Here is a 70,482-nt window from a genome sequence, read left to right on the forward strand (position 1 = left end):
CCATCAAGCGGCTCCGGCGCAGCGTCAGACTTGGCTACTGCGCAACGGAGGCGCACAGCTGGGCCAGCGCCAATGCGTCTGCCGCGGTTATGACCGGCGAGGCGCGCGCGGCGGCGGCGGCTCCGGCGCGCCAGCTGTGTGACGTCACTGCTCCTCGCGCATGCGCAACACGGCTCTCCAGGAGCCACGCGAAACTACTGGGCCAGTGTAGCTTACGCTACAAAAAAGACGCGAGAGCTGTGCAGGACTGGATCTCTTAGCACAGTACAATGAGTTGCGGGCTACGGGCAAAGGCGAATTTTCAGGCGCAAAGCTGTGTGGCATTATTTTGTAGCCACACGGGTGGATACTGACTGTTTACTGCTTCACTAAAATCTACACCACTTTACAACTTCTCCAAAAATACACTGGAATGCAATGCTCTGGCTGCCGCTCCAAAACCAGTTCCACAGAAGTTGCCCAGTGTACGTATGGGGATGTGGCAGCCAACCCGGACGGTGATGTTTTCGCGGTAGCGGCCCTGGAGCACAGTTTAAACGCGGTTCTAAAGGGCTCTACACGAGCCGAGAGCCCTGCAGTGGCGCTGGCTATCAAACATTTTGATAACGTCGATGCCCCTTCCCACATCTTCACTGACTCTCAACAAGCCTGCCGCGATTACACGACAGGACGATCCGCAGCTCAAGTGGCGATCGTCCTGGGTTACCGCCTCACCGAACAACATCGCATCACGTGAACCCTAAATGGGAATGAGAAGGTTAAAGCTTCAGCTCGCGATCTGCCCAACCGAGCGGAGCTGCCTACACCCCGCTCTCCCTCCCCCCGCCCCTTCTTCCCTTACCACACACGTATTCAGAATGACTTTGAACTCAGTGGCTTGACCGCTGGATTTATCGACCACCACACCGGCGCCTCACCTCAAAGGATGTCTGCGCAGGGCGTCAAGTTCAAACAAATAGTCTTCCAAACCTTTCAATATAACAAAAAATTCATCCTACCAAATACCTAAACACCTGCAACTTGATGCAGCGCTAGTCCAACGCTCTTTCATATATCATGGGGTTGCAAGGCTAAACCGCAACATTTACAGACACCGGACACGTCACTGGAGCAGTGGGAAGTACAACTGACCAGCATCACCTTGGAGAACCAACGAGAGTTCTCGTCGGCCAAGGCCACTGGGGTCCTGGACTGAGACTAACTGCCAGCTCAGTCAACACCTTTTTCTTTTGGTCATTAAACGTTTTTCCTCCTCGAGTTGAGTGAGTTGAGGTGTTGAATGCTACAGGTGGGATTACCCTTGCTTATTCTTCCGGCAATTGCTCCACCGTAGCGTCACTTCTATGCTAATAATGTCCTATAACCTGTCGGACCTACCCCACTATGCGCACAGCCACTTATAATAACGGATATCTTCCTCCTCCTCCAGCTCAGCTAATCATAAGAATGGGAGAAATTACTTTACAGAAAAAAGGAACATTAAAGGCGACCTTGGCAGCATTTGATAAAAAAAAAACTTCCGCTGTTCTTATAATACATGAATCCCATTATCGGGACCTGGGTGGTCGAAAATGCGGATATTATGCAGTGCGCCTGTTGTATGCCTAAAGCGGCAGCGGAAAACTGCAGGGCAAATCTGGAGTTCAGGGGTCAAAGTCGGTTGTTGCTTTATACAGAGTCCCACTGTTTACTATGGGCGCTAAGGACAGTTCCTGCGTTGTTTGGATGTCTCGCAAAAATGTCGAAGTCATTGAAACACCACTTGAAAAACAGTCGCAAATAAAGGAACTACATGGACAGCTGACATCCATTGAGGTCACTCCTTGAAGTGTCCCCACTTGACCATGGGTCCGAGAATGGGCCACTTGCTGTAGCTCTCTGAAGCAAAGTACTCCTTGATGTTTGGCAGCTCCTCGAACCTCTTGAGGTACTCCAGCAGTGCGGGATAACTGGAGAACGCCTCAGGGTTGAACTCGTGGTTCCAGTCTAGCGCCTCATAGAGCAGGAAGTCCACGTAGGTGAGCCGGTCGCCCAGCGCCCATTTGCGGTCCCGCATGTGATCCGCCCACGGCTTGAGCACAGTCACTAGGTTGTCCTGGTACTTCTTCCGGGCTTCGTCGAACGTCGGGTTTAACGCGGTCATTGTCAGGCCCAAGGCCAGGTCCTTCGCCTGCTGTTCCAGGAGGTCCATCTGCAGCGTTTCCTGCTCGTTCCTGCGTAGAGCAGCAATCAAATACAATGTCTCGAAGCAAAATGAGCAGCACGCCGATCGTGTCTAGGCGTGAATCGTACTTATAATGTAACTTTTACAGCGATAGCTGTTATGAGCAAGGCTTGCTGAAAAGCGTGTTTGTCATTGTCGTCGTCGTAGTGAAAAGACAATCAACAGGACGCAGCCTCTATGACTACTTTGATGCGTTCGACCTAATGAGCGCATCTCCTCGAAGCCGAGGCTTCACACTCGTGACAGGATATTTTTGGAAGATAAAGGTGGACAGAGGTTAGTGGGTGACGCTTCTGGAGGGTGGGGGTGGGGAAGGAAGGAAGGTAGTTGGCGGGTGGTGCTTCTGGAGGGGACCGCTTTGACCACTGCGTCTTTGAATTCTATTTCGCCGTCTCTTTTTAGTGCTCCTGCTTCGTGGGCTTTTATATTGGGCTTCTAACGAACTGGCTCATGCCTTCGCTAGCGACACATCTCCGAGCGACTCTGCCGGGCTATTAGAACTTGAAGGATGAGCGAGCTATGCAAAGCGAGCACCGAAGAGAGGGACTCAGAGAGCTACGACACTCACCGAAGGCTCGTTCAGCCTCTTCCCTAGTCCTCACTCGTCGCGAATCTACTGACATCAGAATTTAGCGAAGGCTAATTTTCGACATTGTGTCCTCTACAACCACCACATACCCAATAGCCCTGGCCACTGCCGCTGCCAGGTATGTGGCGCGTACTGTCGCCACCACCGACCAAAGTGCGGTGTCCTAAAAAGAAGGTACACGGATTGCATGGTGATTGTATGGTCCTTAGCGTCTCTTTAAAAGAGTCGTGCGCTAGCATATCTCCTTCATTTACTGTAAAGGAAAAAAAAAGCGTGAACACAAAGCCTAGGCCGAGACGCCTTGTTGCGAAGGCTACGCACCTCGCCGCCAGGTCGTGCTTTCTGGCCAGGTACCGCAGAATGGCCAAGCTCTGTGTGACCTTGACGTCGCCGTCGATGTAGTAAGGGAGGTTGGGGAACTGCAGTCCCAACGAGAACTTCTCGCCCTGCCAGTGGGAGCGGTCAAAGTCCGGCGCGGGGCCGAATCGGTAGAGCTTGTCCTCGAACGCGACACCCTTGTAGACGAGCAGGTTGCGGATGTACTGGCCGAGGCCACGCACGCTCCAGTAGCCCAGCACCGGACGACGGGGCATGTCGTGGCCCTGACTGTGCCGGCACCAGCGCGATCTTTGCCTTTCCCTTCGACCTTCTAGATAAAAAAAGAAACAGAACAAGTAAGCGAAAGCTCAAAGGCTTTGCCCCGAGCCTTCAATAATTCAAAATCACCCGATGTTTACGCTAGCACTGAGTAAATTATTGAACTGAGAATAAAACGTGTTGGAGTTCCTGTATCCGCGAGAGCCTGTACATGAACACTACATATATTGTTAGCACGAAGCTCCTCCTGGTGTCTACGATGCCTCACACCGCTCCTTATGTCCGAGTCGTGACGTCGCTACTCTGTCATAGCCACACCGCTGAGTTCACGTAACATACACCAGCTCCTGTACACGCGCCTAAGGAAACAAGTTGGCGCCTTCCGCTAAAGGTATGACGTCGGCATGAAGTAGAGTCCTATATGTACAGGGTTGGTCAAAAGTTCCCAGGCCACAGGGTCTGCTTTTCGTCGGTACATCCTGACACTTCCAAGGTTGTAAGAGGTTGTAAGAGGTCAGAACGAGGCTTCTTCTACTCTCTACAGATATTTTGAGCTTCGCGGGTGTCGTAACTGCCTGAGTCTACTGCTCAAAAGCAGACCCTGTGGCCTGGCGGGAACTTTTGAACGACCCTGTTACGTTCATTTGTACACACGCCAGCGCATATGCTTGTTCAGATGACCTCTCCCTTCAACCGCGGCAGTCGTCTGCGTGCTCCATCAACACCCTCTCAATGCTAAGGCCTCTCCACCGGCCGCGTGACGTCACGCCAAGGGACCGTGCAGGCCCCGCGCTCCGCGATTTCAGCGCGCCGCGCCCGTCTGCACTATTCGGGTACTGCCGTACGTAGCTGCCTTATAAGTGATTCCTTCATTTTCATTTTTGTCGTTGCTGCAGAAAAGAAATTCGCTAGTTTGTGCGCGCCTTAGGCTATCATTTTATCTGCTTTATATATTTTTTTTATTGCAGAACACCTTATTGTCAAGAAAGTTCGAGCTGCTAATACAGTTTTTTATAATAAACAATTTAGCATACGGCCGCCAATTTCGCATTATTGGTCATTATAATAAAAAATTGATTAGTTAATTTCAATTAATCATCTAAGTATTAGGTTCTATCACGTACATGATGTCTGCCGTGCGGTAAAATCCATCCGCACAGACCGCACATGCGTATATCTAGTTGTTAAAGTAGAAGTTCGTGAACATTGAAAAAAAAAACACCGTCTACTGCGCATTGTGTTAGTTTTATTCTGTATTGTGTTTTGCTTAAAGCTTTCACACACAGCAATAATGACACTCACAATAATGTTGCGCTGTTGAGTATTTGTACAGCTAATCTGACCCTTACAATAAAAAACGACGAGACACCAGCAATGAAGTGTGCGCAAAGCATTTTTATTGCTTGGGAATAAAACTTACTTCTTCTTAAGCGTTGCTGCTTTCCGGGCTGCGGCCTTCTGCTGCGCATTGTCTTGTATGGCATCATTTCTTAGTTTGCAAAAGTTGTTTAGAACAACGTTGGTTGCAACGCGTACTACCAAGCGCAGGAGAGTTTGTGCAGTGTGGCCATTTTCACATGTCTCAATGTCGTGTTCGTCCAGGAGGGAAATCGTCTGTGAAATCACGACACCACGTTGATTTCTACAGGAGAGAAAATCTTCCGCGGTTGCTCCAAAAGACAACTTCTCTGCAACTAGTTTAGTCATCAGTACCATGTGAACTGTGCATGGCTGGGGAAACTTCAGCCCTCCTCTCGACAGGTTAGCTATCATGGCAGTATTTTCCGCTTCGATCTCTCGATTTTCAATCACCAATGTGCTGAAGCAAGCAGAACATGAAAGCTTCTTTAAAGCAGCATGAGCAGCGTATCCTGCAATGTAGACAATAGCATCCATGTCAGAGTGGGCGTGTGTAATATCGTCGTCGCTGACAGCCACAGAAAAGTTGCATGGGACAAGATCCTCACTTACGTCTTCAAACTCTGTTTCCTCGCGTGGAAATGTCAAAAGTTTTTGAAGACGAAGCTTCTTCTCACATTCGTAGAGCTGACGCACGGAAATGTGGTACTGTGATCCTGCCAGCTGGCGGTAACGGCCGAACCGGTCTTCTAGCGCATCCGTCTGAAATTTGCCCAGCAGTACGTACTTGAAGTGAAGTTCTTCTAAGCAGTAGCGCGAGAGTTCTACCAGAGAATAGCATGTCAGTCGCAAAGCACTGTGAGTCTCTTTCGTCAGCGAGCCACTGGTGATGTTTATTCTTGCCCAAGCGTCCAACCAGTCCACAACGCCGCTCAGGAAAGCTAACTGTGTGTCATCAACAGACCTTACAGGGTCTTGCATGCTGTCCCTTAGCCTCTGGCCTTTGCAAGGGGTCTTAACATTGACTATTTGCCACCATGTGAGGATAACGTCAATGAAAAGAGCAGTCGACTCAGCTTGAGGAATCTTGAACGCGGAACCATGTGTCCTGAGGGCATTTGAAACAAACTGATTAATGACGTCGAGAGCGAGCTTTACATTTTGCCGCTCCATTGAGGTTGGATTCACGGCTTTTGCGTTCAGTCTGTAAGCAGCCTTCACAAGCGACGTCTTCTCTGAAGAATAAAGCTGCCGCACAGCTGCGAAAGAAGCAGCTTTCATACGAGGAGGCCCTTCGGGCATTGCTCCACTCAAGTCCATTTCAGGGAAATAGAGGCATGTTCCAGGGTTTTTCTGGTTAATCCAATTGTTCCTAATGCACTTCAAGAGATGCACAGGATCGACCACGTAGAAAAGAGGGCGAGCGTTATCGGCTGGATGGGGATAGACAATGCTCACCTGAGGACTTGTAGCAAATAACGACATCATCTTGCGGTTCAGAGCATTGTTGTCCGTTATCACAGCGATAATTTTGAGCCCCATTTTCTCAACATTAATGATTATGTTCTTAGCATGCTCGTGCAAAATTTCTGCGCTCAGTTTGCTCACAGGTAATATGTGAATGACGTCCTTGTTTGCAGAAAGGAGTGATTGTACCATGAACACATGGGCTGTTGTTGCTGGTTCCGTTGAATGAACCGACGATCCTACTATTGTGCCCCCTTTGTAGTCGAAGTATGGTTTTATGTGGATCTCATCGATCATCAGGGTCACTGTCTTCTCGTGGTCTTTCATTGATTTGACTCGTTCTCGGATGTAGGAGAGACAGTGCGGTTGATTTTGCTCCACAAGAGGGTCAGCTTTGTAATTTGAGCAAACACGGCGCAGTGTGGAAGGATGGGGCAGAATGATTCTTGATGCAGCTCTTGTGAAGTGATATGCGTGAGGAGAAATTGAATTCAAAATACTGGCGAATACCAGCAGCTCTGCGCTATACACATGCTGTTTCGCGAGGAGAAGCTCTATCTGCTCAACCAGAAATTTCAGCAAAGAAGACTGTTCTTTCGTCGTATCACTGTCCTCAATGAGGTCTGCAAGCAGTGAACCGACAAACTGCAATACTTTAGTATGTTTCGACTCTTTCGTCACCTCAGGTATATTATGCAAGCCTATCTCGAGTTCTTCTAGCAGCAAGGACAGGCTGGAGGTGTCGCATACTTGAGCTGGCAGAATCCTGCCTGAAGGAAGCGACAGAAGCTTCACTCCATTCAAGAAAACAGAAAGTGACAGATCAGGGAGAACTACCAAGGCGCATTTCACATTAGGTGAAGGATCATTCTCGATGAGAAGGAACCTAACGCACTGCTCATCGACAGAAACGGTCCAGAATTTCGTGTTGCAGATTCCAGGCAACTTAGATTTGAACTCCTCGTAAGATGAAACTTTGTTTCTTTTCTGTTCAAGCTCATTAGACTGAAGTGACTTCCTCATAGCCTCCTGCAAAGCAGCGTTTTCCCTTCTTGCTTTTTTCGTCTCTGGCGATTCACTCCGTCCAGGCGTTGAGGACAAGTATTTTGGGCAGTTTGGAAAAACAGAAGGCGCAGCATCAATCTTCAACTGTAGCCTGTCACGCTTCACCTCTATTATTTTCCCTGTCAGTTCATCTTGGTGTGACAACGTCGTAATGAAGTCGCCTGCGTGGAAGTGCAGTTCACACACCTGCACGAGAAAATGAAGCAAGGCCATTCGCCATGACTCTCCATTGCCTAAAACACTAAGTAAAAAGAGTCTGAATAGTGAACAGCTTTTACATATTTACACAGCTTTTACACAAGCCTTATGCACATCCACAGAACTAAATGCTTCCTGGACAATTCATACATAAGTGTAAGAAGTGATATCATTGCCTACAAAGACAGCATGCCTTTCCGGGAGCGACAGCTCACAACTAAGATAATTACCAGCGCCTATTAAGCAATATTTCAGAGTCTTACCCTCGAATGCTCTGTAGGTGTGAAATCCTTCCGTGGAATGGCTCGCAACCAGGCTTTTCTTCGTACTTCGTCTCTTGGGAAGCAATAAACACGTACTTTGGGACCATTCTGGTAGTTCCCGCGGCACCCGGGAACACAGCACCGGCCCATGTTTCACGAAGTTGCACTCGCTACACGGCAGGCAATCAGTTTCCCATTCGTGCGCTAGCACAGGTACGCACGCCACACAAGAAACGGCCACACGAAACAGACACAGCCGTGCGAGGAGCGAACGGAAATGCACCCAACGCCAGGCTGAAAGACTCAAGCAGCAGCTAGACGCTCACTGCAAGACTGCGTTCGTGTCTGTGCTTGCCCGGGCAAGCGCGAGCACATCGAGGGAGACAACCGAGCGGAGCGGAGCCGCGCTTGGTGAGCAGCCTGACCGGACACTTGGCGTGACGTAGCGCGTGTGGAAAGGAGGGCCTGGAGAGGCCTGAAGAAAGTATTTAGAGGGTGTTGGCTCCATAACCTCTTCGCCCTCTCCCTTGACTCCATCCACCTTTGGGCCATGAACAATGACATAAACGAACAAAATCTGCCAGGAAGTATAAAAAGGAACTCTTGGCCGTCGATACGATTGGAGCCGACCACCTTCTTAAACTGCGGCGGACATAATCAGATAGGACAAAGCAACATGAACAAGGGTTGAGGTGAAACCTCAAATGTTTTGACAAAAGGGTTCGTCTGACGAACTTCGGCTCCCCACTGGACCCTTGTTCATTTTGTTTTGTGTTGTCAAGAATCCCACCTTTCTGCATTTCTCTCTACTGCAGATGACCGGATAAGAAACGACACAGTGGCATAGGTGCACAATTGAACTTTGTCGAAAGACTTGCGTTGGTTTTTTAAAATGAGCTTCACACATTTTGCGCAATTCGCCATTTTCGCGAACTGTTAATGCAACTCCGGCGAAAGCCTTCGCTAAATTGAGCACATTCTATTTGCAAGTAACAAGTCTAAACGGGTCACTACGACGTCTGCGGAGTGCCTCCCGTAAAGATCACTTTAAAATTTGATCGAAGCCAACGCCTGTGTATTTGCGAAGGTTGTAAAGTATATTAAAATTCTGTTGCATTCAACGACAGGAATTTGTTTTTGTTTTCGTACAGATACAAACGTACGCCAGTCACTCCAGCTCGTACATATGTACACAATTCCGGCGTAATTTTCGGCAACACTCGTTTCAAAAGCTGCTCTCAGTTGCAGCGCGCCATCCAGTATGGCATGCTCGCCATTTACCAAATGAAATAAGCGGCGGAGACTGGACAGGCAGTGGGCATTGGCGGGTGCTTTGGCGCGGATTTGATTAGAGTGGACTTCGTAAGTTACCGCCTGATGTCAACTGTATGTATACTGTAGGCGGTGCGGGCTGGGCACTATTATTTTTAATTCTTTTTATGGAAAACTCTACTATATGTATGTATACTGTGTGAAAACCTATATGACGACCAAATTTAGTACGCATAGAAATTTCTGCTGATAAACTCTCTTCATGAACATACACGTAAACATATGCCTACGTATGTGCCTCTGGTAGGAGTAGCGAACCGTTGACGCACGTGGTTTTGTAACTGGCCACCAGATAGTACCAACCAGCAAAGCGACAATCACGTCGCCATATAAAGCCACAAGGAAACAGCTAATCTGCCAACCTTCTGACACTGAGCGGTTTTTGGATGAACTGATATTAAAATGACGCAAAGGACGAGCTGCCAGGCATGCGCAGTAAACTGTACACGAACCATTGAACCATATGGAATGCTGCACGATGGTACAGGATAATGAAATTGCATTAACGTTGATGCGCGCAGTGGTGAAAAATTGGCATGCTCACTTTACGTCCAAGCCTAGACGTTAGAGGAGATTGTTAAGCACTCGCTTACACATCATTACACCATATATTTCCCAAGTTTTACTCATGGCACAATGTGTATGATCCCTATGTGAGACAGGTTTGTGGACGACAATCACGGCACCTATCTTGCCACCGGTTAGATGGCTACTCCGCTTTACCCAGCAGCTATGCGGCAAAGCAGCATTTCTAACTGCCTTGTGTTGGCTATGCTGCACTGCACCCAACACATAGTGCTTACTGTTTTTCAGATAGTGAACAAAATACCTCGTGTCTGTTCTTTAACGAGGCTCTGCACAGCAAGACATTTCCTTTCTAAACGGGTTTCGTCATTTTTTTTTTTCGCTTGGCAGTCATGCATGAGTGGGGAGTTGTGGATGAGGCGACAGAAATCAATATGCTAACGACCTGCTTATAACTGGCGCTTCTTGCTTAACGTATGCAAATCGCCCCCTGTCCTTGAGCTTGCGTGCAGCCAGCGTGATGCCTGAGAGGGAGAAAAAACTTACCGTTGGCCCACGGCGGCTACCTATCCGGATGCAAACGAATTAGGCAGCGGCGGCCTACCCGGGCGCAGCTTCGGGCCGCAGTTTCCGCCCGGCCGGTCACGGTGAGACAACTTCGCGACTCAGCGCTGGAATTCTGAGCCGCTATGCCCTCACTCTCCCTACACCCGACCGAGTTTCTCTTTCCTGAATCTCCAGGCCATGTCCTCTTCCCCACTGCATTCCCCTGACACGAATCAACCGTTTTTATAAAACACAGAGCAGGTCAACGGTGCCAGAGAAAGCGGCACAAGTCGCCTCTTCTATTCGCGTCATCGACCTTGGCCTCCTAGAGCCCAGTTTCCCTTGGGCCCGACTCTGGCGCTCTTTTTTATTTTTCCTACCTACTCTGCCGACGGGTGAGGCTATTTTTGAAGAGCCCCTCTTTTCGAGCGGGAAAGGGAGGAGTCAGCCTCGAAAGGAAGGCGGAACCGCCGAGCGTTAAGTAAGCGAGGTTTGTTTTCGTCCTGTCTAAAGGGGCGTCATAACAGCGCCGGACGTTCACTCGTGAACGTCGGTCGCGATTGGGGGCGCACCGCTCACTCACACAGGTCAGTTCACTGTAGGAGCCAGTGAATGAGTATGTGGTACTTCATAGTAACAGTGTTCAGAAGAAGTAGGAGCAGTAATAGGTGCAGTAGCAGCAGCAGGAGTAGTAGTAGTAGTAGTAGTAGTAGTAGTAGTAGTAGTAGTAGTAGCTATATAGTTATGATGTGGTTTGGTAGTAGAAGTATCGGTAGTTGTAGTGGTAATGGTAGCAATAGTAGCCACTGTTTTGTCGAAGTGGCTGTTGAAACAGCAAGAGCAGTGGTAGTAGCAACTACTACATGAGAGCTAGCAGCAGCAGTAAAGAAGTAATGATGATGATGATGGATTTTAATGGCGCAAGGGCAGCTCGCATGGCACAAGGTTGTCTTGCTCTACACAAGTATGGACCTCCTTCACCCCACGACGTCACGAAGATGCGGTGGCGCTGATGTTAGCAGCGACTTTCGCATAGTAGGCAAAACAGGTTCCGCTTGCCCGTGCCTACCGCAGCTGCCTCAGCTACCGGCGGCTGCTTCAAGCCTGTGCACTGCAGAAACAGCATGTATTGACCAGCTGCGTCACTGCTGGATCCGCGTAGTAGCATAAAAAATATTAATTTAGCCTCGATAGGTTTCTCGCGCATAAATGCCGCATTCGGAAACTGGCTAACAGGCATTGGGCCACGGTAGTAAAGCGCGAAGTCTGGGAGTCGATAGGCACTGACACTCAATGCACTTAATAGCATGCAAGTTACTGCGTTCATTCACCTGAACTTCAGGATAGTAGGCTGATAATTGCTCAAGGAAAAAAAAAAAGACCTATGTAGCTGCACACGTATATACTTATCACCTTGAGCCGGAGTGCACGGGGCGCCGACAGGTTCACTCGCCCCCAAGGAATGCGTTTTTTTTTGTTAATAGCACACCATGTTTTAATGGCGCGTTTTATGACATTTAATATTTACTTGAAACTGTTTCTTGATATGACGACGTAATTATTCCATTCGAGTAGAAAGAAGTCTGGTAAGTTGTGTCAATCTTGCGCGGTCGCGTTGGTGTGCTTAGAATAGCGTACCTTAAGTATGCTAAACACCATATGTTTTTTCATTGCATCATGCATGTGTCACGTTTCATGAGGTAGTACATGATCGCGAAGCTTGTTTGGAAAGAAGCAGCCGCAGGCGTGCTACTAACAGACACGTGGCGAGATTGAGAGGGGACGCGGCAATGAAAAGTGTTTTTGTTATTCATGCATGTGATATGTAACTAAACTTGGTGCAAATATCAAATTCCTACGCTAGTTTCAGTAATTCCTTTTATTTATAGCTATACCTGGTGCAGTTCTGGGTAATTATAATTAACACCGTCGTCAAGTCCCCCCAAGGTTTCGAATAACTGAGTAGATAGTGCGCAGTTTTTTTATGCCAGCATGTACATAAAGCCCTGTTCTGTACGATGACGCGATTAGTTCTTTTTCTATATGATCAGTACTTATGCATGCATAGTTACATGAAAACGTTTCTTACAAGAAATAACTAACACAGTACTGCACGTGTAGGGAAAAAAATCGAGAGGTTTATTACGCTCCTCAACGTCTCAGGAATAGTTTGCGACAAATGGAATCATTTGATTTTCATGCGAATTACGAAGGTGAGTGATCCAGTCGCAGAAAATGTGAGAGGTCACAAAACGAACCTTAAAGTTTATGGCATCTTCGCTTTCGCTTTGGTCAGAGAAATGCGGCACTGAAATCAAAGAAATTACCTCACAATTTTTGAAGACCACACTTCTAAAAAGCGTAATTTATAAATTTGTACTCAATATTTTGCTATAATTTTTCTTCACGAAACTAGACTTCAGGGCTAAGAAAGAAATAATTCTAGAAATAAAAAATTTTCACCAAATCGACCAGCTTAACAAGAGGACAAGTCGGCCTGGCTGGTGCGTGGTCATGCGGCTAAAAACAGCGCTAAGCGAGACAGAGGAGATCAGGGACACGACGCTGTCCCCACTTTTCGCACAGCGCGACACGTACATATGTCAGCAGACGATGAGCACACGTCTGCTCCGACGAAACAAGGCCAGCACTTCCCCTCACTATTGTCCCGAAGTAAAATCATTCCGGCTAGTGCAGAGTGTCAAAACTTGTTTTATTCAATGCCTGCCGCATAAATAAACGGGAGGAACGCTTTCTACATGTTTACTACTAACCATATATACAGTGGCAAACTATTTCTCTATATAGGCCGCACGTGGCCAACGCGAGCTCGTGTACTTCAACAAATTACTAAGTTGGAAGCATCGACCATTGCTATGATTCGCAGAAACTGGAAACGCGCCTACAAGCCTTGAAAACCCGCGCTCAACACCTATCCGCGACGCCACTCCCCGACCTTTTGCCTAGCACGAGCTCGCTAGCGACTGCAGCGCCACCTCGTTTGTTTACAAACATGCAGGAGGTCCATAGGGTCGAAGAACCATTTCCGAGCATTTCACGTCAGAGAAGCCGCTCAGCATCCGGCCAGGGGAAAGCTTTAACCTATTGGGAGCCGGTGTGTACCCTGCAGCATTGGGCATCGAACCCCGAGCCTCCCGCATACAATGGGGTTGCTCAAACCATTTGGCCGCCGCTGCGGTGGTATAGCGGTAGTTTTTAGTAGAACTGGCGGTTCCAGGAATAAAAGCGACAACGACGGCGGTAGTTATAGTACTAGCAGTACTAGTCATACGGGCGCACGGTTCGTTATGTTAGTCTTGAGTGTAATACATATGGTCACACAATATACTGTACCTCAACAGTGTCTTTTGATTTGAGGGTGCAGAGAACTTGTCTGCACTTTGTATACGCATCACCAGTTTTACTCGCTATAACAGAGACAAAAAAAAAACAAAAACAAAACAATGTTTGATGTAGCCCAATACCAGGTATAAATTTGTAAAATATTAAAACCAGCTGGGCTGATAAAAACCGCTTATAGCAGGACTAGTAGGAATGAGAATTTTCAGGTTATCACTGTTTGAGCGCGCTTCTTGGCAGCGTCGACAGTCTCTCTCAGAGGGCAGTACAGTTTTCAATTCGCAATGGTGGTTAGCACGCCATGGGCCGCACTTGAGCTCTGCTGGCTACTCAGTCATTCTTCATCTTTCTTGCTACATTGACAAGGCGCTCACAGCAGCACGATATAACGGTACATGCGTAAGTGCTGCCATCTGTCGGGACATGAGCGCAACTCGAACCAACACGCGCTGTGTTCACGGATTGCGCTCCGTCAACTGTGCAATACGCGCTCGGCCGCGGTCAGCGCAGCTGTAGTGAGCTAAGAGACTGTTTGTTCCCAATAACGCTAGCTCTCTGCTGAAATTCATTCAAGCGCCTTCGAGTTCAAGCTCTGTCTGAAGTGTACTGCTTGAAAACCTCCGAACGATAGGCTGTTTTCACTAATCGTATCCCGTAGCTTTATGCATTAGAGTTAGCAATTTAAGTTAGTGTAGTAAGGTTAGCCCCGAAAATATTAGTTGCTCACTGAACGCGTAGTATAAGTGAAAAAATAAGCTCATTCATTTCGGCGCGATTTTCATGACCACTACAGAAGCCGCGTGATTTCTGACAACTTATCACTCGACTCAGCTTCAGTGGATTATAGCTTTGTTCGTGAAAAAATATGTAAACTAGCGCCACCATTGCTTGCCCCCCAGATGATGCCGCGAGTGTCACAAGTTGGTTCGAATTCCGACCACGAGCTCTCTGTGTGTACACAATGGCGCTGTACATTCGCTAATACCGGGCTGAAACGGCTTCAAAATATCTGCGCGTGTAATATCACATTCATGTGCTTAACATGCCACCTTTCAGGGTACAGCCATCCATTAGGTCCACTGCCCGATAGACGCACCTGTCCGGCGCCGGCTGCGCCTATATTCACATGCAACATCCTACAACCTCAACGACTTCGGTTAAGAGATCCTTTAAGTGGTTATTAAAATATGAACATAAGGCGCAGGCAAATCTGTGACAGCCTGAACCTTTTCGTAGTCAAGAACAGGGTTTCTTTAACACCGATTCCTGCAGATCATCAAGGAATATACCGTCCCTTCGCGCATCTACACATCATTGGCTCTCTTACAAATTATGTGAAATGAGGTCCTCTGTCGTGTCCCGTATTAGGTTCCATATACCGCGCACTGTCCTGCTTTCCGTATGCTTTCTGCCTAGCTGTACACAGTGCTACGCCTGCATCCTGATCAGGACACGTGCACACCTAATTGCCAGGTATGCAGGAAAGACGGCATCAAGACGACCGAGGTGAACACCACAGAAAGAATATATTTATTTCATCGTCAAAGAAACACAGCATGAATCAGGCAGCAGACCCTTCCGCGTGTGCGGAGGCCGAGATTGACAGTGCGCCAACATGTACACACAGAACCGAAACAAATCCCGGAACGCGAACACGAAGTGAAACTAAAAGCCAGCTTCCACTGCGAGCCATTCCATCTTTTCTTTGTTCCTAGCAGCCAGCACGCGTCCAACAGAAAAACAAGCCCCATCTATCTCGAACTGTGCGACGTTCCTGCTTTCCGGTCGGACCCGCCCACACGATGTTTCGAATGCTCGCGTCGTCCGCAGCTGCGCGGTGACGTGTAAGTACTTTGTCGCGGTGGCGTACACTGCCTGCCGCTATTTTAGAACTCGGCGCCGCCGTGCGGCGGTTGAAAGCAACTTCATTTACGTACGTGAAAGAAAACAAAAATGAAGCAAATAAATAACAAGAAAAAAAGTGATGTAGTGCACGCGGAGGAAGCCCCATAGTTTTTTTTTTTTTACACGATTCGTGTAGAAAACACGAAGCACACGGAAAGCCAACCGCCTTTTAATTCCTTTGGAACGTCCCTTGCTTAACCCGAACATGAAATGAAAGTCGGGAGAGAGAGAGAGAGAGAGAGATAAAGAAAATACAAACAAGAAATGATGACGAGCGCACAAGGAAGTCGGCAACGCACGATCCACTCACCGAAGTGGCGCGCACGCTCTCATACGCGAGCTTTCCCTCCCTCCTTTATCTCGGTTCGCACGCGCTTTACCGTTTCGTCCATCCCACGGACACACGCATACTCTGGACTAACGCTTTCCTTCAGAGTGCGCAGAACGCGCCGGTCCCAGCATAACGTAAACTTGTTAATAATAATAATAATTAAACTTGTTAGCGAAGAAACAAATGACGCGCGTGTTGTACTACACACGTCGAGGTTTGGCCACCTCGAAAGAGAGAAAAAAAATATTAGGGAGTTTTAGCGCACCGGAGGCGCACAAGCGTAGGCGTATACAATACAAGCCGGATGCCTGCTGCGCATGGGCAGTGGCAGGTGCGCCACTCCACTTGTCCACTACGCACGCGCAGCTTGCATACAGCTGGTGCGCTATACATCTACGCTACTATGTCTCCGGCACGCTAAAACTCTCTATTGTTCGAGGTGCGACGACGGTAACGGGTAAGTGAAAAATGAACAGAAAGAACAAAGCGCCGTTTAAAATGAAACAAGGAAAACAACAGGCGAAGGAGCGAGATGCAATGAAAAAACATGGCTGCAACGACAGAAGGGGTGAGTGGGTGTGCGAGGAGGGGAAGCGGCGGGGTCTACTCCATGATGACGTCCGCGTTGACGTCAGGGAAGGGCGTCTTCCAGTAGTTGAAGGCGTTGAACGCCGGGTCGTCCTCGTCCGACGGGGTGCCGGCGACATCCATCATGGCGGCGTCGGCCGGCAGCGGAGGTCCGGCCATCTCGACGACGGCGGCCGCGGAGAGGACCTCCTCGTCCGGCTTGCCGCCGCCCGGCGTCTCCGCCATGAGCGGCAGAGCCGTTTCCTCCATGGGCGACGTGACGGGGGACTGGCCGAGAGCGGCCGTCACGGCGGGTCCGCCGGCACTCCCGTTGTTCGCACCATTGTTCTTGTTGTGCTGCTTATTGTGCTTGGAATCCTGCCGAGAAGGGGGAGAAAAAAATACGGGACGTTGTTGCTCTCACCTTGGCTGTTACCTCGGGCCAAGATCGAGCCAAGGCTGTTATCTAGGGTCTCTCTCTCCCTCCCAACTTTATCTCCCAATGATATATGCATGAGACAGACACTGCGCCATTTCCTTTCCCCAAAAATCAATCATTATTATTATTGTTATTATTATTATCTGCCAATAAGTAGGCTACTGAGACATCCCACTTAGAGGGTTCCCACCAATCAATCAATCAATCAATCAATCAAACAAACCAACAGGAAATTATTTTGCCAAGAACAGAAGACCCGCCGCCGCGGCTCGGTGGTTAGGACGCTCGGCTACTGATCCGGAGTTCCCGTGTTCGAACCCGACCGCGGCGGCTCCGTTTTTATGGAGGCAGAACGCTAAGGCGCCCGTGCGCTGTGTGATGTCAGCGCACGTTAAGCATCCCCAGGTGGTCGAAATTATTCAGGAGCCCTCGACTACGGCACCTCTTTCTTCCTTTCTTCTTTCACTCCCACCTTTATCCCTTCCCTTACGGCGCGGTTCAGGTGTCCAACGATATACGAGACAGATACTGCGCCATTTCCTTTTCCCTCCAAACCAATTATTATTATTATTATTATTATTATTATTATTATTAAGAATATAAGGTATACGCTCTGTGGGGTAAAGAATTCCAAGTAGCTCTTTTTGAGGCCACATTCTACTCATTTTCAACAATCTGCGCACCCCTAAGCTGCTATGTCGGCGGGAATCTGGGGAGCGACCCGCACCCTTCAGGTGTAGAAGCGCTCCTCCAATAGCGTGCGCCAGGGAAAGAAAAATAACGAAATAAAGACGCGCGTTAATCACGACTATACCGCTGGAGCGTTTGCTACAGCATTTAACCTGCTGCAGTTCGACTCTTACGGTGAAGGCTTGAAGTTTAGTGCGTTTCGGGAAGCGCACCACTTCCCGAAGTGGGCAGGAATTTGCATATCACTGCTTCATCAGACCCTATCACTGCTTCGTCAGACCCTGCGCTACTTGATGTGAGAAGAGAACGAATGTCACGACTTAAATGCCCCACTATTCTTTTATATAGACGTGTCTGAAGCCGCACGAATTGTATTCAGAGCGCAAATCATTCCTCCAAAAGCTTCGGAGGCACAGCACGGAAGATAGCAGCACCGACACATCTGCTAACGACCATCCTCGACATGAGACATGATCCACTATTCGCACGCTTTCCTGCAATCTCGAAACAGAGCAAGAACCACTACACGACTGATTCAGTTGTGACACCGGGAAAACGAGAGGCGACGAAGCCCTGGTAGCCGGTATGCAAGACAAGTCGCCGGGGTGGTCCGTGAGTATGTAAGTACACGAGAGTCTGGTTCGTACAACCCGAATAACTAAAGCTCAGCACCGAATTAACAGTTTGATACAAATGTAGTAATTTTACGTCACGCGATACCTATATCAAAATACACTTAAAGGGAGCTGGAAAGTAGGCGCGTACAGACGACCGATCGATATATAGTTATTACGTGCAACGAACTCTAATACAAGTGAATAATGGACATGGGCGCCAGAGGCATTCACGAGAAATCGTTATTGGTGAAAATTTACGCTTCCCACGGGGCACGTGAATAGCACTGTTTCAAGGCTGACAATATGCGAATAGTTTAGCTTGGCTGCCAAACTGAATACGAATAATGTAGGCAGACGTCGAATCAAATACGAGTCAAGTACGTTTACCAATATTCACTATCTCTGCCTACATACATAAAACACGAAAAAATTATGAGATCACTGCGGCACCCGCACTGGAGGAATGCGTAAGCATTCAAGCCTCCTAGCCCCCCTTCACTCAACTTCAAATTTGGCGCCACGCTTTAGTTCCGCCCACTTCTGGTGTTTTCAATTTTGGCGCCACTTTTGCTCCGGCCCCGTCCACTTTTGGGGCATTTTTGGTTATAACTAACTAATTATTACCCCACATGCACCTCATGATTTTCCCTGCGACATTTTTTGATGTTCTGATACAACCATTCCTTATCTTAAACTCAATTCGTTTGAACGTTTATCGTGATGACAATCCCGTGATGACACGAAACCGCAAACAGCCACACAATGCTTGCGCATTAATAACCGTGTTAAACAACGGAGCGCTAGTGGCGGAGCTATAACTATAACTTACGGAGTTACAGCTATGGCTGCCAAAAGACGCACAAGCACATTAAATATACGTAGTAGTAGGAAAGATATGGCATAGGAGCGGCATATGAAAATTACAATTTCTGAGTGCTGACGACAACGAATAAACAGAGCCACATGAGAGGGCCGAGGGGATGAGGTGTACGAGCCACGGCGTCGATCGGGCGTCAAGGCTAAACATGTCTGCGCAAAGATGCGTCGCCCGATCTCGGAGGTTATGTATGAGCATTATGAACGCTGCCACACGATTTTTCCGCGTCTCCTTGCCCCACCACCCCGCGTTTTGCAGTTTTTGTGTGCTTCGCCAATCGCGACAGCATGCTGTACGTGCGACGTCAGAGTGGGCCACGTTTTTGAAACAACTACTCGTCAAAGAAAACAGTTGTTCGAAAACTATTCGAAAACTTGAAAGCACATTCGATTCGTCTCGAATAATTTTGAACGCGCGTTACTCAATGCGTTCAACGAATCGAACAGGAGGATATATCCGATTCACCATTTGAAATTTTCGAATATTCGCGCACAGTCAAGCTGTTTGAAAATTGGTTTTGAGGAAAGGAAATGGCGCAGTAACTGTCTCATATATCTCGGTGGACACCCGAACCGCGCCGTAAGGGAAGGGATAAAGGAGGGGAAAAAGAAAGAAAGGAATAGGCGCCGTAGTGGAGGGCTCCGGAATAATTTCGACCACTTGGGGATCTTTAACGTGCACTGACATCGCACAGCACACGGGCGCCTTTTGGGTTTCGCCTCCATTGAAACGCGGCCGCCGCGGTCGGGTTCGAAATCGGGAACTCCGGATCAGTAGACGAGCACCTTAACCACTGAGCCACCGCAGCGGTTGCCCAGTTGTTTTCCTCATCGGTTTTGAGCGTGCGTGCACGCGTGCGTGTTTTCCCTGCTTCCAGCAATACGCCTGCTCACCGTTCCATGTACAGCGAACAGCTACGAGCCAGCTTCGAAACCCATCTTTTCGCAAGGTCCTATGCATTTCATGAACAAACGCCAAAGCTCAAAGTACCCTGAAATGATGCAGATAATTTCAACTCCATTTCCCCACAAAAAAAGTTCGACATGGCGTCGGACTCTGATCAGGCGTCGTATTTTGGTACTGCAGGTGGTTTGACGAATTCATCACCAAGGCGTCAGCCAGGCTGAGTTCACTGCGGGGCAGTGACTCTCGTAATGACCTTTAATTGGCCCTGGCCTGATCCAGCTTTCACAGACGGCCGCTCTGCTCTGTGCATGCGCGCCTAAAACTTCATCCGCACCTCTCCATCTCTGTTTTCTCCCGAGCTCCACTTGTTGAAAAGAAACCACCAACTACTGTAGTCTGATACAATTCAGGAAAAAAGCGGCTTTTCCCCGTCAAAGGACCCCTTTCAAGCCAACCCTCACGAAAAATTTTTTAGACAGTCTATAGAGTGTCCATAGATTTTTGTATATAATGTCTATGGACCAGTGTACAAGCAATACAAGCCCTATAGACAGTGTATAGACAATATATAGATTTATGGCCATAGACGTTTAGTCAACCTTTGTCTATATACAGTCTATAGACTTTGAATAAGCAAAAGGAAATATCTATATGGAGGCAATAGTCTATAAGAAGTCTATAAACAGTTTACAGACCACTTTTATCAGGGAATGGCATCCACCAGTTCTCATAAACCTGAGCTTGACAATGCGAGGAGCGGTATGACAAAGCAGGGAGGCAACTATCCCCGACAATGCACGGAGGGGATCGGGGCTGGCCGGACTGGAGAGTGTCACACTATAGCAGGTTCATGAGAATCGGCTGCCGCCATTCGCTGGCAGGGGGTCCTTTGACGGGGAAAAGCCGCTGTTTTCTTGACTTGTATCCGACTGTGGTGCCACGTGCAGTTCATGCTGGTGACAGGTGCAAGCGACTGATGGTGGTAACTGTCATGAATGCACCTGATACTCCACATGCATTTGCTTTCAACCAGTTTTCTGGGCAGGAGACTAATTTTCACGCACAAATCAGAGGGCGCCAAATCTTGCGAAAAAATGCGGATCAAGCCAGCTGTGGTCGCCCCGACCCAGTAAGCTTTGTATCACTTCCCCATATGTCTCTACCACACATCACTATGCTTTGCTTGCTTCCCTTAGGATCGACTCTTGCCGTTACCACACTATTGGTTCTCGGTTTTACGCATTGCATGTCCCCCATGACCATTCCCTCCTCTTGATTTCAGCAAGTATATCATTAGATCAATGGTGTTCTGATATACAGTGTACATATCCATGCTGCCCTCCTTCTGTCTCTTACCGTCACCCTAGTAATTTTCTTTCCACAGCTCACTGCCTGAGCCTAATATAAATCTTTTTCAGAGGTACGCAAGCTCAGGCCTCAACCGTGAGTACGCACTGACAATGTACAGATGTCACATATTTTCATGCGAGAGGTTGCTGACCGCAACCACTAAATGAATATTCTAACACATTCCCTTGGTATTCTGCCTTGGTGCAGAGACAACACCAACCCTATACCAAATAACATGGGGCTATAAGAAAAATCACGGCAGTCCCACACTAGAGAATCCCACACCGTAGCAGCAGGAGGCCAACGGACCAAGTCTGGTTGGTTGACCGTGTATATTCAGTACAGTTTATTACTTTAGAAGTCCCCCGGAGGGGCATTACATATGTTGCAGCCATGGCCACTGGAGCCCTGGACTGACACCCTTTTGCTATACTCCACGTCGAGTACTGTCGAGGGCAAATAAAGTTTTTCACTCACTCACTCCCGTGGTACGAATCTGACATCACTGCTATACATTGACAGACGTAATCCCTCAATACTTGCAGTACCTCACCACCAATCGTTACTGTTTCCTTGCTACAGTAGAGAATATTTAATTTAGTTTAATTTCATTTTATTACTCTCAGAGCAAGTCAAGCGTTACAGATAGGAATGGGAAGATAATGAGAAAAAAACAGGGCATAAAAAAAGAGTGGTCACCGCACTTAGGTAGAACCAGTATCCTTTAATTTGACATGGTCTATAATGGGGACAGTGGAGGGGGGAAGGTGGTTCCAGTCTATGAACTGGTCAGTCCTGCACTAGGGAACATGAACCTTTAGGTGGTGATCTCAGCAGGACAATGAGTACATTGCAGGAGTAAACAGGGACTGCTTTAGGCTACTGCTAGTCTAATACATTTTATGAAAAGTGCATAGGCAAAAAATATGACGTCATATGGAAAGATCTGGAAGATTAAGTGTTCTTTTCATTTGGGAAACACTGGCATGACGTGAGTGACTATAAATCTTGCAGAGCAATTTTGGATTGATTCAAGTAAAGCAATGAGAGAGTTAGTGTATGGAACCGATACTGAGGCAGCGTACTTAAGCTTTGAGTGCACTGGAGTTTTATAGCGAAGTAGTTTTAGAGGGATAGGGGCCATGGAAAAGTTACAAATGGATGAAACCAAGCATGCGGTTAGCGTCATTAGTGATAAAGTCAGTGCTTGCTTTCAGGGCAGGTCATCTGGTATTTGAACACCAAGATACTTATACTTGTTAACTTGGGTGAGTGAGGTGCCATTAAGGCAGTACGAGCACAATATTGTTTGTTTAGTCATGCGTGTAATTCTCATCACATCACATTTGTTACCGTTTAGTTTCATGCGCCAGATGTTACAACAAGTTACAATATTTTCCACGTCATTTTGAAGACCTTTTTTTTTCAGTGAAGGAATACTCATGCCGCACTGAAACATACAAGAATTCTTTCTTCCCCCGTACTGTGCGGGAATGGAATGTCCTCAAAGCGAATATTGTAGAGGCTTCTACTGTGGAGTCATTTAAGGAGTCCCTTAGGAATTCGTAACAATTTTGCAGCATTCAACATTTTCCTTTTTTTTCTTTCCCCAGTGCTCATTTTGACGCCAGGCGTCGTCTAATATTGTATAATGTTGTTTCTTTTCGTCGTTCATTTTTTTCGGTATTGTGTGCTGAGTTGCGTGTACCTCAGGGAGGTTTTCTTTTTGTCAAAGTGTATTTTACACCCACTCCTGCTTAAGGCTTTGCAATAAAGCCAGCAGTCTTCTGTAAATAAATAAATAAATAAATTTATTTTTGAGCCTAGAGTGATCTTTTTGTAAGGCATCTTTATGAACAACACAGGTGAGGTGAAGGCGTCGACCCTTCTGTACATAACAGTGATAACCACGCGAAGGTGTCTTTACAACTTCACATGCAGCGAGCACCTGCGCAAGCTCGCTATTGTGTACTGACGTCCCTCTTGTGAAGATTCATGTCACGCGCGTAGCACGTGCATGCTTCTCACGACCGAAAATTCATGAGCACTGCGCAGGCGTCCCGGTAAACGTTGGTTGAAAGATGACTAATATTCAAGAATAAACACACATTACGCTCCCTCTATATAGTTGTTTTCAAAGAGCATATAGCAGCTACCCGTAAAAAAAAAAAAAGTTTCGCGAAACTATTAAATATAAGCGAGAGGTGCACCCCTACAACTCAAGTGATAGGAAGAAAACGAAAAAAAAAAAGATCGAGTTTCCGGAAAAGAGAAGATATAACTAAACGTCAGCGGAAAGAAAGCATTATGTCAACACAGCGCTAACAGCGCGCGCCGGTACGGGTTATTGGCAGACTTGTAGTCTGAAGGTCTTTCAATTTTCACTTTTGCCAGGCGCCTCAGATGCCAGAACTGTTGCTAGTCGCTTTTATGAGTGCTTCCGAGACGATGCGAACCCAAAATAAAACGCCCCCGACAGCACCTTGCTCTAGGCCCCTTGTTACGCAACACGAAATCAGCATGTCGGTTCTACTACTTCACACTGCGAGTTGCAGGCCTTGCGTTACTACAGGGTCCTGACAATACCGAAAACCGCTGCCGCGAAGCCAGTGCTTGCGTCTTCTTTCTACAGATGTCGTGGAGCGCAAATGTTGGCGCTCATTCGGCGGCCGTCGCAACAAACTATGCTTAGTCACAGCGCACGGTACGTCTCGCCCATTATCGACCGGTCTCCGTCCTAGCAAGCGAAGCATAAAGCCCGATCCCGGCTCTGCGGCGCCAGTTTGCCCGCATTCCCGGTCGCCTGTCAACCTTTGTTCATTCCTTTTCACGGCACCCGCGAGCACCTCGTGTTACGAGGGATTTTCGTTTGGCTTAACTACTGGGGTGTCCGCAGGCAGCCGATCGCTCACTATGTCATCTTCAATCCGTTATCCGCAACGAGGCAACGCGCTCCGCGCAGTTGGCATCCGCACGCCGCCGCGAGGATAATGCTTACGAGTGTAAACATCCTTCACCGAGGGACATGCGTAGCAGGGCGCGCCGAGAGATAACCCAGAGACGCGCGCTGATGAAAAGCCTACCTTACCGAAGGCCTGTTCTTTCGGTGCCGCCTGGACTTCCCAGAGGAAGGCATGGCTGTCGTTGACGCCCTCGAGCCGCGGTCTCTTCTCTGGCGGCGGACCCGGCGTTCGATAGAAACCGCAGTCCCGTACCGTGCGCTTGCGCCGCAGCAGTGGTGCTGCCGCCGCCGCGGCGTTGTGCAGACGACGCACTTTGATCCGCCGCCGGTGCTCGCCGGCAGCAAAACATGGGCTCCTCGGTCGCTTCATCGGTGCCGCACGTCGATGTTTTTAGCATTGAATTCAATGAGGCGTAACGCTTTTTAAAGGATAGAGTGTATGCGTCTTCTGTGACGTATGTGTTCGCGGCGGGTGAGTCGTTAGCCTGAAAAACGGCCTGCACGAGCTCGAGACGGACACCTGTAGGAGACAAAGCGTTCTGTGGCGGTTAGAGCCGATCGAGTTTGACGCACTTGCTGACACTTACGTCTGTTTTAATAAGCCGTATCAAGAGTAATGATGATTGTACACCTTTTCAGTGCTGATGGAGCAGGTCAGATGCTTGTAAATACAGCGTGAATTGCCGCGAACACATTTATCACAGCACACAACTCAGAATCCGCACGCTGCAGCGATAGCTGCGCCTCCTTGGCCTTGTGCCTAACTGCATGCGCTTAGCCTTTGCTTATAGTGTAAGTACAATTATAGTAATAATACATAAATATTTATTTAATAATAATAGCTTGAAATATACAATTGCGTTTCTAAATTGTTGGCTTGTTTTAGTTGACAAAGTTTATTTCGCAGCGCCACTATCCGCGAACGACCTGAAACCGGAAGCTGAACACATTGGAGCACGAGTGTCATCATGGCTGACGAGGAGTCGCCGAAGCAAATCAGCTTAGTGATCAAAACAGCGAAGGAAAAGAAAGTAGTAAAGGTTGAAGAGTCGGCTTCAGTCAAAGAGGTACGTTGAATGGTCATTCTTTTCCAACTACAATGCTCTAACCCTGTGAGCGCCGCAAACTTGCCAGTAGCTAGTCTACGTCACACAGGGATTGTGTGTATTGATAGGCCTAGGTATTCGAACAGAGCCGCAAGAAAAAAGGCTGTTCGAACGCTAGGCTCGCTTCATCGGCCCTGTCAAAGTTGTATGTTGTGTCTGGGCGAGTTGGGATCGTCGATTCGGAGCTGGGAACGCTTTGTAAAGCGTGAAACGAGTGTTCGCAGGGGTCTGCGCGATCGGCGGAAGATCGCGGGGCTTCCCACAAGCGGAAAATGAAGCGACGCCACTGACAGTTGTTCGAAGCAGGTACGCGTTCTGTTTCGACGCTGGCAACGTGACGCGTCTTTCACATCCCGTTCACTTCGAGAGTCCGAAACGCCCGGGCGTCGCCATATCCGACTGTTGATCGCCAGTTTCCTGCTTGGCGTTTCTGGAATTTTCACCCCGAAGGACGGTGGTTAAACGGGGGAGGGAGGCAGGGACGCTTGCGGCTAAAGGAAGCGGCAAGAGGAAAAAAAAAAAAAAAACTACGGCTATCGCAGAGCGGTGTCCTTTCGCTACTTTCTCACGGGTTGCCGAAAGTGTGCTGCTCCACTTCCGTCTTGCGCGCGATCCGGCGGAGCGCTCATTATCGTAACTGGATTAAGCTTCTTTGTGCCATTCACTGGGAAAGCCGCCGGATCGAACATGCCACTGCTGCTGTTGTCTTAAGGAAAATTTTCAGGATCTCTCGATCCTGAAAACGAGAGTGGCAGAAGTGGAAAATTTATCGGTTAACGTTGCAGCAGGCAACTCGTGCGATGTCGTTTTGTTTTCGCGTAACGTGTGGCTGCTGGTGATGCTGGTGACACTGAATGGTTAAATGTTACGTATAACCTACTGTGCAGTGGTAATGTCTTGTTAAGGGCCGCATCTTACTTCATCAAGGTTCTAGTTCTTTGGCAGATTGAATGTAGTGATGCGAGGTCTGAGCCATTTGTGCTGCATCCTCACTCAGCAGGCTGTATTTTGGTCTTGGTGTGTCAACTTATGCTTTGTGGCACGTGGAACTGCTTCTGTTGTGAAGTCAAGCAGCCCGGTTGCCCATTTATTACCAGTAGCAGCTGTCACATCTCAAGCTATCTTACTTGTTCTTTGATAACAAAGCTCAGTGGCTAGTCTCCTAGTTTCTCGGGCTCCTGGTTCGCTTTCACCTCTCTGATAACGCTCGAGCAATGCCATGTTCATGTGTTCTAGAATGCTGACCGTGAAGATAGCATTTCATTCTTTCATTGTGGTCACTAGGCATCGAATGTTGCTTTTGCCTCGTGTGTTATGTGCTGCACTATGGTGAGGATTGCCTTGTAGTGGTTGGACTCTTTTCAGTGAAGAGAAACTTTTGCAGAGACGTGATGCATGTGTATGGATACACACATCTCCGGGGCAGATTTTAGCGAACTTTTATTGAATGTGAGTCGATGTACAGCAGTATGAAAGTGAAAGAAACACCTTACAGTCAAAATGCCAAATTTATTCTTATGTGTGCATAAAACTTGAAAGGGTATTTAAGGGATCATCAGTCCACGGGAAACCTACAAAGAAAAAAAGTAAGCTTTTCACACTTGCTGGGGAGAGTATTCATGCACTGGACTCTATAAAGTATTTTCCCTTCATTTGCTTTGAGCTGTACATGTAACGAAAGAACTTATACTTTGCCCTCGATTAGGCTAGGCTCTCTAGAATGTAGTAGGGATAGGAAAGTATGCATCCTTGTTATGTGTGTGCTTTTGCGGGGTTGTGTGCACCCAGACATGAGTAAAAACAAGAAGGAAAGGAATTCGTGTCACTGACAGGTTCACTCATTCTCTGGCCTTTTCTGGCGCAGCCAGAATGTCGGTAACAAGCCTAGGGTTTCTCGAGACACATTATCAGTGTTTTGCTCAGGTGCATGTGGCAAAAAAGAAAGTGCTTGGCCACTGCGGTGTTTTCATTTAGCCAGAGTCAACTAAGCTTCACTTCTTTCTGTCCCTCTGATGCCCTTGGGGCCATTGATGAGTAGTCAAGGAGGTGCTCTTGAAACTGCATTTGTCGTACTGCATTGTTGCGCTTTCATTAATGACTCCGTGTTGCATGGCACATCATTTCCGGGTGTTTTGTTTTGTGGGTGCCTAGCTGAACCTTGGTTGTGTTTTATCTTCTCTGTAGCTAAAAGAGCAGGTGTCCAAGGAATTCGGGGCCCCCCTTGAACAGCTCTGCCTCATCTTCGCTGGAAAAATCCTCAAGGACCAGGAACCCATCACGGCACACAGTGAGTGATTTCGACGTGTTTTCTCTTTATTTAGGCAGCTACAGCAGCTGGCGAGTTAATGGATTCATTGCAGCCACACAAGGATATTAGTGGGCACAAAGTTGCGACTACACAGGCTTTCTTTTATTGCCTCTACCATTGAAATGTGGCTGCCATGGTTGAAATTGAACCCATGATATTGTGCTATGAGAAGCCAGTGCAGTGATAAGCTGCTTAGGCCAAGTGCAAAGTACATGACTGCCTCCAATACCAGGGCAATTTGCTGTGCCCCCTATTGGCCTTTTAGGAAGCTTTTTTTTTTTTAATCCCTGTTGTATTCTGGTTTTATTGCAAAATTAAGTTGGTAGTACCTTATTTATTGAGCAACATTTAGTGGCTGCATTCTCAATTTTATGCTTTCAAATTCAAAAGCTTTGCACTGAATACAGAACCTTTGAATTAACAGCACTTGAGTCTTGGGCCACATGTTAAAATAAGTGCAGAAAATGGCTGACATAGGTTGACAAGCGTATGAATGTTAAGATAGTCCTGACCATGTTACTTTGTGGGAAAGGTCAATAATAGATGTAAGGGTTTTCAGTAATGGTAAGTAGTCAGTCGTTAAATATCAGTGGAACCAAACTGTGCAAAAGAAGGGCAGACACCATCTTTCCGCCTATCTGTGCACATTTTAGAGTAAATTATTCCTTGGCTTAAAGACTTTGCATTAAGAAACCACTGACTAAGTTTTGCATTTTCGTTCTTTTGTATTACACGGAGTCTGGCACATGAATCTTTTCTGTGAGTGCATTTGACTAATGAAGTGCAATACTTTTCTGTGCAGATATAAAGGATGGTCTAACAGTGCATTTGGTGATTAGGTCTGCTGCCTCAGCCAGGGTGAGTGCCACCTTCTTTCATCTGCAAAACTTTTTTGTTTTTGCCTCAGAAAGCCTTGACAGTCTGTTGTGGGCCATAGGTGGTTTTCTTTAAAATAATTTTTTCAATTCTGCAAGCCTGTAGTTAAGGCTGTGAGCATGAGTGGGCTATGCAAGAGGGCTGTTCTCTCTATAACATGAAACATATCAAAACACATGAATTGTTCTACAACCTACATAGATAGCAGGTCAGCCCTTAAGTTCTCAAGCTGGGTTCTGTAGAACCCTCCGGTTCCTTCCAGCACTTTTTAGATTCCATGAGCACCTTTATTTGTGCATGCCTCTACCCCGCGTTACCTTTTCTGATACTTTATTTTGGGACTTACGACATTGTAGTTGTTCACAGTAGACTGATTCACTGCATAACCAGTCATTATTAATTGGATTTTGGTTTTGTGAGAAGTGCTATGTGTCTGCCTGCTGTTTCTATACATGAATCTCAGGAAGGAATTGAATGGAAGCCAGGACATGCAGGATTTTTCTGCGTCTCTTCAAAGCTATTAGTGTTACCTAAAGGCTTTTTAAGGGATTGATAATTCCAGCTCTAGACTTCTTGATAACTTCACCACCATCAGCACTTTGAGTGCAGCTGGAAACAGCAGCACAGGTCTTCTCAGCGCTGTGGCCCTACGGTACTAGCAACTTGACAGGTCCGTGATCTTCACATGAAAATTTCACGCTGCGGTCTTGTGTACTCATAGCCACTGTCTTCACACTTTCAGGGTGTTTCGAAAGCCCCTCTTTCAAGTTGTGGTTGTCTCAGTGCTGTGTTGAGGCACTAAGTGTGTAGGCACTGAGAGCCTGCTGCATCATGAAAACCTGCTTCTGTTTTATGTAGTTCCAGCTTATTATTTGGGGTGCCTGACTTTTGCGAATTTTATTACTGTTGCTGTCAGAGGGCTTCTTTAAAGGGATGCTGAGGTTCTTGGCAAAAGTTGACTCTATGGCTCTTTCTGCCCATGTTGATATTTGTTCGGCACCAAATGGTGCTTCTGTTGTGAAGGAAATCAGGTTTAAAAATAGTTTTTTTTTTTCCCACCACTTGAATCGGGCTAGTTACTGTCAAGACCGAAAAAGACTCTGATCACTGTTGGTAATTGAATGGCGGTTTTATTCAGGGATCCGCAGCAGAAAGTTATGTTGACGTCGCTGCAGTTTGCTCTCAAAAAGGGCCGATGGGGATGATTCCTACGTTTCATTCGTTAAAGCAGTAGCATTGGAGTTGTCTTCATGCCAATACCCCACCAATGTCTGGTGTCATGAAGTTAACTGATTGGTAGAGAGAAGTCTCATGACCTTGTGGCATAATCGCAGCCAAGATGGGTAATTGAAATTAAAAAAAAAATTGGGAGAAAATTATGTATGTACAAATGTCGACACCGTCATAGCATAGCGGGTACCTGCTACTGTAGTTAGCAATATCAGTATTGCAGTTGATGGACCGACAATTGCGAAGAAGTTGACTCAAGCACTCACAGAAGTTGCAGCGAATGTGAAATATATGGCTATTGCATTCCACCCTTAAGGTGACTTAAGTGCCCCTGTAGTTTTTAAACTTTTCTAGGTTATAAAAATGCTGTGTTTTTTGTGAAAGTAACCTCTTCGTTGTTCAAACAGAGTAATTTGTTTGATATCGGTCAACTTAAATTTGTCCTCGGTGTCTATTTATGTTTACATTTTTTTTTGGCTGTGAACTCTTTTTCATCGGAGCCTCTGTTGTGCACCAGTAGTTCTCCAACTTCTTCGATGCCCAGTCCAGTATTGATCAATTGTTGCCTCCTCCTCTGTGCAGGGAGATGGCGCAAGGAGACCAGATGAGCCCACTGCAGTAAGTAGAGCTTGGTTGATGTGGTTGCCTTCTCATTACGCATGTTAATAGGGCCATGAAAGAGGACCGGCAGGCAACAATACTTGCTGTTGGCTTCAATTACATCCTTCATCCTTTTGTGTGCGGTAACATATGCGGTGATTTAAGACGGTTTTAAATACATACACGTTTGGAAAACTCTTTAGAATAGCGAAAGGGGAAGTAGCCCTATAGCCATGCTATCTTCTACCTTTTTCTTTTTTGTTTACGGTATATTACTTTGTATCATGCAAAGTGGGGTAAATACACTTAGCCATTGTTATTTACATGATTTGCCTCATCGGTCTTTCAAGCTTGTGTCAGCGCAGCAATCACGCTGGCGCTCAGTTGTTGTGAAACAATTCCTGTACTTGTTTCAGTTGCTTCCTGCGCACTACCACACTTCGGTGCAGCTCTCATAGGAAGCGTAGCACTCGTGCGAAGCACTAAATTCTACAACCCACAAATTGTGAAAAGGTGAAAGGGCTTGGAGCAAAACCTGGCTGGGTGGCATTCGCTCATGTCACAGGCTAATTCGTGGACTGTAGCAGCTGTCGGATAGTGACAGCAGCGCCATCTTCCAATTTGCACTTTCTCTGTGATTTGTCAGAATTGTTGCCGAGTGTGCTGCGGAGTTGGTTGAAGTGCTCACATTCTTAAGTTTGTCCTCGCAGACTTGCAGTGTGTAATGCATTGCTATCTTTGAAACAGACTTTCATTTTCTATGCAGCTTGTAGATATTTGTTTTCCGAGGTAGTCTTGGGAGCAGCATTGTATAGTATTCTGTGAAAGCACTTGCCTTCTGCAAAAGGAAAGAACACAGTGGCTCAGTGGTTAGAATGCTCAGCTACTGAGCCGGAGTCCCTGGGTTTGAACCCGGTAGCGGAGTAGCGAGGCCGGGTTTCGTTTCGATGGATGGAGGGGGAACGCGCTAAAGGTGGTCCAAATTATTCCTGAGCCCTCCACTACAATTCTTTCCTCCTTTCTTCTTTCAATTCCTTTTTAATCCTTTCCCTTACTGCGCAGTTCAGCTGTCCACTGAGATATGAGAGAATTACTGGGCCATTTCCTTTCCTCAAAAAAGCCGCCCTGGTGGCTCAGTGGTTATGGTGCTCGGCTGCTGACCCGAAAGACGCGGGTTCGATCCCGGCCGCGGCGGTGGGTTTTCAAATGGAGCCGAAATTCTAGAGACCCTTGTGCTGTGCAATGTCAGTGCACATTAAAGAACCCCAGGTGGCCGAAATTTCCGGAGCCCTTCACTACGGCGTCCCTCATAGATCCTGAGTCGCTTTGGGACGTTAAACCTCCATAAATCCAAATCCTTTCCTCAAAAGCAATTTTCGGTTTCATTCTCAATTTCGTGAACTTAATTTTATTCTCGTCGGGCATTCTTTATGTGTTTTTTTTTTTCATAAATGTTTATGGTGTCTGTGAAATTACGCAGGGTAGCCAGCCGTCTGGTGTACCACCAAACCCATTTGGCTCTGGAGTGGGCGGACTCCCGGGCTTCTCTGGCCTCAACCTGGGCTCAGGCACCTTTGTCGAGATGCAGCAGCGCATGCAGAGGGAGGTACGGGGGCTTTTTTAAAATTTTTTGTCCGCCTCTTTCGGTATGCACTAAAATTTGACCAATTCCCTGTGCTTTGCAAGGGCTGGAAAATATCTCAAATAGTATAAAACTCGAATAATTCATTAAAAATAACATTTATGATCGTCATGCGACCGCCAGGCCACTGGGGTATTGTTTTTTTTTTTAATTTTAATTTGTTTTCATTTTTTTGGAAATGCTCCCTAGGTCTTGGCCCTAATTTTAGTTGGTTCAAGCTTATGCTATTTAGTCTGAAAAAAAAAGCAAAACAAATCTAGGCTTCGAAAAACAGGCAGTGAGCATTTGTGAATCTTATGAGAAGGCTGACAGTTCTCCATACAAATCTACACTATCAAATAAATCTGAAAATTTCGGGGACCAAAAAATGTACAATTGACTGTAGTACCCCATTCTGTGTGTGCTTTGATGTGTGCTAAGGGCTCTTCACTATGATGGTGCCTTTGTTTGGGGAGGAGGTGGGGGGGTACACTCTTCTAACATCACATTTTATTTATTTATTTTCAACATGTTGCCTGAAGAAGAGAATGCCTTGTTCGAGTAGTTGTAGAACAAAAACCTCTGACTTGCTGCTTTCCATCAGGGAGGAAAAGTTGCTGGGATACAGTCACTTCTTCAGAGCGCAGCAGCAGCGTTTTGCCTGCCTCATGACCATTTTTTCACCCTTCCTTCCACAGCTGCTGAGCAACCCTGACCTCCTGAGGCAGTTGATGGAAAATCCGTTTGTCCAGTCGCTCATGTCGAACCCGGACTACATGAGGCAGCTCATTGTTGGCAACCCTCAGATGCAGCAACTCATGGAGGTGAGGTGCACCATGCCGTCTGCTATGTCTCGCCATGTCTGCGTTTTTCTGCCTGCGCACATTGCTCGCTGATCCCTGCCCTGTTGTGTAACGTGTGCTGAATTGTGGCAACTTTATCATTATTCGCCTGCTTTAATTTTGATGTGGAAGCGAACTTTCCACAGCAGATCGAGGTGGATTATAGTACTCGGGATACAGTCGAGCCCACATATGGCAGCCCCACTTACGATAAACTGTCGCTTATAATGAACGAGACCTGCGCGACCGTCAAAAGACTGCACAACGAGTGTCTATCTTTGAGATAAGAATGGCGTGGCAGTGACTTTTTTTTTTTTTTAAATTTTCGTCTATGCTTTTATTCCATGCCAACTGTCGGGAACATCAAAGCAGAAATGCTATAAAAATTGCAAGGGGCCTCCCCGACATCCTTCTTGGTGCGATGTGGTGGAGCTCCACTGCTACTGCATTACACACCTCAGAAGCGGCACCATCGCTTGCGAGGAGGTGTCGCTGCACAAGCGGCCCGTGGCGAGTGAAGTTTCGGCGAGCTGTAAGAGTGAAACCACTTGGACAAAAGCGAAGGAAATGCTCAGCGATGCCAAAGCCCTAGGAAGGGAGGGGGGACACCAGAGATGCGCCAATCAGCGCCTGAAATGTCGGTTGTCTGCCTGATGCTGGCTGGTCGAGCTGCCGTTGCTGTGAGCTGGCACGAAGCTGAGAAAAGTGGAACCGAATCTAAGTGGTCTGACTGCTCTCTGAGACGGGGACGTTCATTCGTCGCTGTGTACTTCTGTGTACTTGTAAAGGAATAGCAGTGCAAGCACTGTTATCATTCCATTTTCCCATGGTGATAACTTCCGGAGGCAATGTTGGCTGCCCAAAACAGTGGTGTTGACAGGCCTGAACGTGGGCCTCCTGTCTGTGCAGAGGAATCCCGAGATCAACCACCTGCTGAACAACCCCGAGATGCTGCGGCAGACCATGGAGATGGTGCGAAACCCATCGATGCTGCAGGAGCTGATGCGTACCCAGGACCGAGCCATCAGCAACCTCGAGGTATAGTAGCTTGGCAGCACCGTTTGTATTATTGTTTTTTTTTTATAGGGAACAGTATTTCGTTTTGATTTTTCTAGTGAAAGTCATTGTGCATTTCTTAAGGGGTTAGCTGGAGTAATTGACGCAGATTTATAGTCAAGAAGCACCAAAAGGGTGAGCACTAGCATGACCAGACAGACACTTTGGTAGTCTCTCTCTCTGTCTTTTTGGCGCTGCTTGGTCATGAACTCGTACCTATCTATCCATGTTAGTGCAGTTCATATCTAGTACAGCATCTGTACTAGAAATTTTGTCTGATCTGCTACAAGCAGTAGTTGATGTGTATAGTTAGGATACCGTAAAAACCGGACTATAGGTCGGACCGGAATATAGGTCGACCCCCTAACTAACCAATTCTAAAAATGAAAAAAAAAAATTTTCAATGGAAAAAGTACCGAAAGACACCCTTACCTTGAAACAATTGCGACTCAACAGCTTGCACAATGGTGACAGTATTAATTTTCATTTAAATGTAGCTCGTATGTACACCCAGCCAATTTTTTAAGAGTATCGCGCCCCCATCGACCCGTGTGTTTGTTTTTGGTGCACAGAAGTACGGCGCCGTAGAGCAAAGCCCTTCCTCTTCATGAATCGCTGCATCCAGGATGGCGAGCCCTTGAATTGCGGCTTTGTGAGTTTAGAGGCACGCGCGATCTCTACTGCATTCACGCGGATGCATTCGGCAGTCACAGGCAGCGATCTTGCACGCAGCGCAACCTTTCCTTCCAGTTGTGGATATGCTGCGGTCAGCCCACAAAATGATGTTTTCTTCTGGTTGCTGCAAGTTGTAATACGCAGCTTCTGCCTCCGCCAGTACTGAATGCTCTTTTCGGATACTCCAAACTCGCGACTTGCCGCCAGGTTGCTGTGAGCTTCCGCATACTCACTCGCGTTTTTCTTGAAGGTGATGGTGAATTGCCGTCGGCTTCTGCTCATTTTGAAACAAAATCTTGAAAGCAGCCTTTTAACAAAATAGCTTTGCAATGACACAAACACAAAATGGCGGTGCGATGCCACGCCGTGTTGCTGCTGATGGTGATAGTGATGGAGGCTGTTGACTTCAGCCGCCCATCGTTGCAAGACTTGCGTAGTTTTTCCGTCATTGACCGGTATATAAGACGGCTGTCGATTTTTCGCCGTGGTTTCTTGAAAAAAAAAAGTTAGACCTATATTCCGGTTTTTACGGTAGCTGCAGGAACGTCTTGTCCTTTCTTACGAATTTTATAACTCTTGCTTACACATTAAGGTAAAATTTTCGAACGATGCTTTTGATTATGAAGCTCAAATGTGTGCACAGCTGTGTGTGTAACGTGATTTCTAACTAATGCGGCCGGCTCGCTTCCTTGTTCCAGAGTGCACCTGGTGGATACAATGCCCTAAGACGCATGTACACCGAGCTCCAGGAGCCCATCATGAATGCGGCCCAGGAGCAGTTTGGAGGGAACCCCTTTGCATCCCTGCTTGAAAGCAGTGAGTATTGTGTGTTGTTGCCGGTAGCACCTGACGGCAAAGTACAACTCCCGTCAAAAGTATACAGCCCAAGGGGTTTTGCTTCTAAGATGTTTGGCTGAGCTCTCTAGCACATGTAGCACTCCAGAGCTTAGGAGGATTAAGGACATGAAGCCATTCCTCTTTTGAGAGATTACAGTTGCTGAGGATGCATTACAAGGCATGCTGTACGCCTCACAAGCAAACCCTTTGAGCTGTATACTTTTGATGGGGTGTACATGTTATTTTTTGATCATCATCAGCCTGACTACTCCCACTGCAGGGCAAATGCCTTTCCCATGTCTCTTCAATTAACCCTGTATGTCATTCATGCTGGTTGTACTGTGTGATGTCAGTGCACGTTAAGAACCCCAGGTGGTCGAAATTTCCGGAGCCCTTCACTATGGCGTCTCTCATAACCTGAGTTGCTTTGGGACGTTAAACACCTATAAACCAAACCATTCATGCTGCTTTAAATTGCTGTTTTGCCTAGGCAACTGGGCACAGTCCAACCCCACTACAACGAAATATTTCAGACTCCATGTCAGCAAATTATATAAAGCAATGCAGTTATTTTCCCCCCACAACGAACAATTTTTGGAGCACGGTTCTGCGAAGTCTTTTGCGAGTAAGCTGCCTTCCCCCTTTATTTTTGCATCTAAATACTCCCTTTGAGTTCAATATCTCGTTGTGGTTTCACCGAAAACGACCGCTGAAGTGACTTTTCACTTTCAGTGGCGCCGCAGACATTAATGTTCAGATGCGCGTGAGCAATGTTGCAATGCGATCTGGTGCACAACTGCTTGTGACTGATTTGCCGATGGCTCAGACTCCGCACATGTCACCCATGGCTGTTGGTGTGCGGTGGCTTTTGATTGGCCTGCTTTTTGCTCTCTTCATTGCGGTAATCAGGTGAATGTTCATATCACTGTGAAGTTACTGTGGTGAGTAAGCAGCACATAGCCAATCCGCACTGTCACCCAGTATTCTGGCGTTCCGCATGTAGTATGTCATTGCAGGTAATGCACCGCCTGCTTGTGATCACTAGATGTTCGGTGTCCAAAACATCTATTTCGATGTGCATGCAACATGAGCACGTGCTCATTGACACCGAAATGCTGCCGTGCAGTGCGGTGTCAGTACAAACTCTCATAGGATGAAAACAGGGTTGCTTTTATAACGCACGCGGGGGAAAAAAATAGGCATTTTGGTAGTCAGGTAGCAGGAGCATTTATTATGTTAATATGTCCATTGTTCGAGATTTCTGGAGAACGATGAAAATCATGCCATGGTGCTAATCCCGAAATGGTGAAAGAGCGAAGCTGACGGATTTTGTGGAAATAAACATTGTTCACGAGCTGTCCATGATTAGTCGAGTCTATCGATATTCCAGTCTGATCTCATGATAACAAAGTTTTTGCTTTAGCAAAATTTTTCCCAAATCCTAAGAGTTTCATTGTAGTGGGATTCGACTGTGATTTGCATTTGGAAAATCACACAGAGGTGGCAGCCGTAACAAACTCGGCAATAACTTGTGCATGGTTGTTATTTCCAAGGTGGAAGGCTGTGAGAAGCTCGTTGTGTTTACAAACTTGGTCAATTTTCTTCCCTGCTAGAAGGTTTTGTGTGGTTGGAGAAGAGAAAAGTGCTTCATGCTCCTTTGAGGGAACAAAGCAAGAGTAGTAGCTGCATGCTGTTTTATTTGTAATGCATTTCACTTGTTGCCGGAGGGTCACGCAGTGTTTCGGACTGTGAGGAACACCTATTTTCGAGTTGTGTGTAGAGGGTACAGTGTTATTGTGTGCCAGTGTACCGTATCCTTCAGCAGGTGCACAAGTCTTCATGGCAGTTGGCAGGATTCCTCCTTTGTCACTTCACTGTTATGCTCTTAATCCTTGGATGCTTGGAGTGCATTTTAGTGGCTTTCAAGAGTGAATATAGCAAAAATTACGATGTACTTTGTGGTGAAACTATAACAGTGTGTCCTTTCTGGAGGCTTCGAGGTCCTTATTTTAGCCATACTATAGGCCTACAGAGTGGTGGCTCAATAGCATCTCTGCACTCAGTTTGTCTGTACCATGGAGGAGTGCAGCAAAAATTACAGCAGAGGTGTCATGCATAATGGGGTTACTTTTTTAATGTTAATGCTTAGGTGGCCACTGCAAAGCATGGCATACTTCCACTTACTCTGATTCTCGACACTGAGTGGGATTTACCCTTCTCTACTCTTGTGCAGACTCCGAGTCAGGCGTGACACAGGGCCAGAACCAGTCGTCACAGGGCACGGAGAACCGTAACCCGCTGCCCAACCCATGGGCACCTGGTGGCGGCACGACCGGTGGCAGCGGCAGCACAGGATCCTCCACCACCGGTGCAGGCAGTGGTGGTGGGAGTGCGGGGACCGGCCTGGGTGGTCTGGGCGGCCTGGGGGGCATGTTTGGCACTCCTGGCATGCAGAGTGTGATGCGCCAGCTAGCCGAGGACCCCAGCCTCATGCAGAACATGATGAGCGCCCCGTACATGCAGAACATGCTGCAAACCCTGGCATCCAACCCTGAGATGGCCAGTCAGGTGAGGAGGGCTACCCAGAAATCACTTTGTTGTGAGTGAAACGTAAGCGGTGACAAGCACTTCCCTGATCCCTAGCGGGCAGGGCTGGTTACAGGTATGATGCATAAATGTGCATTGAACAATCCATTTGAATTACACGAGGCATTGCATGGCCTCTAACATTGGTGCAGGATTTTAGCCTTTTGCAGTTTATCCTCTTTCAAGCCAATAATTGGGAGCAGTCTTCCAGATTTCAGACATCACAATGAAGCCACTGCTGTGTGCAACCCGTTGTCGAAATGATTGTGCAGCATGCCTGCTTGTCTTGGTGCCGTTCTTCTGCGACCATTAGCGTCACTTTGAGTTGGTGGGAAAGCTGTTCATGACTTCTGAAAGAAGGCATAATTGTGCTCACAACTTTTGCAACTCCATTCTGTATACAGTAGAATCTCGGTGATACAAACCCGGTTGATATGAATTTTGTGATGATACAAATTCGCGAAATTCCGCGGCCAGTGTGCATTGCATATGATGTGTAGAATTTCGGATGTTCCGAACTCTCTCCTTCGCCTCTACGGATGATACGAATGCGCAAGCCACGACCGCACCCTCGAGCTCTAAGCGCTGGCCGCACATTGCCAACGTCGCAATTGCCCATCGCACGGTACACACAACGCCCAGTGTGGGGGTGCACGGCCCGCACACCACGAAAGTAGCGATCGTGCAGTATGCACCGCACATAGTGAGCAGCGGTGCGTACCTGAGCTGTGGCCGCACAGCAGTGAATAAATCTTGTCAGCCATGAACAGATCTGTGTGAATGCATTTTTCATGCTTCTTTATACGAATTTTGTTCGTTTGGATGATACAAAATTTTGGATGATACGAATTTTTTCGCAACCCCGTGAGGTTCGTATCACTGAGACTCTACTGTACAGTAAAAGCTCGTTTACTTGAACTCCACAGGAACGCTGATGCAGTTCAAATTAACCGAAGTTCGAACTAATGAAGTTGAACAGAATATGCGGTACACTACAATCGGGAAGCAGTTGGGTAGTGAAATTACCCTATTTTATTGTTCTAAAATATACAGTCATCACCTTCTGTTGTTTTTACCAGAACGCAACAGCCAGTACCTTCTGTTTTAAGGGGGGACGCGGGGATCAGATCGCGAAAATCGCGGAAAAAATCGATTTTTGGAAAATGGCAGATTCGGATTCTGCATTACCTTTTCTATCACAGCTAAAAAAATTTCCGCCGAAAACAGTCTCTAAGCGTACCTAAAAAATATTTTTCTGACCGCGGGTCGCAAAAAACTGAACTGGCCAAAATCCGCGCAAAAACGGCCGATTTCAGAGCGCGATACCGCCGCACCTTCACCGCCGCCTATGGCAAGTTTGGTGTCACTGGAAAGCTTGCTTCACCGCGGTTCTTCTCCCAGTGGAACCACGTGTCTACGATAAAAAATAAATGCACAGACGTGAAAAATACGAGGGCACCCGCGAAGTCGCAGCTAGGCGCTGATTGGCCGCGCCAGTCACGTGGTGCTCAGCGCGCCCTGCGATTGGCTGCCGAAAGGCATGCCGCTTCTCCGGTTGTCTGCTGCGCGCGTGCTTCGCGAAAACGATAGTTTGCGATTCAACTCGTGCTGTCCGTTCTGCATTTTCGTCAACTCATCTGCTGCGTGTGGTTTCGTACGTGAGCCCGCGATGGAGCGTCGCACGGGCCAGAAGTACAGGACGAAGTATGCTTACGGGAAGCGTAAGCGCAAGCCTCCTATTCCAAAACAGAAGCGGCCAGCAGCAACTGAACCGCACGAACGGAGGTCCGCTCCGATATCCAGTCACGCCGATGTGTCGTCGGAAGCAAGCCTGCCCTTGGAATCAGCGACCAGCAGTGAATCTGGGGGCCTGGCGCCGTCCGCTAGCCATGACATCGCAGTGCAGTACCGACCCGGACTCAGTTCCGTTTTTGCGGCGGCGAGTGGCGGTGCGGTGCCGGTTCAACGGGATGACGGCGAAGTTTTCCCTAAGCAGAAGCGCACCGTTCGAACGGTGCACCTGCCCTCGGAATCAATGACTGGCAGTGAATCTGTGGGCCCGGCGCCGTCCTCAAGCCGTGACATCGCAGTGCAGTACCGACCCGGACTCAGTTCCGTTTTTGCGGCGGCGAGTGACGATGCGATGCCTGCTCAACGGGATGACGGTGAAGTTTTCCCTAAGCAGAAGTGCACCGTTCGAACGGTGCACCTGCCCTCGGAATCAATGACCGGCAGTGAATCTGTGGGCCCGGCGCCGTCCTCAAGCCGTGACATCGCAGTGCAGTACCGACCCGGACTCAGTTCCGTTTTTGCGGCGGCGAGTGACGATACGATGCCAGCTCAACGGGATGACGGTGAAGTTTTCCCTAAGCAGAAGCGCACCGTTCGAACGGTGCACCTGCCCTCGGAATCAATGACCGGCAGTGAATCTGGGGACCCAGCGCCGTCCACAAGCCGTGACATCGCAGTGCAGCACCGGCCCGGGCAAAGTTCCGTTTTTGCGGCGGCGAGTGACGATGCGATGCCAGCTCAACGGGATGACAGCGAGCTTTTTCCAAAACAGAAGCGCACCGTTCAGGTGCACCTGGAACCACGTTTTGTGACCTTGGAAGCAGCTGAGGAGCAAGCGTGCAGCGTCCGTGCTACACTTCGCGCGGTGTCGTCAACGGAGCGCAAGTTCGGGTTCGCGCGGCAGACAGAGGAAGAATCGGCCCCAGATGAAGATGAATTCACATTAATTCAAGCTAGTGTAATGAATTCGATAATAGGGTCTTTACTGTGCCCAAAATGCTCTAAGAAGAGGTTGTCATTGAAGCACGAGACTAAACTGGGCCTAGCAGTAAAATTGGTGCTTTCCTGTGGTGCTTGCGGCCCTATTGCTTCACATTGGTCATCAAAAAGGAAGTCTGAAGGAAGGACTTTTGAGGTCAATATAAGAGCTATGCAAGCCATCAAGACCATTGGAAAAGGGCCCACTGCCCTGAACGACTTCTGGGCCACAATGAACGTCTCACATCGTGGGCTGCATCAAAAAACCTATCAGGGCCACCTAAAAAAATTGTTTAAACCTGGAGCAGAGGAAGCTGCACAAAACATTTTTGCAGATGCTGTACTTGCTGTCAAAGACATCTACAGCAAGATGCAACCATCCAGCCCAAGTAACATAACAGTTGTGTATGATGGCACTTGGCTTACACGAGGCCACAGCTCTCACATTGGTGTAGGATGTATTATCGAATTTTATACCGGGCTTGTGCTGGATTGCACCGTACTGTCAAATTTCTGCCTAGGGTGCTGTCAGCAACCAGCGGAGAGTGACCCTAGCTATGGCACTTGGATTGAGCAGCATCAGTGCCAGAAAAACACAGATGTTGCCTCAGGTCAGATGGAGGTGGAAGCTGCACTAATACTTTTCAGGCGTTCTTTCAGCAGCTATGGCCTTCGCTACACGAATGTCATATGTGATGGTGACAGCCGAACATATCTTGCACTCTGCAAAGATGAGGTATACGGCTTCATACCCCTGACTAAGGAGGACTGCATAAACCATGTGCAGAAGAGGATGGGCACTGCACTCCGCACACTGGTTGCAAGAGCAAAGAAAGGGGAGCCATTGGGTGGGAAAGGTGGACTTACGCAGGACCTAATTAAAAAACTGACCAATTACTATGGTTTAGCCTTGCGCAGAAACACCGAAGTCAGTGACATGCAAAGGGCCGTGATGGCCACATTGTACCATGTGACATCTACAGATGACGAGCCTCATCATGAGCTGTGCCCACCTGGCCCTGACAGTTGGTGCAGACATAGGTCAGCACAGGCCAAAATGGAGCCACCACCGCCTCATAAGTACAAGCTACCAAGACGTGTAGCAGAGGCATTGCTACCTGTCTACCAACGCCTGTCTGACCCGCAACTGCTGGAGCGTTGCAAGGGCAACAAGACGCAGAATGCTGCAGAAAGCTTACATTCTGTCATCTGGTCAATGATTTCCAAAGATCAGCATGCTTCATTGTTTGCAGTGGAGACTGCAGTCCATGAAGCAGTTGCACGCTACAACTTTGGTAACTTGCGTGCCTACACTGAAGTATGCAAGTCTGTGGGCATCAAACCCGGTAGCCTTGCCCTTGAGAGAGCTCAGGAGAAGGACAAACAAAGAAAAAGAAAAGCATGCAGTGCAGAAAAAACGAAAGAGCAAAGGCATAAGAAGACCCCTGCAAGCAAAGACACCAAGTATTACAGCCCTGGGGCATTCTGAAGAACATGTGGCGGCTGTGCAACTTTAGAGCCAGTTTTCTCAGAAGTGAGTTTTGAGCCGACTGTCCTGCTTGCAGAAAGCATAGAACAACTATGCCTTGTCGGATTTGCATGAGGTTTATTGCGTTGTATTTCTTAGTAAATTCTCTGTGCAGTGACATTCCTATATTTTTTAATAACTATCTCATTTTTTTACTGCTTAGCTAAATTAGCGCGTCGATAACGACCTCATTTTTCAGACATGGATATGTTGTCCTGTGTAAAAAAAATTAAGAGTGATAAAATTATTTGGAGAATGTCACTGCATGAACTATTCATTTTGCTAAAACATAAAAGCAACTGTGGGTTTCTACCATGTTTTTTTGTCATGCCAGGCTTTCTGCAAGTTGAGTGCAAATAAAAATTTGTAATATCAAAACTACTCAAGATATATCAATGAAACTTTGTATTTAGTCATTCTGCACACTTTCCAATAGCCATGCCAAATTTCATTGCTCTACTACAAAAAATAAGGAAATTGACTCCGATCCCCACCTCCCCCCTTAAAGCCCGAACTTATTGGAAGGCCTAGAACTGAAGACTAGGCAGGCTGTGTTCAGCACATCCCATCTTGCACAGTGGATGGCTGCACCGGAGTTGCGAAGGGCGTGTGACTGCCTCTTTTCAACCAAAATGGTAGTGCAACCTTTGTGACTCTCATTCACACTTGGCAGTCGCAGAGGTTGCACAACCTTTTATGTTGAATAAGTGAAAGTCACCAGAACCGCTGCATGTACGTCACCTGAATTTCCAGCCTTGCGATCCTGAATCGCAAGCTGCTAAACCAATGAGGGTGCTTTCTGGCCATATCCTGTTTCGATACTGCCCGGTGTCAACTTCACGTATGATTTCAATCTTATCTTGAAGCATTTTGGCGTGGTAATTGCTGTTGATGGACGACATATCTAAACCGCTGCACTGTGGCACAGTGCATAGGCTGATCGCTATGGCTGCAACCACTCTCATGGAACATGACGCAAAGAGCTGTAGAAAAAAGCTCCAGTTCTTTTATTTCACGCACGTCACAGTTTTGTGCTCGACCATGTGGCTTCAGTTTCAGAGTGCCGTAGATGCTGCTGTGCGCTTGGTTTTCTGCACCTTGGCACTGGTTGCGCCATCCATTGCTCAACAGCAAAAGCTAACACGGCTAGTTGCTGCTGCCATGTTGCTGATAACATGGAGAAAGCACTCCCTCCACCATTTGCTTGCACCTAGCAGGCCTATTGTAGTCGCTCCGCATCTTCTCCAAAGAGGTGGCGCAGCCTAGCAGGACCGCTGTTTGGTTCGTCGCGTTTGCTGTCCAGGCACGGCGGCACATAGTTCGAATTATCGGTGAATTAGCGTAGACAGACCAAGTTGTACAGTTCAAATTATCCAGAAATTCGAATTAATGATGTTTGAATTAACAAGCTTTCACTACAGCGGCCAGACATCACAGTGGAGAAAGCAGCGGACACTGCCGCCTTCAGTGGCGTTGTCAGATCAATTTTATAGCTACATGGCACTTTTCTTGGCTTTGCACTGCAAAATAAAGCTCGGTAGAAGGCTTGCATTTTTCACAAAGCTTGACTATTCGTACGAATGAAAATTTCGGTAATTTTCTCATCAGAAAGTCATTCAGATTTGTTGTAGTAAGTTCTCGAGAGCCAGAGTGTGCAACTGTACCATCATTTTAAATTTTGCTCCACTGGCACAAAAATTGTATGAAACCACTACTTTGGGCTCAGTAGCTAAGCTAAACTTTGTAGCCGCTGAGGCACAGCGGCAGATTGAATTACCTATGAATGTGAATGCTAGCTGCTTGAAGTTTGAGTTGAGCTATTTGTTCACCATGGGATTAAAATTTGAAACTTGGATATTCCCTCAATTCTCAATTCCGGTGCACGAAGCTGCCCCCGGCAACGAGGCGGCCCACGAACTGGCTCAAGATCTCTACTGCCGAGCTGCTACAGGGCTCCTCGATGACCGAGGGAGCGGAGAGCGCATGCTAAAATATGGGGAGGTCACGCAGCATTATAGATTGGAGCATAGACTGTGTGGGGACCTGCCCTGCAGCCCCCTGAGTTTGCTTTCCCGCGAGGCACCGTGCAGCAGCAGTCGTACCCCGAGGATGAGCGCGTTCCCTTGTCAGTTACACTAACTGGCAAGAGAGGGCGCCAGCGTCGCTGCGCGGGAGACTGCTGGAGCCCGCCCGCGGGAGATGGGGTCTCTTGGGGCCGGGATAATCAGCCTGAGCAGGACGCGTCGCTCGGGGCTCCGCTCTTCGCCGACGGGGCGAAGAAGCGACGGGGAGACAGGCTCCCGTACTCGTCCCGTCCGGCCTGCGGAGTTTATATCCCTTGCCCTAGCGCGGGCGAACATTCGCTCGGAACCTTGCTGGTGAGTCGGACGTCCTTGATTCATTAGCGTACCTTGTTGCTAGCTGGCGTTATTGTTTCTGTAGCAATAAATGCCTGTTTGTGTCAGCCAATGTGTCGTTCCTTTGTTCCCCCAGAGCAAGGCCCGCCGTGGTCGGCGTGCGCTCGGTAGCGTACGCGATCACGGGGTGGGGGTCCGGGCGGCTTTGAACCGTGTCAGCCGCGATTGAGTGGGGAGAAAGTGCTTATCTCCCCATATCAACCCCACATCTGGCAGCCCAACGTGGGGCCTGCTCTTGGAACATTGGACGACTGTCGGTTCGGTTCGAGGAACGCTCTTTGTCCGGACTTGACAAGTGCTAGGCCTAGAGTGAATTTTGATCGCTAGGACCTGCGGCATGCTTTCTTGAGTGCGAGGTGTATTGCGCTGCAGCATGTTTGAACTTTTCGACATGCTCAGCACATTTTTTTTCCCTGGAGTTTCTTCGTGAGAATCACTTGGTCCGCATCGAGGGAGCACGAGGCCTAGCGCCCGCGGAGTCGCCGAGCCCGAAGCGAGTGAGTACGGAAGCCGCGTGGGTGGTCCGAGTTTCTGTATATATTTTCTCTACTATCTCTTTTTCGACTCTGGGAGTCGCGGCTCCGGGAGCCGGGTGGCCTGGGGCCACGGGTGCCGCTACGAGCTCGCTGGTATTGCAGCTCGGCACCGGGCGTTCCGACACTGTCCGATACGGTGGGCGCCGACCGCTCAGAAGCTGCTTTGTGCAGTGAGCGGGGTAGGACCACCCCACAAAGCTGATGTCTCCTCGCGGCTGCGCGCACAAAACCCGTTTCGGGTCTTTCTTGTGGTCACGGTCGTTGTCGGAGTGGTCGTTAGGCCTGAGGCTTTTCGGAGCTGCCTGCACCACATTAAAAGAGACATGACCACCGGACCGTGACGTTGAGAGGGGGCGCACCTTGCTGCCCGTCTGTTTTTTTTGTAACCTCGCACGAACTGAGCAGTCTCGTTCAACTCAAGAAAGGGCTTTGTTCACTCGAACTTTGCGTTTGCACAGCCGCCGACACGTTTTGCTAGCGAGTTAGGCATTGTGCCACGAGGCCCTTGCGGATGCCGTTTCCCCTCCCGTGACCTACGTTAAAGGCACGCCGAGAGCGTTTCGACAATTTTGCAGATCCGGTGGAGCCACCCAGGCTTGCTGACCGGTGCACATCGTCTCGCTGCCACCTGCTGCGACGGAGCGGCCTGTATCCTGTTCGCCGCATCCATCCGGGGCAGCTGTGGCGAGACCAGTCAGCAGTCACCTCCGGCTGCTGCTGCCCTGGCGACTACTGCAGGATCCTGGCCTGCAGTTTTCCCACCGGCCTTCGATTCGCGGGCCTGCGGACACGGTAGTCCGCGGGCCATACGAGTCGTCCCAGCGGAGACCTTCACGCCGCCTTCGGAATACCGCGGAAGTCTGCGTGGACGCTGTCGGCGTGACCTCCGCTGCAAGACGTGCCTCAAAGACATGAAGACCAGGAGACTCCTCCATAGCATGTACTTTCAGGCGCGTGGGTCTATTTAAGGTTGGGGGGATGTGGGGACCTGCCCTGCAGCCCCCTGAGTTTGCTTGCCCGCGAGGCACCGTGCAGCAGCAGTCGTACCCCGAGGATGAGCGCGTTCCCTTGTCAGTTACACTAACTGGCAAGAGAGGGCGCCAGCGTCGCTGCGCGGGAGACTGCTGGAGCCCGCCCGCGGGAGATGGGGTCTCTTGGGGCCGGGATAATCAGCCTGAGCAGGACGCGTCGCTCGGGGCTCCGCTCTTCGCCGACGGGGCGAAGAAGCGACGGGGAGACAGGCTCCCGTACTCGTCCCGTCCGGCCTGCGGAGTTTATATCCCTTGCCCTAGCGCGGGCGAACATTCGCTCGGAACCTTGCTGGTGAGTCGGACGTCCTTGATTCATTAGCGTACCTTGTTGCTAGCTGGCGTTATTGTTTCTGTAGCAATAAATGCCTGTTTGTGTCAGCCAATGTGTCGTTCCTTTGTTCCCCCAGAGCAAGGCCCGCCGTGGTCGGCGTGCGCTCGGTAGCGTACGCGATCACGGGGTGGGGGTCCGGGCGGCTTTGAACCGTGTCAGCCGCGATTGAGTGGGGAGAAAGTGCTTATCTCCCCATATCAACCCCACATCTGGCGCCCAACGTGGGGCCTGCTCTTGGAACATTGGACGACTGTCGGTTCGGTTCGAGGAACGCTCTTTGTCCGGACTTGACAAGTGCTAGGCCTAGAGTGAATTTTGATCGCTAGGACCTGCGGCATGCTTTCTTGAGTGCGAGGTGTATTGCGCTGCAGCATGTTTGAACTTTTCGACATGCTCAGCACATTTTTTTTCCCTGGAGTTTCTTCGTGAGAATGACTTGGTCCGCATCGAGGGAGTTCGAGGCCTAGCGCCCGCGGAGTCGCCGAGCCCGAAGCGAGTGAGTACGGAAGCCGCGTGGGTGGTCCGAGTTTCTGTATATATTTTCTCTACTATCTCTTTTTCGACTCTGGGAGTCGCGGCTCCGGGAGCCGGGTGGCCTGGGGCCACGGGTGCCGCTACGAGCTCGCTGGTATTGCAGCTCGGCACCGGGCGCTCCGACACCGTCCGATACGGTGGGCGCCGACCGCTCAGAAGCTGCTTTGTGCAGTGAGCGGGGTAGGACCACCCCACAAAGCTGATGTCTCCTCGCGGCTGCGCGCACAAAACCCGTTTCGGGTCTTTGGTGTGGTCACGGTCGTTGTAGGAGTGGTCGTTAGGCCTGAGGCTTTTCGGAGCTGCCTGCACCACATTAAAAGAGACATGACCACCGGACCGTGACGTTGAGAGGGGGCGCACTTTGCTTCCCGTCCGTTTTTTTTTTGTAACCTCGCACGAACTGAGCAGTCTCGTTCAACTCAAGAAAGGGCTTTGTTCACTCGAACTTTGCGTTTGCACAGCCGCCGACACGTTTTGCTAGCGAGTTAGGCATTGTGCCACGAGGCCCTTGCGGATGCCGTTTCCCCTCCCGTGACCTACGTTAAAGGCACGCCGAGAGCGTTTCGACAATTTTGCAGATCCGGTGGAGCCACCCAGGCTTGCTGACCGGTGCACATCGTCTCGCTGCCACCTGCTGCGACGGAGCGGCCTGTATCCTGTTCGCCGCATCCATCCGGGGCAGCTGTGGCGAGACCAGTCAGCAGTCACCTCCGGCTGCTGCTGCCCTGGCGACTACTGCAGGATCCTGACCTGCAGTTTTCCCACCGGCCTTCGATTCGCGGGCCTGCGGACACGGTAGTCCGCGGGCCATACGAGTCGTCCCAGCGGAGACCTTCACGCCGCCTTCGGAACACCGCGGAAGTCTGCGTGGACGCTGTCGGCGTGACCTCCGCTGCAAGACGTGCCTCAAAGACAAGGAGACTCCTCCATAGCATGTACTTTCAGGCGCGTGGGTCTATTTAAGGTTGGGGGGATGTGGGGACCTGCCCTGCAGCCCCCTGAGTTTGCTTTCCCGCGAGGCACCGTGCAGCAGCAGTCGTACCCCGAGGATGAGCGCGTTCCCTTGCCAGTTACATTAACTGGCAAGAGAGGGCGCCAGCGTCGCTGCGGGGGAGGCTGCTGAAGCCTGCCCGCGGGAGATGGGCTCTCTTGGGCCGGGATAATGAGCCTGGGCGGACGCTTCGCTCCGGGGCTCCGCTCTTCGCCGACGGGGCGAGGAAGCGACGGGGAGACAGGCTCCCGTACTCGTCCCGTCCGGCCTGCGGAGTTTATATCCCTTGCCCTAGCGCGGGCGAACATTCGCTCGGAACCTTGCTGGTGAGTCGGACGTCCTTGATTCATTAGCGTACCTTGTTGCTAGCTGGCGTTATTGTTTCTGTAGCAATAAATGCCTGTTTGTGTCAGCCAATGTGTCGTTCCTTTGTTCCCTCAGAGCAAGGCCCGCCGTGGTCGGCGAGCGCTCGGTAGCGTACGCGATCACGGGGTGGGGTCCGGGCGGCTTTGAACCGTGTCAGCCGCGATTGAGTGGGGAGAAAGTACCTATCTCCCCAATTCAACCCCACATCTGGACCCGGCTCCCGGGGCTGCAGGGCAGGTCCCCACAACTGGTACCCCCGCCCAGATCCAAAATTAGACAACAGGCAAGCAGTCGCATGGAGGCGACTGCAAACTTACGCGTACGCGTACCCGCACCCGTTTATGGCGAACCACATGTTCCCCGAGGCCAGGAGCGGTAAATGCAGTCTTTGTGGCGCGATACGGACCCTTGACCACATAATATGGGAATGCCCGTACTCTCCCGGGGGGACGAACAATATAGACAGTAGAGACAGCTGGGAGACCCTGCTGCGCAGCTCGGGCCCTGAGCTCCAGCTCCTGCTCGTCCAACTGGCTGAAGAGGCTGCTGGGACCCAAGACCTCCCAGCCTGCATCTGAGGCAGCGACACCCGCCCCCTGACCTGCGTGTCGGGGGTGGGTAGATCGCCTTATCCGTTTGAAAATAAATTTTAATCTATCTATCTATCTATCAATTCTAACTGAACTGTGCCTATATACTGAGCTCATCCATTGGGAACTTCTTGCTGTGCAGATGATGGCAACGAACCCACTGCTGGCGGACAACCCTCAGCTGCAGGACCAGATGCGCCGCATGATGCCCCAGTTTCTGCAGCAGCTTCAGAACCCCGAGGTACAGGGGCTCATCACCAACCCACAGGCGTTGCAGGCAAGTCCCCTGCTTTCTTTACAATTGGTGATGGTTCAGATCCGTTGGTCATACCAACTGCTGAGCTCACCAGGAGCCTCGTGTTTCGTTATAAAGCACACTGTATGGGCTGAAGCGTTCAAAGTATGCAGGCTGTTATAGCGCCTGTGAAGGTAAAATGAATGTGAACTGTTCTGATTGTTCAGAAACTCTAGGGTGGCACCAATATCTGTTAGAGTTCAAAGAAATGGCTCTAGCAGGCCATGTTTCTGAATGGGAGTTTTGCAACTGGGCTTCCGGAAAAGTCCAGGATTAATGAAGCTCAGCTCTTGGTGGAGTTCACACTTGGCACTGAGAAAATCATACATATTGACCTAAATATTATGGGGTAAGGAGTTAATTTGATAACAATTAATTCGGAAAATCTAGACAATTCGGATTACCGTCAGAATTCCATCCAGTGCCCATGTGTGTCTATGGAGTCTAAAGCTCGTTGATCCAGACACCATGGGGCCGGCATCACTTAATTCGGACGGACTCCAAAAGTGGCGCCAGGTCTAGATATGACCTGCTTGATGAGTGGTAGTCCAAATATTCGTCCTCGGGACTGAACTGCACATCACATTGTTTCCCATGTCCCTCTGTCGTGCACGAAACGGCAGGTGTGTTGATGATCGGCAGGCCTCCCGTCGCTAGCCTGAAAGTCTGGCCGTGTAGTTTGTTTCGGAGCTTTGCCGCCAGCCAGCAGAGTCTGTACCTTTGATTTTCAGGGAAAAAAAGTGCGAGGATTACATGAGTACCGTATTTACTCGCGTAATCCTCGCACTTTTTTTCCCTGAAAATCAACGCGAAGTTTGGGGGTGCGATAATTATGTGGGAAAAATTTTCAAGCAAATGTTTCGGAGTGTTAAATGCAAAGATGAATGGGTGCAAGATCAGGATTGTCAGGTCCGCAATTGTAAATATAACGAAAACATTACTTTCAAGCGTAACTTACCTTCGTTATGAAAGTACAGGGTGAACGTAAGCTCTAGCTGTTAAAGCACTTTATTTGCCGCGCGCAACCTCCCCGTCAGTACTCGCGTTGCGTACGTCCTGCAGGCAATTCTACTCTTCATCAGAGTCCGTGTCGACACTGGAATCGATGGTTTCTTCATCTTCCGATGCTTCTTCGTCGTCCCACACCAGGTGGTCCTCGGTCGCATCCAGGGCGTTCGAAATTCCTGTTTTCTTGAAGCTTCTGGCCACCATGTTTACATCAATCATCCCTCATGCCTCTGATACCCAGCTGCACAGCAGCTCCACGGACACTCTTTTGATCTTGCCACCCGGCGTCGGAGCATGTTCACCTTCGGCCAACCATTCTGCGTACAGCCTCCGGACGTTATTTTTAAATGGCTTGTTCAAAGATACGTCAAGAGGCTGTAGCATTGATGTGAGGCCGCCGGGTATAACAGCCAGATCCGTGCGCAGTTCCTTTAACTTCACCCGAACCGACTCTTGAAGATGGCCCCGAAAGCTATCAAGCACGAGGAGCGACGGAAAAAGAAGCGCTCCCGGTCGCCGCCCCCACACAGTCTTCACCCAGTCCACCATAAGGTCCGCGGTCATCCACCCCTTTTCTTGGACGCGCATGTGTATACCAGGGGGGAGCTTTCCTTTCGGGAGGGTCTTCCGCTTGAAAATGACGTACGGTGGGAGCTTCCGCCCGTCCGCCGTCACGCCTAGCATGACCGTGCACCTCTGTTTTTCGGCACCTGTAGTCCTGACGTGCACAGTCTGAGCGCCTGTCTGTTCGACTGTCCTGCTGCTGGGCATATCGAAATTCAGCGGAGTTTGGTCCGCGTTCCCTATCTGGGAGAGCAAGAAGTTTTTCTCCTGCCGGATCCTGATAACGAATCGATGGAAGTCCACTATTTTCTCTTCATAGGCTGCGGGCAGGCGCTGGCAAAGCGTCGTTCGCCACCTGAGCGAGAGTCCATTGCGCCGCATAAATTGTGTGGCCCACCCGTTACTAGCGCGGAAGTCTTGCACCGGGATGCCCTCCTTCCTTGCGATTACGAGCGCCTGGTTCCGTATCAAATCAATCGACACAGCACACCCATCCGCTCGTCGAGCCTTGATATATTCCAGTAAAGAGGATTCGACGGCAGGAAATTTCCCAGTCTTCGGTCCACGGAAGGCCCAGCGTGTCTTACCAGTCGTCTTGAGTTCGTCGTGCTGCCGTCTCCAATACCAGACGCAAAACTGGTTGGCGCCGAAGTGTCTGCTGGCGGCGTGGTTGCCGTGGTCCAACGCATACTCAATAGCTTTTAGCTTAAAAGCAGCTGTGTAGCTTGCGTAGCGTCCCATGGCGAAGCGGCACAAAGAGCACGGTGCAACACGCAAACAAGGCAAACGAGGCCTACGAGACACCGGAGAGCTGGAGACACCTTCACAAAATGGCGTAGCAGTGGTGAGCGGATGAGCGGCAGCGGCGGATCATAGCACAGTACCGCTGCCTAGTAGCACGCGCGCCCAACCATGGCAGTTAGTTGTGGCCGCAGTCAATAGATGGCGATCGCTACGACAAGTCGACGGCTCGCGGCAGTAATTTTGGGGGTGCGATGATTATGCGGGGGAAAAAAAATTTTCAAATTTTTGATAGCCAATGTGGGGGGTGCGAGCATTACACGAGTGCGAGCATTATGCGAGTAAATGCGGTACTACAATCATCTGTGAAAGGCGAAATGGGTCGGTCCGCAGTTTCACTTCACTATATCAGAGTTTACTATAGCAGTGTTCTACCTTAATATCCTTGTGTGTTTAAAAAATATTAGATCTTGAACGTGCCTATTGTGCAATTTGACGTTTGTGTGCCAGAAGTATTTGAATTATTAATGTCAAAGTTATCAGAGAAAATTACTGCTCACTTCGAATTTGCTTCACAAAAAAAATAACAGTTCGCACATGCCTAGGCAGGGGCCGTTGCTTTTTGACACCTCATGTCCTATGACGGGTGATGTGCATGCCAAACTGCTAAGCTAAGCTGGGTTAGGCAAACCAAGTAATGAGGCGGGGGGGGGGGGGGGGGGGGTCAAATCGACACACTGGGGAACCCTTACCAGCATATCTCCAAAAGTTGCCAGTGGAGAACTGCAGAGTAACCAGCCCGCCTTTGGTCTCTCTTATGTTTAGGCCATGATGCAGATCCAGCAGGGCATGGAGCAGCTGCACCGTGTGGCCCCCACCATGTTTCCCCCATCGGTGGGCACCGGCCTGGGCGCTGGTACAACCACAGGCGCAACCACGACCAGCTCCACAACCAGCAGCACGACAGCCACCACAGAGACTGCGGGAAGCACGACCACGGCCACCACTACGACTACGGGCAGCAGCGGCACCACGACCACGGCCGGCACCACGGCCCCTGCTGGCGGTAACACCACCACACCGCAGGGCCTGGACCCCCTCAGCCAGCTCATGGCCCGCATGATTACCTCTATGGCCACTGCACAGGCGGGGGGCAGCAACGTGAGTGTGCCATGCCTCTTCCAGTCTTGGGACCCAAGTGTCGTGCTGCCCCAACTGGTTCTGCCACTTGCTCGTTGCTCTGGCAGGAGTCTGGATAAAAGTGCGACCAAGAACTTACTGAGGGCTGTTTACACAATCACATTGACTGAGAGCAGACGCTGTTCTCTGGAAAAGAAGTGTTCCATATCATGCCGATATTGTGCTTTCTGCTGTGTCTGTTTACACTGTCGTTCCTCTTGCTTGCTGGTTTTACAGTGATTGCTTTTTAAGGGAGACACGGGGCTTTGGTGCCGAAAAAAAGAGACCAAAAAATGGATTCTCAAAGTTTTCTTATCCTTTTTTTTAGACATTCGGGGAACCCATACATGAAATATTAAAGTACCTGTTGAGTATTATGTATTTATTGCGTTTAAAAGTAATCCGTTTGAAAGTTTTCGTCGGGAAAAAAAATGCTTAAAATGACCAAATTCAAAAGCATTCTCAGTTAAAATTGCCCGGCTGAAGGGGCCATTTTGGTCTCGTTTGAAACATGAAACTCTCAGTTGTCTGTTTTTGGTGGGAAACTGCTTATGTGTCTGGCAACAGGAGCACTACTTGGCAGTAAAAAAAAATTAGCATATTCTGACCTCATTGGCTCTTTTGCATTTTATGTTCCGAATCCCGCTTCCCTATTGTACATTGAGTAATTGTCTGCTGAAAAGATATTTTTATAATGGCTTTGTGTCTGCCATTTTGGACAGTGCTCTTTTGACCACACTACGATGGTTGGCGGTAATCTGCCCATGCTAGGAAAAAGAAAAGACTGGGGCAGTACTCAACAGAATTCCATAAAAACCCGTGTATGATATGAACACGAATATAATACAAGCTGAAGTTTTAGAGGCGCGAAATGGAAAAAGAAATTTTTGCCCGCGTATATGTAATACGAGTGACGAAAGCTCAGAGAGGACATTTATTCAAATCGCATTCCGCACTTCAATCACTTTCATCTTCAGCAGCGCTTTCTTCGGGCATTTCTTTGCCCGACAAATCACCCCAAAAGTACTCATTTTCCGTGCCATCGAGGGCATTCGAGATGCCGCAGTTTTTAAAAGAACGGCGCACAAGATCTTTTGGGATGGCCGCCCACGCGTCCACGATTCATTTGCACAGTGTGGCTGGCGAAGCCCGCTTCAGCCGTCCAGTTGGCGTCGCTGCAGGCTCACCTGAGCGCATCCACTCTGTGTAGCACCGCTTGACAGCGTCCTTAAAGGGTTTGTCTACACAAACATGAAGGGGCTGTATTTGTGACGTCATCCCACCCGGAATCAGAACGAGTTCAGTGCTGCGTAGCAGCCTCTTCACCGAGTCAGCCAAATGGCAGCAAAACGCATCCAGCACAAGGATGGACGGCGGAGACAAAAGCTCACCAGGTCGCCTACACCACATGGACTTCACCCAGTCCAAGACCAGATCCTCATTCATCCACCCTTTCTCATGACATCTCACAATGACATTTTTCGGCAGCCCTTCACCTATCAGCATTGTTTTCCTTTTGAAGATCTCATGAGGGAGAGCTTGCGGCCATCTGTCGTGCACGATAACATGACTAACTCGCGACTTCTCGTTGCCAGTGGACCGGACGCTAACTTCTTTAGACCCCTTCTCGTGCACGGTGAGGGGTGATGGCATGTCCAGGTAAACTGGCCTCTCATCGGCATTGCCTATTTGGCCCAACAGAAAGTTCTTTGACTTGCGCAAAGAAATAAGATGGCGCTGAAAACTCACAAGCAGCTGTTCGAATGCTTCAGGCAGCTTTTGTGAAATCGAGGTCTGCCGGCATAGTGAAACGCCAGTACAGCACATGTAGCAATGGGTCCAGTGCTTGCTCGCTTTGGAGGCAGAGCACGGTATCCCTTTTTCTTTTGCAAGCTCTCTAGCTTTTGCCTGCATAAGCTCCATGCTCACAGCTAGATGCGTGGCTCGCTGTTGCCGTACGAACTCTGTCAGGCCAAGTTCAATTTCTGGGAATGCGCCATTCTTTGTGCCGCGAAAGCTTCGTTGTGGGCTTCTTTCTGTCGTTGCTATCCACGAATGCTTCCCTCGGTGACCCCAAACTGCCTTCCGGTCGCACTGTTGTCGATTTTCTCCGCAGCTAAAATCGCTTTTCGCTTGAAAGCAGCCGAGTGCTGTTCTCGAGACCATGACATCTTGTTCCCAAAAAAACGTCCACTTCATGAAGCGTGGCTCACGACCCCCTGGCACACCCAACGGATCAACAACAAAGAAACGACATCGTGACGTCATTTGTCGAGAGTGATGGAGCCAAGCCGTAGCCACGCGCCAATAGCAAAGCCAAGCTGTAGCCACATCAAAATAACGAAACCAAAACTTTGAGCAACTTCGAAAATTTTTGTCCGGATCTGCAAATATAGTACGAGGCGGAAATTTAGGATGCTAATTATGGGAAAAAAACGTCGTATTGTATGCGGGTTGTTACGGTATGCCATGCATGGTTATGCAATTGAGGACGCCCAGTTCATGCGGGTTGGGGAGCGGGCTACAGTCAACTCTCAATACAATTTGCACCAAGAATTTGCTCTAATGAGGGAGGCCTTTTTTAAGCTCTTCATGCTGAATGTGCTGAAGCTTTTAATTTCCATAAACTAGCTCTTGAAATTAAGCAACATTGAATTAAGGGGAGTCTGCTGTGCCTGGAGGTAGCGTACAGGTGGAAGAGGTTGCTTTGGAGAATGTTGTTCATCATGGCGCATGCACTGGGTGTGCTTGCGGGTGCTGGGATGAGTACGGAACCTCGTATTTAAAGCAGAATGTTTGGCTTTTTTTTTTTAGCAGCCACCCGAGGAGCGGTACCGGTCGCAGCTTGAGCAACTAGTCTCCATGGGCTTTGTCAACAGGGAGGCCAACCTCCAAGGTGGGTGTCTAAGCTGAATTTGGTCCACTCTTTGAGGGAAATGTTTGTGTTTAAATTCTCTTGTCACGTTGTGTGCTACCCTGTGGGGCTAAGTATTGGAAGATGTTATATCTCTAAACCATTCATCAGTTCCACACATTTAAAAAATTAATCTACTACTTCAGCTTGTGCTTGGTTTGTTAAATATTAAACAAAACATGCTTTGTAAACTACCCCATGTACCAAACAAAGTACATAGATGAACGAGGACGCAGATGTGCATTTTCCATGATAGAGTCGCCATTGGAAGTTTGCAAATTGGCTTTAATACATGTAGCACTTTGCAAATTGCAAAAACTCCGTCTAGCCATCATTTTAGTTCTACCATGTGGACAAGACCGTCCAGATTTTGACTGGCTGGTATTCGGAAGCTGCAGCACAGTTTATCTTGTTGAAAGCTTGTATTTCTGGCTTTTTAATTTCTGGGTTCTAGCCGACCGATTTTTGGACTCTCATAATCTGTACCTGTCCGATACTTCGTACTTTATTGAGAAACTGTGGTGGGTGCACCTCATAGGAACCACGTGAAGCCTCTGTCAAAAGTGAGGAGCCCAAGGGCTTTCCTTTGAAGCCCTGTTGTGGCGCTGTCGCAGCATCTGTGCAAGTCCTACACTTTTGAAGGTTGAGAAGGAAAGTTCCTAGCTGGAATCGAGAGGAGGAAGGGATATAACGGGGAGAATAGATAATCGGTCTGATGCAGTACCAGAACTGGGAATTGTGATCGAGCGCTGCAACGAGAAATCTGGTGATGAGATATCAATGAGAGGGAGATGGGTGGTAGACTGTGGATGTGTGTTTGCAAAAAAAAGCCCAAGATTGTGAATTTTATCCTTTCGTGTAAGTGAACAATATGCCACCTTCCACTTTCGCTTTAGCTTTGCTGCAGAATAAATAACCACTTTTTAAGAGATTCTCGTGTACAGTTGCATGGTTTGGCCTATTTTTATCTTGCAATGCTCAGGTGAATGGCTGCATCATTGGATAATTGGGTAAGAACTTGTGAATTCTTTTCTCTCTCTTCCAGCCTTGATTGCCACATTCGGAGACGTCAATGCCGCTGTGGAAAGGTTGCTGCAGTCACAGTGAGGTGACTTGAGCATGCTGCGGAAGAGGAGGACAGCTGTGCAGTGGGGCGGGCTCACCCAAGGTGGGGAGGAGTGGCCATGTCCGGATAGCAGCAGTGCACAGCAGCTGTGTGGGGATGAGGGGACGAGGTCAGATGAGGGGCAGACCCCAAGGAGTCGCTCTTTTGTTCTTTTTTTTTAAATTGTTTGACTCGTGGGGGGTCGCAATGCACCTCTCTCTCTATCTCTCTCCTCATTTTGTATACATATATAAATAACTGTTTGCACGTCCACGTCTGCCACTCAACAAAGAAGAAAAAAAAAACGAGGACCAGTGTGGTTGGCGGGTGTGCAGGTGTTGCGCTCAGCGATATCATTCGGGCGCGCCCTCCTACCACTGCTTGATTTTGTGAGCGGCAAAGTAAGGGGAAAAAAGTCGAAAAAAAAATTAAAGAAGGCGAGTAGACAACACTCACTTGCACATGCGACCTTGGCACATTCCGTGTGCTGAAGGCACGCCATGAAACTTCAGGATTGATGACAAATGTGTGTGTGTGCTTGCCTGTACAATGTTTTCTTTGCTTCTTTCTTTCTTTCCTTTTTTTTGCTTCATTCCTTTCCTTGTTTTGCTTTCTTGCTGTGGATTCTCTTCTCTGTAGCATTTGAAAAGTGTTTTTGCGGGGAGTGATGTGCAGCGAGCAGTGGATCGGAGGGGTGGAGTTCCTCTGTTAAAGCACTTTTCTGTTTTTGTTTTGTCCAGTCTCCTAGCTTGTTACAATGTGACGATGATGATGGCTGTGCAAATGGGACTGCAATGTTTTTCAGATAGAGAGAATTAAATTACTTTCCATTATGATGGCTTCCTGGCTCTTCCTTTCGTGTAGGTGGTGCACTCTACTGCTGTGGCTTGCGAAAGTGGGCTCAGCATTTACTTGCTGTGGGTAGCCTCCTGGCGGTGAAACATGGAATTTGTTCAGGAATTTGGATAAAATTGGCTTTGGTTCCGCCTCTTTTTATGATGCAGTGACGGCCGATGGTTCTTCATAGTACAAAAGAGCGTACATAGTACAGTAGTCTCTGGAGCTCGTGGTGTTGCTATCTTGTGCGTAAATTGTGTGGATCAGTGCAGAGCATATAGTGCATTCTGTATCCATTTGGTTGTACTGGTACTTTAGAATGTAGACGTTCGAGGTATTTCAATGGCAATACTTTACTGGCCGATGAGTACTTTTTTGGTGATGAAGAGAAAGCTACAGGGACGGAGCGTCCATACCTGTGGCGCTCCGCCAAATGGTTCAGCCGCAGGATAGCACGCCTGGCGTGTCGTTCACTCTGCGGCCGCTTCGCTCCGTCGTCGGTGCAGCTGGTGTTATCTATGGAAACGTCTTTTAGCACGGTGCAGCAAAAAAATATGCTTGAATTCGAGAAACTTCTTTTGGCATGACTAACGTGGAAAATTGGCAGTTATGCTAGAAATGTGGTTTAAATAAGGAGTGTGATATTTACTCGTGGAATTTGCACCCTTTTTTTTCTTTAAGGCTTCAAAAGGGGCGCTGCCACCTGTCTAATAAAGTGCGTTGGTACAGCAAAATACATATTCTACCCGCATTGTGTCTCTCACGAGACATGTTGCGTCAACATTTGTTAGCTGTGGGGTTTTTCGGCGAATGTAAAACCACAATCAACTGCGATTGCATGGATCTCTGTGCGTGTCCCTGGCGTCCGCTGATGAAAAAGGCGAGATTGAAAATTTAAAACTCATTGCAAACAAAGTTAAACCCGTCACACTTCGAGCTATTGGACACGCATATATGTCCTCTAGATGCCTAAGGTTCCTGCCCCAGTAAAGGTTGAAGAGCACTTCCACCGAAAGTCAGACTCTCTCCAAACATGCCATAGAGATTTCAGAACGACGACGCGATTCATAGGGCCAAGCAATCGACTAGAACAAGCTAGGTTAACACTATAGATTGATATGCTAGTAATTGTATATTTAGAACTGGAAGCTCATTAATTTTTCAAATAAATAGGATCAAGTACTTAAAATCAATTGGCTAGAGGTTCCATCATCAATTACCTGGGTTAGCACACCGCAATGTTTTTACATCTATTACAGCGATAGCATTAGTACCGTTGGGAAAATATGCAGCACCGGTTGCATAATTCCCAGGACTGGAAGTGACAGTTATGTTTCAATGTATCTTCATTGTGTCCATGTCGCCACCTTTAGACACCTTTGGCCAAACGTCTAGCCACCAGCTAGACGACCTGGAGGGATGTTTGGTTGTGTGCAGACAGAGTAGGGGATTGCAAACACAACCATGAAAAAAATTACAAAACTCCAATGTAAAGGTATCAACAGCATCGCATTGCCAACAGCTTATTAATAAGGGTGTGCGAATATTGAGATTTTTGGATATGAATATGAAGAAAAAATGGCTTCGAATTTCGAATCTAGTACCTATTCATCTTGTAAGAACAGTTTAAGATAAACAGGCAACCGTTGTTGCCCTTTTCTTTTTTTTTTCAAAATTGTGTATGGCCTTGGCAACTAACGTGGATAACTCAAACTAGACTCGGCCCCATATAAAAAAAAATGATAGGCTCAGAAATGTGTACTGTTTGATTAGACAGCAAAAACAGCATACAACCCTGTAATACATGCAGTCATTTAAAAGAAGTAGCAAAATTAAATCCATGGATCTACTAAAAAAACTTTTTATCCAGTTGTTGGATTATCAGAGTGTTTTGCGTATGTTTTCTTGCGCTTTGATTCGATGTGTTGTGTGTAATGGTCCTTTTATAGATTTTTTCCCCAGCCTCCTATGTAATGCCTGCAAGGGCTTTCGGTATGTGGCTTGCTTAACTGGCAACTAAAAATAACATGCTTGCTAGTAGAACCTCATTAATTTGGATATGAAGGGACTGGAAGCATTGCCTGAATCATTCGAAGGTCGATTTATAAAATGCCCCGCGGCCCCGAAAAAGAGTATCGAAAATACGCTATTGCAGGGAAGCTTTTTTTTTCACAAGCACTGAAGAGCCTGTGGCGAGAGCGCAGTTTTGGTGATCTGGAATAGCAACGCGGACGTTAGCGAGGGGAGCTCACATTGGGCACATTGGCGTCGGAACGGCGGGACTGCTTTAAAAAAGAAAAAAAAAGGCTGTCGGTTCAGCACTGAGCGCGAAACATTGTGCGAAAGCACGGTTTTTAATGTGAAAACATTTCTATTGTCTCGCTACGAGAAAAGGCAGCGGCATGTGTTTATTAGTCTGTGTACTCGTATATGGTACAGCAAATCGCAGAGATGGAAAGAAAAATAGGGTGACGTCATCAAGCGGCCATAGGACACACTCGGCAAGCCGAGCACAGCCATTTCAGGTAATCGTGTACGTGTCGTTCGTCAGTATATATCCTCACTGACTGACCTCAATGTGGCGCCAATTTTCCCAACTACATTCGTACCAAAAAATTGGCAGTGGCTTAGCTCAGCTATGCCAGGTTATACGTAGCGAGAGCGTTATTATGTAGGGATGTGCGTTATTTCCCTTCTCGATAGTTAACTGCCAGGCCACAACCTAGGGATCTGACAAGTTGTTTCTCCTGTTTTCGACGCCGCTCAGCAGCGGCCCGGCTTCCTCCATAGCAAACGGCCACGCCGCCACTGTCTCACCACGGCCGGTCTCGAGGGGAGCGCGGTCAAGACCGGCCGTGGTCTCGCTTCCCCTTTTCCTCGCGCATGCGCAACGCAACCCTTGCGCAGCCGGCTGCGTGCAATGACGTCACATGCGGCGCAACCCTGCCGCTCATCGCACGGCGCGCCCCGGCTGCGCGCTATGACGTCACACGCGGAAAACCTGTTGCTTGCCGACGGCGCGCCGGCTCAATACCACCTAGATAGGTGGTATTGGCCGGCTGCGCGTTATGACGTTGTACATGGCACACCTGTTGCTCCTCGCGCATGCGCGGAACTGATCTTCCAGAAGGACGACGAAATGCTCGTCTGTGCGAGTAGTGTATCTCTCTACAAAATGTGAGCAATTTGTGTCGTACAGCGTTCCGGATGGTGTCATATACGATTCCTCGTTGCATATAGCTTACATATGCTAGCCACGTTGTAGGCTAGCTTGCGACAGGGATTCAAACCGACGAGATGTGCAGCTTCAATTGTGTGCTTTCCCAGACTCTCTACCTCTTTCTTTAAGGAGCGATTGAGGTGTCCACCGAGATGTGAGACAGTTACTGCGGTTAGTGCGTCATTTCCTTTCCTCAAAAACCAATGTTGGTAGCAATTTGTGACCCGCCATGGTGGCTCAGTGGTTGGGGCGCTCGGCTACTGATCCCGAGTTCCAACCCGACCGTGCCGGTGATATGCTGATGATATCACTCTATGGACCACGCATGACAGTGATGGAGACAGAGAACACTCTGCAGTCGGCAGCTACCCTCACCCAAACACATGCGCAGAGTATCGGACTCTCATGTTCTCTGAAGTCGGAGCTCCTCATACTCCACCACACAAACCGAAACTGCCCCACAGCCCCCATAATCGTGAAACTGGAAAACCGGTACATCCCGGAGGTACACACTCTCCGGGTACTGGGCCTCTACATCCAGAACAACAGGAAAAACCCTCTCACCATCCAGAAACTCAAGCAGACGGCGGTGTCGATATCGCACCTAATCCGCCGAGTTTCTGGACACCACCGGGGCATGAAGGTGCATGACCTATGTCGTCTCATTCATGCCTTCGTCCTCTGCCGCTTTCTCTTCACGCTCCCCTACCTGAAACTCCAGGCCACAGAAATCTCCACCCTGGATGCCATGATCCGAACAGCATTTAAGACAGCACTACACGCACCCCTAAATACCTCAACCGAAAAACTCCTCCAGCTAGGCCTACACAATACAATAGGTGAGCTTATCGAGGCCCACCGACAGACACAATACATACGTCTTGCGAGAACCACCACCTGCAGACATATCCTATACACCCTCTGCATCAGGATACTAGCCATGGATCCCACACAGCTCCCGGTCCCCCACCACACTCACCGCAAACTACTTGTTAAACCTCTCCGTAAAAACATGCACCTACCTACCACGAACCCCGCCGCAGAGCTCGCGCACGGGCGCTCCACAAAAACTATGGCATGGAACCGGGTGCCGTTTGGGTGGATGCCGCATGCACAGGCGAGGACGCGGTTGTAGCCATCACGAACCCCTCCCTACCACCGATTGCTACCCTTCACATATCCCCCACTGCCACTTCGGAGGAGGCTAAGAGGCCGCTATTGCCCTAGCCATCACGCGCACGGAGGCCCGGTATATACTATCGGACTCTAAAACTACCATAGTAAATTTTACCCGCGGGAGTGTTCACGTCCCTGCACTTCGCATATTGAACTCCCTCGCCGCACACCCGCCCCGCCACATGGAGCTCATATATGTGCCTGCCCACTCCGGGAATCCCGGAAACGAGGCTGCCAACGCTTTAGCCCGAGGTTCTCTCAACCGGGCACCGGTGGCCTCAGATCTGGGGTTCTCACGGGAGCGCATGCATTCCTTCAGTGAACTGACGCAGGCCTGCAAAGCCGAGCGTCGGCTGCACCCCCCCCCCCCCCATCCCTCCCTCGACAATTATCAGACACTTTGGAGGCGGCTCCAAACACGCACCTTACCTTCCCCTTATATACGCTCGCGCTATCACCAAGTCCACACAAACCCCTCCTGTACCCTCTGCCACCACCCCAAAGCCACTCTCGATCATATCCTTTTCCTCTGCCCGGCGGATCCCCCCCGCGGGGCCTAGAGCACCTTGCCACTTGGGAGGCTTGGGAGACCCTACTGCGCTCCCAGTACCCGGCCAAGCAAGCCATCGCCACAGGCCGGGCTGCCAGCGTCATGAGCCTCCGGGACATGAATGTTTGAGTGCAGTGGGGCCGTGCGGGGGCCCAAGGACCTGTGCGTCCTAAACTCCCCTGTGTGTAATAAAGTTTCCGCCACCAGCACCGCGGCGGCCGTGAGTGCACGTGAAAGGTCCCCGGGTGTTCGAAATTATTCCGGAGCCCTCCACTACGGCACCTTTCCTCTCTTGGTCCCTTCTTTATCCCTTCCCTTACGGGGCGGTTCAGGTGTCGCCGATATATGAGACAGATAATGCGCCATTTCCTTTCCGTAATAAAACAATTTTCATTTTTTTAGCGAATTGTGACGCAGCCGTTTGTCGTACACAGTTGCGGGTGGTTTCAAGATTTCTCGTTGCATATATAACGTACGTCTCTTGGAGGCTATCTTGCTACATTTGCGGCAAAGCCGTCTTTATTATAATTGCAGTGATATGCTGTCATAAGGTCTCCACTTAACTCCGCCGCTGGTGAACGCATCGAAAACGTGGGTGATAAAGTACCTGCGTGCGCGCACGTTTATGTGAATCAGCGTCCGTAAACCGGTCGGATTAGCTGGACATGCGCGGGCCTTGACTGTTGGACCATGTGAGAGCCTTCGTCGCAGTCATTTAGTGTAAATTGGTTTGGATGCATAGGGTCAGAGCCAGCATGTTTTTTGGGGCACTCGTCGAACACGTGGATTAGGCGTCATGAGTTTCGAATGAGTGCGTCTATTTTCTCCCTCTCTCCGGATTTTATATCTAAGTAGGGCGTCGCGTAACTAATTCTACTAATTACGTACGCAATACAGGCGTACAGATACTGCGCCCTTTCCCCAACAACCAGTTTACTAAGGGATGAGGACAATAGGAAACAAGATACATGGGACACGTGTCTTGTTTGACGTGTCCCGGGCGACGGCACGAAAAACAAGCCAACGAAACAACTGCATAAATTTGTTTACTGTCAAGAACGCGCATGCACACAAAAAACAACGAACAAGACCACAGTGGTCCTCCATTGTCCTTGCAGTCGGTTAGTTACCCAACCACATCACTCAATTTCAGGTACTGCGCTATGGAGCGCCAGCAGTCAACATTAAGTGCATCAAACTGCGTGCTGCCATCGCCAGCCTCGCAGAGAACCCTCGCATGCACAACGCCAGCATAGATCATGTAGTTGTCGTGGAGATAGCGCCTTGCCTTGTTCACGTCCATCGACACTTGGAGCTCGGATTTTCCAGATAGTGACACCAGGTGTTCCTGTAGCGATGCGGTACCGCACAATTCGTCGAAGGCAGATGCGCAGGGATGTTTGGCAGAAGCTATTGGGCCTCCGTCAAGGCTCATCACGAATTTCGCTGCCTTGTTCAGCAGGCCCTGGTTCTGCTCTCTAGCATCTTCTATATCTGAATAAGCCCACGCCAGGTGTTGCCAGACAAAGCGCCTTACACTGATCCTGGATAAAAAGACATTCTGGGTGACCATCTCTTGAAGTACGCCAAGGACCGCGTCGGACGTCGGGTTGCCGATGATCCCGATGCGAAGCTCAACTAAGCTTCTCTTTAATTGGCCAACCAGGACCGAAAGCGACTGAGCAGTCTTCAAGGTCAGTCTAGAGGTGACCAACGCAAGTTCCCTTAGGCGTGGGCTGCATATCAGGGCATCAAAGATCGCAGTCATTAGTGGGGCGGTCTCCTCGCTCTCATTGCAAGCCCTGCGCAGGTCTAAGTGAAAGCTCTGGAGGCACCTAGATGCCTTGAGCGTCGCACAGAGCGCACGGGTGAGAGCTCGTGTTGTGTCATCATTGCCAGTGACAACGCCCCCGTAGTCAACGACTAGTGAGCGAAGTGAAGGATTCAAGGCCAGCGAGGCATACACAGAGCACAGGACGTTGCCGTCGCGCCCCCTGTGGCAGACCTTCACCTTTGTAGCGCATCTGAGGGCCTGTGCCAGGGTTTCGGACACGACCGAGTGATGGTCGACAAACAGGCAAAATTGGACGCGGTCAGGGCACTCCAGTCTGAGCTGCTCAAGAGTGGAATTTTTCTCCTGTAGGATTCGCGATGTGCTGCTGATCTGCGGCAGAACGAGGCTTCTTAATGTAGTGTTGGAAGGAAGTGCCGCGCACAACTTGCTGACAGTTGCTTCATCAAGGTAACAGTTGTGCAAACTGAGGTGCTGCAAAGTGCAGTTCGCAGATAAAGCCTCGGCAATACATGTAGCCCCTCTGCTATCAAAGCTGCAATTTAGCAGCGACAGCGTTTGAAGTGAGTGATGGCCAATCAAGAGCTTTGTCAATGCCTCTCCTACTGTATCACTAATTGATGTATTTTCCAGAGCCAGGTGCTGAAGTGATAGAATGTGCTCTAACGCGCCAAACAGACTTGCCAAACAGTCAAGACAATCTCGCCGCCCGCTTAAGTGCTCGCACCTCATATTTGTTTCGCATAGACCAACCAAGGAGAGCTTCTGCAGAAACCTGCTGCTCTTGAAGGCCTCTGCCATAGCGCTGCAGGCGGAAGACTTTAGGCTGTCCTGGAGGGTCAAGTCCTCAAGCCGTTCGCAAGCGACTAGGGCTGGAAGCAGGATTCTTGCAGATTCCCGATACAGATGGTTGCCGACCAGCTTGACGATGTGCAAAGTTTGCCTGTTTCCCCTGAGCACCTTGGCCACCTTGGTCGCCAGGGCATCGCTGATGTGAACGTTGGTAAGGTCAAGCTCACGCAGGCACTTCGGAGGGCCAAGGGCTTGGAGAAATCTCCTCTCAGGCTGAAATATATGGCTGGGATGAAGCACGACGCTCTGCAGGTTGTTCGCCGGCCCAACAATGACAGACGAGATGAAGGAGAGCCGGCCAATGTGTATTCGGTCGTGCACACGAACCTCGCGGATGCAGTGATGCTGTCTTGGAAGCCAGGCGATGAGCAAGGCGCCATCGTTTTCATTGCCGAGACCATGGTACCTCGCCCACTGGTCATCTAGGTCATCGTCACCTCGGTCATCGTAAGAGCGCAGGGAAAGCTTGCCCGGTTCACACTCTGTCAACACAAGCCTCGTCTCCCGCAACGCCATGTTCCATGAGGTTATATTTTCAATAAGCCAGCAATCTTTGAGCTCACCCGCTGAGCAAGAGCGTTCGCTGCGAAGACCACGTAGCAAGTGTTCGAGTCTCGAACGCCAAGGGTAGAGGTTACTCACACGATCCATGCTAGTACTGCCGTTTTGACGAAGCGTTGGTACTCACGGAACACTCTCGGAACACGAGTTCTCGCTTTTTGCCAGGTTCTCCGGACTTTCAGATGCGGCCGTAGCGACTCTACTGGTAGCACACTACACGATCAACACTGGGGGCGTGCTCCGAGGCCGCGTCATTTGGTAATCAGCCGAGGGAACGAGGCCTAGCACGGCTTCGAACACGAGAGCGCACGAGAGCCTCTAGCGTCGTCGTCGTTGTTGTTGTTGTAATGTGCCACTGCTTCTTCTTCTCCTTAGCAAATGGCGCCATCTATTGTCTTTCCTGATCACGGATGCCTTGTCCGGATTCCATGGGGGCTGCAGCAGCAGTAATATTGAAAAAATACTTCTGTCGAACTATATAATATGCTCTTTGGCATTGTCGCCTCTGCATGGGGGATGTCGACAAACAGTTAAAGCGTGTTAGCGCTTAAGCTGGTTTCCTGAAATGAATAGTTACCTCCTGATTATTACGGTCCTCAGTGCATTAACGCGACAGCATTAAGGAGCTCGTGCCGCAGAAAAGCCGGTGTCGTCGGCCTATCGGGCCGTGAGCGAAAAATGGCGCATCTCGCTGGACAGACACCTGAACCGCGCCGTAAGGGAAGGGATTTTAACGCGACAGCATTAAGGATTGATAGATTCATTCATTGAATGATTGATCGTCGATCTATCGATAGATTGATCGATCGATTGATTAGTTGATTGATCGATTGATTGGTTGATTGATCGATAGATTTTTCCTTCCCTTTCGACGCGATCCGGGTGTCCAGCGAGAAATGTGGGGCAGGCGTCATTTCCTTTCCTTAAAAGCAATTGAAGGTGGTCGAAATTATTCCGGAGCCCTCCACTACGGCACCTCTTTCTTCCTTTCTTCTTTCACTCCCTCCTTTATCCCTTCCCTTACGGCGTGGGTCAGGTGTCCAACGATATATGAGACAGATACTGCGCCATTTCCTTTCCCCCAAAATATAATTATATCATTTCATTTTACCCGCCGCGGTGGCTCAGTGGTTAGGTCGCTCGACTACTGATCCGGAGTTCCCGGGTTCGAACCCGACCGCGGCGGCTGCGTTTTTATGGAGGAAAAACGCTAAGGCGCCCGTGTGCTGTGCGATGTCAGTGCACGTTAAAGTACCCCAGGTGGTGGAAATTATTCCGGAGCCCTCCACTACGGCACCTCTCCTTCCTTTCTTCTTTGACTCCCTCCTTTATCCCTTCCCTTACGGCGTGGTTCAGGTGTCCAACGATATATAAGACAGATACTGCGCCATTTCCTTTCCCCAAAAAACCAATTATTATTATTATCATTTCATTTTCCTTCCCTTACGACCCGGTTCGGGTGTCCGCCGAGTTATGTGAGACAGGCGTCCTTTCCTTAAATTGTCCAACGGGCCACGCGTCGCGCCGAACGGGCGATGGCGTTCCGCGTACCCCTCGGTAACACTGCGACACGCTGTCACGTCTCACTCTTAAAGAGGAAGCTTAAGCGTCCTCCAATTTTTTAAAGGTTGCTATACCTCATTATCAGTCATAGCCATATCGTTGTCTACACTTTCGCGCAGGTTATTCTCGTAGGAGCTGCAACGAAAGGAATTCTGGCGACCCACAAGCACCACATAGAAATCGCGGGCCTGAGTAGCGCATGCAAGGCACCCTGCGCCCACCGGACGCCTCCACCGTCCCATAGGAATACATGTAAAAAAAGTGGCTGTGGCTTAACTCAGCTGAGCCAGGACATCCAGAACGAAAGCTCTGTTAAGCATGGTTAGACAGGGTTTAGCGTTGGTTCAAGTTTATTTTTTTCAAGGCTTCACCGAGAGCAAATCACGTGATGCGTCACGTGCCACAGGTGCAAGAGCGAGCGTCCAGAGCGGCGGTCGGCGCAGCGGCGGACGTGACTGCCAAGCGCAAAAGCGAATCACGTGACACATCACATGACACAACTGGCGAGAAGCGGCCGAGCAGCAACCAGCGCCGCGGTGGACGTGACTATTTTGGGGAAAGGAAGTGGCGCAGTATGTGCCTCATATCGTTGGACACCTGAACCGCGCCGTAAGGGAAGGGATAAAGGAGGGAGTGAAAGAAGAAAAGAAGAAAGAGGTGCCGTAGTGGAGGGCTCCGGGATAATTTCGACCACCTGGGGTTCTTTAACATGCACTGACATCGCACACTACACAGGCGCCTTAGCGTTTTGTCTCCATAAAAACGCGGCCGCCGCGGTCGGCTTCTCGGCCTTTGGCTAAGGTCAAAGTGGACGTGACTGCCAAACGCGCAGTGATGGCGTTGATGAAGAAGAAGATCGAGGCGCGAAGCCACGCGCGATTTTGCACATGCAGCACGCCTACCGTTAGAGGTCAAATCTAAGAGCCGTTGACCTTCAGGCTCAGCGTGGGAAGAGTAGAGATTTTCATTCTAAAATAATTTTAGTTCTACTAAGCGAAAATAAAAAAAGTGCCTAAGCCAACATACCTTGACGACGTAGCGTACGGAAACCCAGCGATGAAAAAGATGGCTTCAACCGGTAAAACCATGAATTCAACGCAGCCTTCTGTCCTGCGCCTTCCCACAGCACAAAGAACGCTCTAACATATGCGTTACACGCTCGTAACGATCCTGTGAGTTTTTTTTTCTAGTGACTAAGTGTGGGGATAACTTCTTGGAGCCAGACAAGCACGGGCGGGGGGAGGGGGGGGGGACGTCTTGAGGAAGGAGCCGTGGCGCGCCGCACCCATGGTGCATGGCCGATTCCCTTTATACTTTAAAAAAATTGGCTTATCTCCTTCTTCAATTTGCTCATGCGGTGTTTTGTGCGAAGATGTTAGTCATTACTTCCAAAATTGCTCCCTTACTGCTCTTCTAGTTTCCCGTTTAAAGTCTGTCTGCTCATCTGAAATTACACTGTCTACTTACCCCTCTCTTTTGAATAACCCTGCTGCTTGTGCTGTTCTGATTCAAATGGTTCATCTCATCAGCAGCACAATTCCTACACATTCCCGATGAGTACCTTCGTCACTATCATTTTCCTGCATAAGCTCTGTACAGAGAAGTGCTCTGTGTTCCTTTGCTGGACAGTGATGTATCTCTGTGTTCTGACACTGTGTTTGAACCAACTGTGCCTGTGACTTTATATTAATAATAAAAATAATTGGTTTTAGGGGGAAAGGAAATGACACAGTATCTGTCTCATATATCTTTGGACACCTGAACCGCGCCGTAAGGGAAGGGATAAAGGAGGGAGTGAAAGAAGAAAGGGAGAGAGAGTGCCGTAGTGGAGGGCTCCGGAATAATTTCGACCACCTGGGGATCTTTAACGTGCACTGACATCGCACAGCACCCGGGCGCCTTAGCGTTTTTCCTCCATAAAAACGCAGCCGCCGCGGTCGGGTTCGAACCCGGGTGTGACTTTATCTGTGCTGACATTTTCTGTGACTTAATCTGTGCTTCTTACTGTCTGTGGCGTCTGGACCAACTGTGCCTGTGACTTTATCTGTGCTGACATTCTCTGTGACTTTATCTGTGCTTCTGTCTGTCTTTGGTGTCTGGACAAACTGTGCCTGTGACTTCATCTGTGCTGCCATTCTCTGTGACGTTATCTGTGCTTCTGTCTGTTCTGCATCTTTGGGGGTTTTATGTTTTTGTTTGCTTGTTTGTTGTTTCTATTTTCCTGCTTTTCTCTTTAAATTAATTTTTTTTAGCGTTTAGCTCCTTTTCTTTTTTTTATTGGCTTTAAGCCCGGTAAAGCGTTGCTGGTCCGAGCTCCCTCTCTCTTTCATTTATGTTTTTTTAATTTTTTCAGAGAGGACAAATAAAAGGGTTAAAAGGGGGAGGGGGGAGGAGTTACTAGCAACGCGAACACAACACAAACTAGACACCGCTGCGACAGGATAGCTGGGCGACGGCGAATTAGGTAGAGCACGCTAATCCATGGGCACTCGCCGCAAGAGGGTGGTGAGTCTCCGAAGGTCCATCTCGCCTGTAACCGCAGTGGACGGCCGCGCTGCATTCGTCGGAGGCGCTGAGGAGTGCACGGTGCGTGCTAGGAGCCGCCCATTGCCACGAACTCCGCCGCGGCGAGCACCGGCTCGAACAGCGGCATCAGTAGGTCCATGAAGCGGCGCAAAAGACTCGCGATGCGCCGCCGCTGCATCAGTTCCAAAAGGAATGGGGTGGGCACGCTGAGGTGCGCGGGAAAGCTGCCGGGAATCCGTAGCTACGAAGTGCACGAAAGCCCACTGATGAGAGCAAGAGCTGCCGCGCGTTGGGGCTTGTGCGCGGACGACTGGAATCTACGCGAAAAATGGCGCGCAAGATGGCTTCCGTCTAGCGAGGCGAGCGACGGGAGGCCATTACCTCACCCCTGCTAGACAGTGGCTCAGCAAGGACTGCCGATAGCCGGCTCACGCCTTCAGGAACCACCGCACCATGTTGAAGGTGGGCGGCAGCAGGGGAACCGCTAGAAGACGGGCACGCTGGTGACCGTCGCTTCCGGCGGCGCGATGAAAAGGCAGACCGCCGTCGTCTGCCTGCGGCAGGGAGCTGACGGCGCATGCGCGAGAAACGCATGCGCTG

At 49.1% G+C, this 70,482-nt stretch overlaps 4 protein-coding genes across 4 annotated transcripts; 2 read left to right on the forward strand and 2 right to left on the reverse strand.

Moving 5' to 3' along the window:
• Positions 1–1,481: 1,481 nt before the first annotated feature.
• On the reverse strand, positions 1,482–10,491 carry LOC144118471 (glutathione S-transferase-like). The gene is made up of 3 exons (XM_077651407.1): positions 10,166–10,491; positions 3,135–3,462; positions 1,482–2,213 (listed from the first exon to the last, which is right to left on the reverse strand). The coding sequence occupies exons 2-3, from the start codon at positions 3,404–3,406 to the stop codon at positions 1,817–1,819; spliced, it is 669 nt and encodes a 222-aa protein (XP_077507533.1). The 5' UTR covers positions 3,407–3,462; positions 10,166–10,491; the 3' UTR covers positions 1,482–1,816.
• Positions 10,492–15,032: 4,541 nt separating this feature from the next.
• LOC144121001 (uncharacterized) lies at positions 15,033–24,919 on the reverse strand. Its single transcript, XM_077653887.1, has 2 exons — positions 24,291–24,919; positions 15,033–16,706 (listed from the first exon to the last, which is right to left on the reverse strand). Exons 1-2 carry the CDS (start codon positions 24,537–24,539, stop codon positions 16,365–16,367), a joined length of 591 nt encoding a protein of 196 aa, XP_077510013.1. The 5' UTR covers positions 24,540–24,919; the 3' UTR covers positions 15,033–16,364.
• A 159-nt stretch (positions 24,920–25,078) lies between these two features.
• Ubqn (ubiquilin) lies at positions 25,079–57,638 on the forward strand. The gene is made up of 13 exons (XM_077653886.1): positions 25,079–25,236; positions 27,460–27,562; positions 28,386–28,441; positions 30,272–30,307; positions 31,770–31,895; positions 32,609–32,734; positions 33,662–33,790; positions 35,182–35,299; positions 37,554–37,888; positions 49,142–49,276; positions 52,433–52,768; positions 55,601–55,682; positions 56,746–57,638. The coding sequence occupies exons 1-13, from the start codon at positions 25,138–25,140 to the stop codon at positions 56,805–56,807; spliced, it is 1,743 nt and encodes a 580-aa protein (XP_077510012.1). The 5' UTR covers positions 25,079–25,137; the 3' UTR covers positions 56,808–57,638.
• On the forward strand, positions 39,313–42,309 carry LOC144120999 (uncharacterized). The gene has a single exon (XM_077653885.1). It carries the CDS (start codon positions 39,447–39,449, stop codon positions 42,162–42,164), a length of 2,718 nt encoding a protein of 905 aa, XP_077510011.1. The 5' UTR covers positions 39,313–39,446; the 3' UTR covers positions 42,165–42,309.
• Positions 57,639–70,482: the final 12,844 nt, after the last annotated feature.

The sequence above is a fragment of the Amblyomma americanum genome, chromosome 2, assembly GCF_052857255.1.
Source record: "Amblyomma americanum isolate KBUSLIRL-KWMA chromosome 2, ASM5285725v1, whole genome shotgun sequence".
Lineage (NCBI taxonomy): Eukaryota > Metazoa > Arthropoda > Arachnida > Ixodida > Ixodidae > Amblyomma > Amblyomma americanum.

Bases quoted from the DNA above. Each gene is read 5' to 3' on its own strand.
- LOC144120999 (XM_077653885.1), top strand. From the start codon at position 39,447: ATGCCGCTTCTCCGGTTGTCTGCTGCGCGCGTGCTTCGCGAAAACGAT.
- LOC144118471 (XM_077651407.1), bottom strand. From the start codon at position 3,406: ATGCCCCGTCGTCCGGTGCTGGGCTACTGGAGCGTGCGTGGCCTCGGC. The intron at 2,214-3,134 runs GTGCGTAGCCTT...TGCTCTACGCAG, and splicing joins AAGCACGACCTGGCGGCGAG to GAACGAGCAGGAAACGCTGC.
- LOC144121001 (XM_077653887.1), bottom strand. From the start codon at position 24,539: ATGAAGCGACCGAGGAGCCCATGTTTTGCTGCCGGCGAGCACCGGCGG. The intron at 16,707-24,290 runs GTAGGCTTTTCA...CCTTCTCGGCAG, and splicing joins AAGAACAGGCCTTCGGTAAG to GATTCCAAGCACAATAAGCA.
- Ubqn (XM_077653886.1), top strand. From the start codon at position 25,138: ATGGCTGACGAGGAGTCGCCGAAGCAAATCAGCTTAGTGATCAAAACA. The intron at 25,237-27,459 runs GTACGTTGAATG...TCTTCTCTGTAG, and splicing joins AGTCGGCTTCAGTCAAAGAG to CTAAAAGAGCAGGTGTCCAA. The intron at 28,442-30,271 runs GTGAGTGCCACC...TCCTCTGTGCAG, and splicing joins GGTCTGCTGCCTCAGCCAGG to GGAGATGGCGCAAGGAGACC.